At 45.3% G+C, this 61,553-nt stretch overlaps 1 protein-coding gene and 1 long non-coding RNA gene across 2 annotated transcripts; one reads left to right on the top strand and one right to left on the bottom strand.

Moving 5' to 3' along the window:
* The first annotated feature begins 12,604 nt into the window (after positions 1 to 12,604).
* On the top strand, positions 12,605 to 38,968 carry LOC134739034 (uncharacterized). The gene is made up of 3 exons (XR_010125412.1): positions 12,605 to 12,685; positions 16,492 to 16,629; positions 37,691 to 38,968. It is a non-coding gene; the product is annotated as an uncharacterized LOC134739034 (long non-coding RNA).
* UTP14A (UTP14A small subunit processome component) lies at positions 16,635 to 40,387 on the bottom strand. Its single transcript, XM_054471764.2, has 15 exons — positions 39,992 to 40,387; positions 38,790 to 38,865; positions 38,106 to 38,176; positions 37,510 to 37,574; positions 35,069 to 35,211; positions 34,321 to 34,476; positions 27,027 to 27,146; positions 26,832 to 26,926; positions 25,740 to 25,863; positions 25,556 to 25,633; positions 24,720 to 25,113; positions 21,215 to 21,615; positions 20,298 to 20,491; positions 20,068 to 20,167; positions 16,635 to 17,051 (listed from the first exon to the last, which is right to left on the bottom strand). The coding sequence occupies exons 1-15, from the start codon at positions 40,015 to 40,017 to the stop codon at positions 16,779 to 16,781; spliced, it is 2,316 nt and encodes a 771-aa protein (XP_054327739.1). The 5' UTR covers positions 40,018 to 40,387; the 3' UTR covers positions 16,635 to 16,778.
* Between the last annotated feature and the right edge of the window lie 21,166 nt (positions 40,388 to 61,553).

The following is a 61,553-nucleotide window of genomic DNA, read 5'->3' as shown; positions in this document are numbered from 1 at the left end:
GATCTCGGCTCACTGTAAGCTCCGCCTCCCAGGTTCACGCCATTCTTCTGCCTCAGCCTCCTGAGTAGCTGGGACTACAGGTGCCTGACACCATGCCCGGCTAATTTTTTGTACTTTTAGTAGAGACGGGGTTTCACCGTGCTAGCCAGGAAGGTCTCGATCTCCTGACCTCGTGATCTGCGTGCCTTGGCCTCCCAAAGTGATGGGATTACAGGCATGAGCCACCATGCCCGGCCGACAAGGACTCTTTAGATATCCAGAGGGCTCACTACCAAGCAGGCAGCCAGGAGTTCTAGAACATGAGACTTTCCTTGTGGAGAAGGGAATAGAAAACCTACTGAGGTTCTAGGAGAGGCATGGGATTCTAGTCAACAGGACAGTCCCAAGGACAAGAGCTCGTTTAATGGAAAAAGTAACCCTTTTCAAGTCAGTGGAAAAATACTGCATAACTTAACCAGTGGTTTGGGGATATCTGATTTGGAGAAAAAAAGTTAACACCGCCAGGTGCAGTGGCTCACGCCTGTTAATCCCAGCGCTTTGGGAGGCCAAGGCAGGTGGATCACTTGAGGTCGTGAGTTCGAGACCAGCCTGACTAACATGGAGAAACACGTCTCTACTAAAAATACAAAATTAGCCAAGCGTGGTGGCACACGCCTGTAGTCCCAGCTACTTGGGAGGCTGAGCCAGGAGGATGGCTTGAACCCGGGAAGGGGAGGTTGCAGTGAGCCAAAATTGTGCCACTGCACTCCAGCCTGGGTGACAGAGCAAGACTGTCTCAAAAAAAAAAAAAAAAAAAATTTAACACTTCATGCCCTTCATGCCCTCGGCCCAAGTAAATCCCAGAGGAGCCTAGTTAGGTTCTTGGTTGTAAATTACAGACCCTTAGTCTACCATAAGCTGAGAAGGAGTTTGCTGGAAGGCTATGGGGAATCTCACTGTGACTCGAAGTGTGAAAAACCAACCTCAGGAAAAGGGTAGGAACCAAGGAAGGCAGGCAGAGTCGGGATCATCCCACAGGCCTGGCTTGTTTAAGATGCTGTGATGGCATGGGCCTCTCCAGAGACTTGTCATTGCTCTTCTGGGGGCCTGGCTGCTGAGACATTCAGAAAAAAATGCTGCTCTTCCCTGCAGTACAGTATTGCTCAAGTTCTGAAGTCCAGAGGGAGAGATAGCATCTGGCTGGCAGACCCTGAGTCACAGCCCCACTACCTAATTGCCAGTGGAGAGGGAGAGGGATATCTGCCTTCCATGTTTCTTGGAATTTGTTTCGAATCATCAGGGTGTTTGGATACTAAGTAACCAAAACCAAAAATGCCAGTTACACTCAAGGATGTTTCTTGAGCACTAGCTTTGATAGGTCCCTGGCCAAGTGCTCTACAAATACTATTTCCTTTAATCATTAAAACAAACCTGTAAGTTGGAAACTATTATTAACCCCATCTTATAGACAAGGAAGTTGAAGATGCCTTTGGTCACACAGCTAGTGTGTACGGAATGGAGCTGAGATTTGGCCCTAGCTCCATCTCACTCCAGAGTGAGATGCTTATCCACTATGCTCCAGAGTGATCAAGAATGGCCAAAAATAGGCCAGGCGTGGTGGCTCACACCTGTGATCCCAATGCTTTGGGAGGCCAAGGTGGGAGGATTGTTTGAGGCCAGGAGATCAAGACTAGCCTGGGCAACATATGAAGATCCTGTCTCTACAAAAAATAAAAGAAAAAAATTACCTAGGCGTGGTAGTGTCTACCTGTAGTCCAAGCTACTTGGGAGCCTATAGTCCCAGCTACTTGGGAGGTTGAGGTGGGAAGATCACCTGAGCCCTGGAGGTCAAGACTGCAGTGAGCTATGATTACATCACTGTGCTCCAGCCTGAGTGACAGAGTGAGACCCAGTCTTACAGCAAGAACGGCCAGAAATGAAACCATAAACAATTTAGATGAAAACAGGTGAATGTCCTTCTGATCCTGGGAATAGGGAAAGTCTTTTTAGGCATAAAGGTAAAATAAGGAACAATAAAGGACATGAAGAATAGATTTGGCTATGTAAAACTTCTTATTTTAAAAATAATAACTCCACAAGCAAAATTAGAAGGCCAACTGGCAAGGAGTGTTTGCTGTGTATGACAGAGTTTTAGTATCATTGATATATAAAGAAGTCTTGGCTGGGCGAGGTGGCTCACGCCTGTAATCCCAGCACTTTGGGAGGCTGAGGCGGGTGGATCACGAGGTCAGGAGATGAGACTATCCTGGCTAACATGGTGAAACTCCGTCTCTACTAAAAATACAAAAATTAGCTGGGCGTGGTGGCGGGCGCCTGTAGTCCTAGCTACTCAGGAGGCTGAGGCAGGAGAATGGCGTGAACCCGGAAGGCGGAGGTTGTAGTGAGCCGAGATTGCGCCACTGCACTCCAGCCTGGGTGACAGTGTGAGACTCTGTCTCAAAAAAAAAAAAAAAGGAAGTCTTACAAATCCACAAGAAAAAGATAAACACCTCATTAGAAAACTAGGCAAAGGATATGAATTGGCAATTCTCAAAACAAGAAATATTAATGACCAATAAACTAAACTAGGAAAAACATTCAGTATTAATAAAGAAGCACAAATTCAAATACTGAGATATCTACATATCATTTTTTTACCCTTTAAGTTGGAAAAAATACATATATACTTATTTATTTATTTATTTATTTATTTATTTTTGAGACAGAGTCTCGCTGTGTCACCCAGGCTGGAGTGCAACGGCGCCATCTCGGCTCACTGCAACCTCTGCCTCCTGGGTTCAAGCAATTCTCCTGTCTCAGCCTCCCGAGTAGCTGGGACTACAGGTGTGCACCACCACGCCTGGCTAATTTTTTGTATTTTTGATGGAGACAGGGTTTCACCATGTTGGCCAGGCTGGTCTCAAACTCCTGACCTCAGATGATCTGCCCACCTCAGCCTCCCAAAGTGTTGGGATTACAGGCATGAGCCACGACGTCCGGCCAAGTATTATTAAAATAAATTTTAAAAGGCTGGACGCGGTGTCTCATGCCTATAATCCCAGCTACTCGGGAGGCTGAGACAGGAGAATTGCTTGAATCCGGGAGGCGAAGGTTGCAGTGAGGTGAGATGACGCCATTGCACTCCAGCCTGGGCGACAGAGTGAGACTCCGTCTCAAACAAAAACAAAAACAAAAAACAAAACAAAACAAATATATATATATAAAGTAAAAATAAAAAATAAAAATCAGCTATATTGAGGGATAATATAGCTGCAATTAGCTGAGTCCACTTAAATCATACAAGTCAAAGAATTTTGACAGGTGTACCCACTCATGAAATCACCAGCACAATCAAGATACAAAACATATCCATCACCCCCAAGATTTTGCTCCTGCCCCTTTATAATTCATCTCTTCCTCCACCTCTGCCCCAGACAGACAACCATTGATCTTCTTTGTGTCACTATAGTTTCATTTGCCTTTTCTAGAATTTTATATAATGGGGTTATACTTGTTAAAAATATGCATGCCCAAATTATCTGATATCCAGTATTTGCTTAAAAAATAAAAAATAATCCATTGGCAGGGGGACAAGGGTGGGAATGTAGGTTAAACAAAATCAGGGCTGTTATACTATTTTACTTTTGTATGTGTTTGAAATTTTCCATTATAAAATTTTAATATGCATCATCACCTCTTGATCCGGTTGTTCCTAAAATCAAATATGCACAAAGGATGCTAACGAGATATTATATTTATAATAACAGGAAAAGGATAAACAATCTAAATACCCAACAAAAGGTTGGGTAAATAAATTACAGCACATTCATTGAATGGAACACATGAGGCCCTTAAAAATCATGTTTTCAAAGGATATTTAATGACATTGAAAAATGCAATGTACATTTTATATGAAAAACGCAGGTTACAAAACAGTTACAGCATGATTTCATTTTTATCTAAAATATGTAGTAAATATAAATAAAATACTGGAATGTTAATGGTGCTACACTCTATGTGGTAGGATTACAAGTGATTTTTTGGGGGGGTTGGGGGAACGGAATCTTGCTCTGTCGCCCAGGCTGGAGTGCAGTGGTGCCATCTTGGCTCACTGCAACCTCCACCTCCCTGGTTCAAGCAGTTCTCGTGCCCCAGCCTCCTGAGTAGCTGGAACTACAGGTGTGCGCTGCCACGCCCAGCTAATTTTTTTTTTTTTTTTCTAGATGAGTCTCACACTGTTGCCTGGGCTGGAGTGCAATGGTGCAATCTTGGCTCACTGCAACCTCCATCTCCTAGGTTCAAACGATTCTCCTTCTCAGCCTCCCAAGTAGCTGGGATTACAGGCACATGCCACCATGCCCAGCTAATTTTTATTTTTAGTAGAGACAGGGTTTCACCATGTTGGCCAGGCTGGTCTCAAATTCCTGACCTCAGGTGGTCCGCCCACCTCAGCCTCCCAAAGTGCTAGGATTACAGGCATGAGCCACTGCACCCAGCCTTCTTTTTTTTTTTTTTTTTTTTTTTGAGACAGTCTTTCTCTGTCGCTCAGGCTGGAGTGCAGTGGCATGATTCTGGCTCACTACAACCTCCTCCATCTCCTGGGTTGAAGTGATTCTCATGCCTCAGCCTCCCAAGTAGCTGGGATTACAGGTGTGTGCCACCGCACCTGGCTAATTTTTGTATTTTTAATAGAGATAGGGTTTTGCCATATTGGCCAGGCTGATCTCGAACTCCTGGCCTCAAGTGTTCTGCCTGCCTCGGCCTCCCAAAGTACTGGGATTACAGGCGTGAGCAACCGGGCCTGGCCCCGGCTAATTTTTTGTGTTTTAGTAAAGATGGGGTTTCACCATGTTGCCCAGGCTGGTTTCGAACTTCTGAGCTCAGGCAATCTGCCCACCTCGGCCTCCAAAAGTGCTAGGATTACAGGCATAAGCCATTGTGCCCAGCTACAAGTGATTTCTATTATCTTTATCGTTTCCAGTATTTTCAAAACTTCTACAATGAGCATATGATACACACACACACACACACACACACACACACACACAGATGATAGATAGATAGATAGATAGTGGAGACAAGGTCTCACTATGTTACCTAGGCTGGTCTTAAACTCCTGAGCTCAAGTCATTCTCCTGCCTTGGCCTCCCAAAGTGCTGGGATTACAAGTGTGAGTCACGGTACCCAGCCTATAATATTTTTAATAGAGGAGAATAGTCTTTAATTTATCTTTGGTACTTTGCATTTTTCCAAATTCTTTTTTTTTACATTGTCTTATTTTTAACCCTATGAGACCATAGAATAACTTTTATTATATTCCCATAGACCCAAAGTAGTATATTTTCAGAACTAGATAGGACCTTATAGATAAAGACTGATTCCCCCATCGTTTAGATAAGGAAACCAAGGATCAGAGAGCTGAAGTAACTTGCTTGATGCCAGAAAATTAGTGTCAGGGTCGGAATCAGAAGTCAAGCCCCTGGGGCTGACTCCTTTTCACTGCTTCATAGAACAAAGGATCCCAGTTAAACCCACTTCCTGACAGAGACCATTACTAGATATTCTTGAATAGGATGCCCCAAGAAGAGATAACTTCCTTGACTGTGTGTGTGTGTGTGTGTGTGTGTGTGTTTGTCACAGAGATAGGGTTTCACTATATTGTCCAGGTTGGTCTTGAACTTTTGGCCTCAAGCAATCCCCCCACCTTGGGCTCCCAAAGTGTTGGGATTACAGGTATGAACTGCTGCCCCTAGCCAATTTCCCTGATTTCTAATCCTAGTCCTGAATCTCATCTTAATCCAGGCCACAATGGACTCCTCAACTTTATACACAGACCAATCTCCCTAACCCTGGCCGGGGTCTGAATCCCGATCCGTGTTGCACAGTCAGCCGTTTCTCCACCCACTTACCCCCATCATGCAAATCTGTGTTGTTGAAAGGGATGTGGGGTGGAATATGGGTGAATCAATACAATCTCCTCCCTTCAAGGGTCAAGGGTGACACTTTCTTACAGGCAGGCAGGCAAGCTCTTTTTAACCAGAAGGCAAGGGCAGGTCCAGAACTCCAGTGGAAGATGCTCAGGGGCAGCATTGGAAGTTGCGGAGAGTCTAGAAAACCTCCCTTGCCATTTCGCGTGGACATTCAGAGCCCTCAGCCTGCTGATCAGAAAGGCCTGGCCAGAAGACTTTTCCCGTTCCCCGAGTTAGCTGAGGGACAGGAGCAGCCCAGCCAAAGGCAGTTCTTGAAAGGCTTTTGGGAAGCAGGGGCGGGGCCCAGGGGTGGAGAGTGTTGAGAGAGCTGCTGGAGGAGCGCCAGAAAAGATCGAGGGAAAAGATGCGACCCATGATGTCTGGTTAAAGGAATTGGAGGGACAGAAAAGAATGGACCATTCCATCTTTACTTCCATTCCTGGAAACTCTGTCACAACTCCTCAGTGCTGGGAACCCCAGCTGAGGTGACGGGCCTCCCCAGTGATAAAGAGGTCTGTAAAACTGGAAAGGAATTTCCCTTCCTGTGAGAAAATGGAACCAGTTATATCATCCCTCAGTGCCTCAGTTCCCCTATCTGTGCAATGGAGCAGCAATAGCCTTCCTGTTCCTGCCATCTTAGGCTGTGGAGTGGGAGGAGAATGTGTGAGAATGCATAAGATAGAATCAGGTACAACATGCTTGAATTCTCTCTACTTTCAGCCCCAGCTGGGAAGTACAGGTACCACTAAGAGCTGTAATTCAATTTTGGCTTCTTTACCCTCAGGCTGGGACACTGCTCCTACTTACCTCCAGCTTAAACTTCCGGTGGGGCGGTGGGGTGGAGGGGGTGGCGTGTGGCTCAACCCTTGCCTTTCTCAATCCTGCCTGGCCTGGTAGGGAACTCTTATCCCTATTGTCTCTGCTCAGATATTAGAGTAACTCCTCAATGCCCAGCATTTTGCCAAATGGACATAATATCTCCTTTGGTGGCATGAGGTGGCCCTGTCTCTGCGTCTTTATCCAACACTTCTCTGTTTGAAGTTCCTGAAATCTGGAAGATGGGTTGTCTGTTTGTAGCTGTAAGTGCGTATGTGCTTGTGGATTTTTGGGCAGGGGAGTGTGGGGTGGGGGAGAAGAGGAGGAGGAGGTGAAGTAGATAAAGAGGAGAAAAGTAGGAGGTGGTGCTGCAGGCATTAACAAGCCAAATCAATTTTGGTAGGGTTTTTTTTTTTTTTTTTTTTTTTTCCATTCCTGATGGAGTCTCACTCTTGCCCAGGCTGGAGTGCAGTGGCGCCATCTCAGTTCACTGCAACCTCCGCCTTCTGGATTCAAGAGATTCTCATGCCTCAGCCTCCTGAGTAGCTGGGATTACAGGCACGTGCCACCATGCCTGGGTCATTATTGTATTTTTAGTAGAGACGGGGTTTCACCATGTTGGCCAGGCTGGTCTCGAACTCCTGACCTCAAGTGATCCGCCTGCCTCGGTCTCCCAAAGTGCTGGGAATATAGGCATGAGCCACCTCGCCCAGCCCTAATAGATTTTGTTTCCCCTCCCATAAATGCTTAGACTAGAAAAAACAGAATAGCTTCAGGTGTTTTAAGGCTTTTCAGACCCCAGTTAGCCCTCGGCCCACCCGGGCAAATGAAAGACAAGAATGGAAAAATAAAAAGGAGCGATCAAGGTAAACATGGGAATCTCCTTTTTACTTCCTGGTCTTTGTAGAAAAGATGCCAGTGGCAGCAAAGACAGAAACCCAAGAGGCAGCATGGAGGACGCAAGAGGACCATAGGAAGAAAAAGGCAGCCGACCACATGTCTTTCCTGAAAGCCTTTCCTTTATTTTTCTGTAGCTGAAACTGTGAGCTCAAGGGGCTTACAGTGTGGTCAAGGAAACAGCTTACAAGAAACAACTAGATAACAAGGAGAGAGAGAGCAGAGCATCAATATTCAGGTGAAAAAAAAATCAGACCACATCAAAAGGGTGGAAGGTGGGCAGGATCAGGGAAGGCTTCTGGAAGGGGGTGAGATTTGAACCTTGACTTGGAGAATGTAGGTATAGAGAGTGGTGAGGAGGGCATCCCAGGCTGGAGGAACATCATGAATTCATGTTGGGAGGTGGGGGGGGGGTGGGGAGCGGTGCTGGTGGTGCAAAAGAACAAAGGCTGCAAAGAGCAATGTCTGTTGCGGGAGGCAGGAAGCAGACAGCGGGAGGCAGGGAGCAGACGATGTGGCTGAAGAGGAGTGCTGAAGAGGAGTCCGGGTTGCAAGGTCATTTTGGAGATCTGAAGAGAATGTACTGCACTGGTGGGAGCAAGAAGAAAAACTTTGTTTCCCCTTTGAGAGCATGGCCTTCGCAGATGTGGGGGAGGTGTTTGCCCTCTTCCCTCAACTCCTGGGTTCATCCCCATCCCCCCACCCAGGAGACATCCCATGGACAAAAATCAGTGTGTGACCACGTAGGTCACTGCACAGGTGTGCATGTGTGTGTATGTGTGCATAGTACTCTTCAAAGCATGCACAAAGCATGTCGTGTATGCTGTAAAATGGAAGCAGATCAGGTGGCAGCCTGTTTGGCACCCTTTGAGGCAGGCTGCAGGGCACAGTGAGAAGGGCGCAGGGCTTGGATTTAAATCCCAGCTGTGCCATTGCCTATCTGGGTGACCTAGGGAGGTCCCTTTCCTTCTCTGAACCTCATTTCCTCATCTGTAAAATTGGGATAATAACAGTACCTACTCCATAAAGTTGTGAGGGTGAAATAAGACGGCCTGTAAAGCACCTGGCTCATAATAGGTACTCAGGCATGGACAACTTTTTATATTCATTACCCACTTCCCCATCCCATGCCACTTCTAGGAGCCTGTTCTGCAAACCTGAATTCCCACCATTTCCCACAGAGTCCTGGCTTCTTTATTCAAAGTGCTGTTCAAGGCAGTGTTAGGCACTGTTTTGGTGGAAGTGGAATACAAACATGAAGTGGAAACAAATGTAGCAAAATCTTAGCAGCTGTGGAATCTAGGTGATGGGAGTTCCTGTTACAATCCACTTATTTGTGCAGATTGGAAACAAACAAAAACTACAAAGAAGCAGAAGCACTCTTGGCCTCTAAGAAGCACTTCTTAGCTTGGAGAAGGTTACTTTTGTCCCGTGGGAGATAAATAAGTCAGCAACTAATTTTTATGCCAGGTGGAATGTGCAAGGGGGCCCTCAAACAGGGACATAGTGTGTGAACCCATAGGAAAGGGGAACATGGCTTCACCTGGGGCACTATTGGCAGCTTCTCCGAGGCAGGGACAGGTCAAGTGGTCCTTTGAGGAAGAGAGTTTGATTTGCAGGTGACAGGGTGGGTGTCCTGGTTGCAGTGGTCCAGGCTCAAAAAAGCAATTGCCAACAGCACAGACTCTGGAACAGAACTGTGATAGTGTGCTTTGAGAACTGCAGTTCAGTTGGGTGTGGCAGGAGGGAAAACACATTAACCCTTTAGCACTCCACAGACAGTTGTGGAGAGGGCTTAATTGATCAGGCTAACCTGCTATTTGCTAGTTAAGTGCAGAGCCAGGAGGGAGCCTACTTCAGGGCTCAACTGGGAGATGAGGGTGAATCTGAGAACCCATCTGGTTGCTGGGGAGGGGTTGCTCCAGGTGTAGAACCGTACAGGAGGGTGCCTCTTGGGGTTGGTGTGGGGCTGTTCAGGGCCTCAAGTTCAGGGCAGAATAAGGAGACAAAACAGGACATGATGGACCCTGAAGAGTAAAACTTTTCTCCTCCCCATGCCACCTCAGCCTGTCAAAGGGCCACAAGTCCCCTGATACCTGTTTTCTTTTCTTTTCTTTTTTTGTGTGTGATGGAGTCTTGCTCTGTTGCCCAGGCTGGAGTGCAGTGGAATAATCTCGGCTCACTGCAACCTCTGCCTCCTAGGTTCAAGCGAGTCTCCTGCCTCAGCCTCCCGAGTAGCTGGGATTATAGGTGTGCACCACCATGCCCGGCTAATTTTTGTATTTTTAGTAGAGACGGGGGTTTCACCATGTTCGCCAGGTTGGTCTCGAACTCCTGACCTCAGGTGATCACCCGCCTCGGCCTCCCACAGTGCTGGGATTACAGGTGTGAGCCACTGCGCCTGGCCCTGATACCTGTTTTCATTCCTTTCCAGGCACCTTAAGGATTTTTTTCAAGTTGAGGAGGCTCATATGCAATTACAAGACCTGGGAAGGGGTGGCATGTTAAGCCACTGTCAGCTCAACTCCTTACTTGCACAGAAGGAATTCTCTAAATTTACCAACCTTTCAGAGAGAGAGAACCACTCTCCTGGAACAGGAAGGGAGGAAAGGAGAAGGCTAGGAGACTGTCCATGAAGGAGTGTAGGGCTGGCAAGTGAAGAGGGAGACTCCATTTGGTTGAGAACAGGCCTTCTTAGCAGGTGACTGGGAGGACATGGGGCTTCAAGAAGGTGGGGCAAGGCAGCAAAGACCAAGGACTTTGTCTAGGTCACAGTTGTTTCTCCTGGGAGTCCTGTGTGCCTCTCCCTGCTTCCCTTCCTCCGCAGTCTGGCCCCTCTCAATATTGTGATCACCACAACAGGAAGGAGGGCAACCAAGAACAGCCTGCAGTACTCTGCAAGAATGGGCCTGGCTGGCTGTGGAAGGATGCTCAGCATTGTACCTGGCTAGTCCCCACCTGGGAGGGCTAGCTTAACCCAGGCCTCTTAGGCAGGTGCCAGGAGAGCAGACCCCAGAGCCCAGCAACCCTCAGGCAGGACAGTCCATCCTTAAGAGCTGGAGTGAATTCCAGGTTAAAGGGATGGCCTGAAGAAGTTGGAATTAACCCACCAAAAGCATCCCCTTTGCCAGTTGTTTTTGGTAGGGGGTCTGGAGACCATGTTCACCATTTTATTGCGAATATCTAGCAACCACAAGTCATTTTTTAAATCTATTTTTTGAGTCTACTGTACACAAGGTATTTTATTATGATCAATAACAGCCAACAGACATCAAACACTTACGATGTGGCAGGCTCCTACATTGCACCAAGAACTTGTATTATCTCAGTTCATTCCTATAACAACCCTGTGGTGTAGGTACTATTAATGTCCCTATTTTACAGAATGTGAAACAGCGGCTCAGGAAAATGAAATAACTCACTGAAGGCCATACAGCTAACAACTGATCGAGGCAGGACTCAAACTCAGGTCTCGTTGGCTCCAACCCCACGTGCTTCTGCGTGTAAGCAAGTCCACTCCACAGCCTCCAGCATGCTTTGCTGCCTTGCTCCTCACTACACCATGCCTTCTCCCAATTAGTAGATTAGTCATGTGTTGACACTTCTAGTCTCAGTCTAATGGCTTGTTTATTTAACTGATGGATGCTGCTCCCCATTTGAGGCCATTAGCATTTAAACAAAACAAAACAAAACTGTTGAGCCTGGCAAAGTGACACTGTGTTTACTGTTTTTCTCCCAGTGTTAATTGTGAGCATTTTCCAAATATGTATTTTGATGTGCTAACAGTCCCTAAAGAGGACTGTAGAACAGTTTAGCAATCTTCTCATGCAGCTCCAGCCCCACTCCCCATAATCTCCTTGGTGAGGGGGAGAAGTCTTGGCTAGGATGGGGAAGAGAGATGGTGACTATCTCAGTCTGATTAGGGGGCAGGGGAACTGGGCTGGGCTGGCCTCTGTCCTTGGAGGCTAAGTCCCAGAGTATCCTCGCTTCGTGCTTGGGGAGGGAATTTGGTATTTCTTTCCAGGACAATAAGAACATCTGTGCCAAGGCAGAGGAGGAGGCCGGGCGCTCCGAGGCATCTCTGCCGGAGTCTCTTGACACTGTCCGATTGTTACTGTTTCAGTTTCTGCTTGGATCACTGACCTTGTCCATTTAGAGCAGGCTGACTTGGGCGAAGACAGTGTAGGGCTGAGGAAGGACAGAGAGGACCTGTCTGGCTGGGGGTGGAGGTGTGAGGTGGGCAGGGAGCTGGACCAACTCTAAAGCGACCAGGTTACAAATGAACTGCTGCAAAGTACAGGGTGAATCTTGCATCCGTAAATGGGAGGAAGGAGTGCTTCCACTGTCCCCCCCGCCCCTGAGGTAATTGCTGTTGACCTCAGGTCCAGTTTGTTTGCAGCCTCCCTCTTCTGACAGATCGGGCTTCAGGTCGACCTTGGGGTAAATGGATGAGGAACTACAGGTTTGATCCTTATATGGGACAGTTTGCTTCACACTGAGAAAAACCTGCCTACTTTCTGCCTCCCAGCTCCAGTTGCAAACTGGAGTTAAAGTCGAGTTTCTGGCTCCCTGCAAAGTATTCCTAATACTAGAAAGTCACGTCACCCGGTGTGTGTTCGTGTGGTGACTGCAGGCATAGTCCCAGCGAGTCGGCCTCCCATTGGGGATGAGCTAAGACAGCTCCTTCTTTTCTTCCTCACTCAGACTTAGCCCTGGAACTGGCAGTTCTGGGGACCAAGAGGTAGGCATCTGCCTCCTGCATAATTAGTTACATCAGTCTCAAAAAGCATTGATGGCCCATCCCTTTGGGTATCATGCTGTGCCTGGCACGAGCTAGTAATCCCCACCCGGTCCTGGCCCTCCCGAGTTTACAACCTTAAGTCACACAATAATGACACAGATCCCAAAGGCGAGCAGTTAACAAATACATCCACTTGTCCACCAATCACAAGGGATCCATTGAGTGAGCCACTGTAACAAAACAGGAACCCCTTCAAAGAGCTTCCAGTCTGGTGGGTAAGTAGGTAAGACTGAGTGAGGGCTTGGGAGAAGAGGTTCGGGCGAGGAAACACGGTCAACTTGGGCATCATCGAACAGACTTTTTATTCTTTTTTTTTTTTTTTTGAGACAGAGTCTCACTCTTGCCCAGACTGGAGAACAGTGGCGCGATTTTGGCTCACTGGAACCTCCACCTCCTGGGTTCAAGCGATTCTCATGCCTCAGCCTCCCAAGTAGCTGGGACTACAGGCGCCCACCACCACGCCCGGCTAACTTTTGTATTTTTAGTAGAGATGGGGTTTCGCCATGTTGGTCAGGGTGGTCTCGAACTCCTGACCTCCCGTGATCCGCCCACCTCGACCTCCCAAAGTGTTGGGATTACAGGCGTGAGCCACCGAGCCCGACCCGATCAGACTTTTAAAAAGTGTCTATTGGCATGTGGGTGGGTGGCTGGCTGGGTGTTCTGTCTACTTGAGCCACGTCCCTCACTCTGGGTCCGGCGGGGTCTATACAAAGGGCTCTGCAATGCGTAGTGGGGAGAACCCCTGGCGGAGAGGCAGGGATCCGTGGCGCTTGGCGTGGGCTCGCCCTCTCTCCCTGGGTGGCAGGGACGTGTCACTAGACCTCGCTTCTCCGGGTCTGACGGTCGGCTTAGGGTCCCTCACGGCTTGGGCATTTTCAGGACAGTCCGCCGCCCTCCTCCCGCCAGTCGCGAGTCTCAGCTGCGCGTCGCGCGTTGGTGGCACAGGTTTGGGGCAGGAGCCGGGAGGAGGCTCCGGGTCAAGTCATCCTCGGAGATAAGCTCGCGGCGACTCCCCGGGACGCGCCGGCCCGGCCTGGGCTGCGGGAGGAACCGCGGCCGGCCCGTCCCCCAAATATTTCCGACGGGCCCCTGCGCCCTGCGAGGCTTCCGAGGGCCAGGCTGGGCGGGGGAGACCCAGCCCGGCCCGGGTTCGCGCTCCCGGGCCGCCCGCCCGCCTGTCCGCGAGGTGTCCGCGGCCACGGGGCGCCGAGGCTCCCCGAGGGCGGGCTGCGGGCTGCGGGCTGCGCGCTGCGCTGGGCCGGGCCGCTGCAGGGCCTCGGCGAGCGAGCGAGCGGAGCGGGGCGGCGGGAGTGCGTGTGTGGGGAGAGCGCGCGGGAACGCGAGCCGCCGGCCCGGGAAGGGTGGGTCGGGGAGCGGCAGCTGCCGCAGGAGGAGCGACCCGGGAACCGGAGGCCGGCCGGGCTGGCGGGCAGGAGCCGCGGGGGGGAGGGCGGAGCGCGGAGGGCGGAGACGGGGCCGCGGAAGGGAGGGGGCCGCGGGGCGCGGCCGCGGGGCGGGGCGCCGGGACCTGGGGAAGATAAGAGCGTGCTCGGGGGAGTGAGGGCGGGAGCGAGGGAGGGGCGGGGGACTTAGAGACCAAAGAGGAGACAAAAGGACGCGGTGGGTGGGAGGGGCATAGACGAGCGGGGGTAGGGGAGGGGCGCCGGGGGACGCCTCGCGGGGAGGGGTGTGTGTGTACCGCGGGGGGGCATAGTGTGGGAGGGACTTAGAGAGGGACATGAAGGGACAACATAAGAAGGGAGCGCGGGGGTACGGAGAAAAGGGGGGCGGGAGTGCTCCACCACGCTGGCCACGAAGGCAAAGGGAGGCCGCGAAGGGGAGGCCGCTGGGACTGGCCACACACGGGGACGGGGGTCCTGGGGATGGACAGTCAGCGAGGGAAGGGGGTCGGAGCTTCCGCGGTCTTGGGAGGGGAAGGGGGAGCCGACACGGGAAAAGGGGGTGGTGCGGGGACCCGAGGGTGGAGGCGGATGGGCGTGTGTGCAGCGCTGAGGGCAGGGATTTAACGCCGCTCTTCGGGATGACCCAAAGACCACGGTGGGGGCTGCACAGACGGGACGGGGCTACCGATGCAGGAGAACTGCCCAGGGGAAAGTGGGACCTACAAGGGTTAGAGAAGGGTGGCGGGGGCGGCCTCGGACTCGGCAGGAAGGCGCCACCACCGCCCTCTGCCCGTCCCCAGCGTGCCCCGCCCCGTCCGGGGGCCCTAAGGGCAGCGGCCTGGGCCGTGGGGGAGCCGAGCCAGGGCGGAACCATTCGGAACAGAGAGGGGGGCTTGGGGGGAAGGGAGGAGCCAGGGGTCAGAACCCTGTTGGGGGCGGGGGGGCGCCACACCCTGGGAAAAAGGCTTGGGCACATCCAGAGTGGACCAATCAGCGAGCAAGGCCAGGGTGGCGTCAAGGGGCAGCTTCGGCCAATGGGAAGGGAGAACACTTCGGAGGTTCGGAGGAAGAAAAGAAAAAAAAGCCCCACGAAACAACAATCGAATCCGTTTGGGGGCTTGGAAGGCTGGGAATGGGCGTCGTTTATAGCACGCTCCAGCACCTGCCCTCTCCTTTGAAGGATGGGGTCGCTTGCATCACTCCTGGGTAGTGGGGAGCAAACGGAGCTGAAGAGGGTCCCGGGAAAGTAGACGGGGATTGGCCATTTACCGGGGACACTTGATTGGGCGCCTCAATTTGGGGGGGTGGTGGGACGGAGGTAGCAGCTTTGTGCTCAAAAGAGTCCAAGAGAATGTTGTGGTCTCTTAAACGGAGGCAGGAGTGGGCAGGGGTCCCGCATCCCCTACCACTGGCTACTGACTTAAGTGTCAACCAGCGAGTGGATCGTGGATAATCTCAAGCCAATGGATAACTTAAGCATGCCTTTTGGGCACTGAACACTGCTCAACATACTCATTTCCCTTCCCTTGCCAGTCCCAGGTTGTTTCTTAAGAGGATGAGCAATAGAAGGGGGCCACAGGGGACCGCTGGGGAATTCATATAAATTCATCCTTTGGCTTTTCACTTCAGTTTAATGTGTAACACTAGATACACGCTCTATTGTGAAAATTTTCTCCTATAAAGATACTGGGACTAGCTACCATTGAGGTCTAAACATTTTGGAACTGATTTGGAGAGTGGTGTGCTCAGAAGAGAAGGCCTTATCTGTTGGGGGGATTGCAAAAGAAAACTTGGAGTGGTACAGCTTTTGGCCCAGGGATTCCAAATGTCTTGAAAACCCCTGAAACTGTATGTAAAATGCCATACAAATGTGTGTGTGCACATTTTTCTGGAGACGGTTCATAACGTTCAACATATTTTTAGAGGGGCCTGTGACACAAAAATGAACCCACTGTGGTCTAAGAATACGGGGGATAGGACTGAATCTCCAAGGCAGGAGGCAAGGTGCAGTAGTGGTGTCATTTTGGAATCAGAGAGGTTTCCCAAATTCCTTGTTAGGAAACTCAGCTGCAGGGGCTCTTTCCGTATATTTCTTGCCATCCACAGGCAGGCCAAGTTCCTCAGAGCTGAGAAGCCCATGTGAACTGTCATATAGCAAAGCAATGCTTGAATAAACTACACTTTCAATCAATGGTGAGGAGTGGGCCCTGAGTTAGGAAGGAAAGGCAATAGAGGTTTACTTCTGAAATCACATCTACCTTTATCTACAAAATAAGGGTAAAACCTCCTGGTCTTCTTATGAGAAAATAAGTAGAAGGTTATATACAAGATATTGTAGACAGCAGCCTGTACAAGCTGGGAAGCTCACACATATGAAAAAAATGGCTGTGGCTAGACTTGTGGGGACAGAACCCAGCTTCGGCACCGTCCTGGTCTTAGGATCAGTCTAGGGCAGAATCCAATTGCAGTTTGTACATCCTCTTTCTAGGTTCAGAGGTTAAAATATACAATATTTTATCATTATTAACCCTGTCTCTTCAAGTTGGCAGTTATTAATGGTGGATCATATCTGATGTGATATATTTAAGATCACAGACTACAGTGAACTTTCTCCATTTCGATTTAGAACCAACTACATAATCCTTGGTAAGAAAAGGAGGTGGCCCTGACAAGTGCAACTCAAGAAATGCAATGCTGTAGAGTCCAAAGGTGTCTGACTTGAACGAAATGATCCCACTGGGGGACAACGCAACATATACTCCAGGTAAATAGATTTAAAAATGCCTTTATTTTTAAAATGTGGCTCAACTACATGCAATGTACTGAGCCAGTTTTGGAATCCACCCTGTACCAGAGTAAAACTGGACCAAAGGAAGTGAAGTCAGGGCTCCTGGCTGTCACTCCTCCAGCAACTCAATCTACAGAGCTTTTCTTCAGCTGTTTTTTGTGACGTGTGGTGATTCGTTTTGGATTCCTCTGTATGACAGACAGGTCCGACCTTGAGGAAGACCGGTAGCCCACATCCTCTGCTTTTATGGGGTTAATGATATGGCCTGGCTTGGTGACGACCTTGGGAGTAGTCAGCTTTTGGAAAGCCCTCTGGGTGTTCCATGTGGATCCTATAGGAGTCTGGATGGTCCTTTCGAATTGCCAATGGTGGGTAAATGGATATGGAAGCACTCGTACCTGGAAAGGAAGGAGAATGATTTGGTATGAGGCAGGCCTGGGGTGGAGTTGTATACTGTAATGGCAACTCTCATCAGGTACTGTTTTGGTACAGGCCACGGTTCCACATGATGACTGCAAGTGAAGAGACTGAGAGGTCAAGGTGTCCCATTGCTCCCATCTGCCCTTAGGAATCCAATCTGCTTGATGACATTTGGGAGTAGGGGGGCCTAAATTGACTCTGGATCCCCCGTTTATTCAACAATTCAGGGTCTGAAAAACCACCCTAACACTGCCCCTGTCTTTGTTTTTGTTTTTTTTTTTGAGACAGAGCCTCACTCTGTGGCCCAGGCTGGAGTGTAGTGGGGTGATCTCTGCTCACTGCAACCTCTGCCTACCAAGTAGCTGGGATTACAAGGGACACTGTCCCTATCTAGCTATAGGAGCTCCAGGGCTGTTGTCCCAGAGTGAGCTTTCCTATATAACACTGTGACTGCAAGAATCCAGACCATTGTGTATCCCTGTGGATTTTATGACTTTTCTACCCTCTTTATGCTCTCAGTCTCCTCCTTCCCTCTCTTAGGATTGATGGTTTTTTTTTTTTTTTTTTTTTTTTTTTTTTTGAGATGGAGTCTCACTCTGTCGCCCAGGCTGGAGTGCAGTGGCGTGATCTTGGCTCACTGCAAGCTCCGCATCCTGGGTTCACGCCATTCTCCTGCCTCAGCCACCCGAGTAGCTGGGACTACAGGTGCCCGCCACCATGCCCAGCTAATTTTTTGTATTTTTAGTAGAGACAGGGTTTCACCGTGTTAGCCAGGATGGTCTCGATCTCCTGACCTCGTGATCCACCCACCTTGGCCTCCCAAAGTGCTGGGATTACAGGCGTGAGCCACCACGCCCGGCCAGGATTGATGTTTTAAGGAACCCGAATCCTGAACTCTACCAGGCTGTTACACTTAGTTTCATCTTTTTTTTTTTTTTTTTTTTTGAGACGGAGTCTCGCTCTGTCTCCCAGGCTGGAGTGCAGTGGTGTGATCTCAGCTCACTGCAAGCTCCGCCTCCCAGGTTCACGCCATTCTCCTGCCTCAGCCTCCCTAGTAGCTGGGACTACAGGGGGCTGCCACCATGCCTGGCTAATTTTTTTTTGTATTTTTTTTTAGTAGAGATGGGGTTTCACTGTGTTAGGATGGTCTCGATCTCCTGACCTTGTGATCCACCCGCCTCGGCCTCCCAAAGTGCTGGGATTACAGGCGTGAACCAAAATGCCCGGCCCACTTAGCTTCATCTTCTTTCGGCACCACAGAATGTAGAGCTGGAAGGCCCTAGATATTGACAATGGTCATCTCCCTTGGCCTGAAGATTTGGCTTAGAGGGAGGAAGTGATGGACCTAAGTAAATAAGGAGCAGCATTGGAGAACAGAACCCAAAGCTCCTGTTTCCTTGCCTGGTACTCCTCCACCACATTGCTACCTTCAGACATTAAATAATCTTTCAACACTTCCCCAGTGGCCAAGGGAGGAAAACACATAAGCAGAAAATGGGGATGTAAAAATCAGTAGTCTTTGGCAGGGCACGGTGGCTCACACCTGTAATCCCAGCACTTTGGGAGGCCGAGGCAGGCAGATCACTTGAGGTCAGGAGTTCAAGACCAGCCTGGCCAACATGGTGAAACCCTATCTCTGCTAATAATACAAAAATAAGCTAGGTGTGGTGGCGCATGCCTGTAATCCCAGCTACTCAGGAGGCTGAGACACGAGAATAGCTTGAACCCGGGAGGTGGAGGTTGCAGTGAGCTGGGATCGTGCCACTGCATTCCAGCCTGGGTGACAGAGTGAGACTCCATCTGAAAACAAAATAAACAAACAAACAAAACAAATCAGTAGTCTCTGGAAACATTCAGTGGAATACTCAAGAGAAGCTAAGTACTATCAGGTGGTCCTGGTAGTAGCGAAGGAAACAGATTCTCTTTAAGTTAAGGGAATGTCTTATTTGGGTTGATGGCTACATCTGTGCTTGTCAACCAGGGCAACAGAAAGATAACACCTGGACAAAGTATTCAGTCTCAGAAGTCCCCCCTAGGCACCTTGAAGCACTTTATTCTACTGCATGTTGGAACCTGCAGTAACTTATTAAAAAGATGAAAATCAGGGGAGATTCCTAGAAAACTATTTGTCAGTTTGCCATGACTGTATTAAAAAAACAAACAGACCCCTGAAAGGGAAGGGTGGTCTTTATTGAGCTCCATACTCTACCCATCACCTGGAATCCTGGCCCACTGAAGCACCCTTTCCCCCCTTCCCTTATCGTGTAACTGCCTGTTTTCTAGTTATATAGCCTTAATTGGGACTGCAGTAGTTATGATTCAGTTTCTGCAGTGATTGGTTCACAAAATAAGATCAAAAAGAATGTTATTGAAATGTGTATCTTCTTACCTCTGTTCTGTAGCCATTAGTTCTTTATTCCCTCAGAGGGAAAATTGTAACTCATTTCAACATACTGGCTGGGGACAGATCTCAGAATTGAAGGGAACATAAAGGTCATCTAGTCTAATCTCATTCTTGAGTACCCTTTACACATACTCATACTCCCAGAGCAGCCTTGAATTCTGTATCTCCTCTAACTTCTACTTTATGTGACTTCATACAATAACCTTCGATATACTTGAACACCGTAATCATGCTCAAATTTTCTTCTCTTGTAAACATCCCTAGCTCATTATCATGTGACACAACTTACAATCTTCTCATTCTCCTGAACAAGTACCGGTTTGTCTTCATTTTTCTTAAGCTACAACTCAAACCTTGTAGCCTCTGTTTGAGCATTACCTTGACTCTAAACTTTTTTCCTGGCCAGTAATTAAAACAGCATAGTCTATCTGAAATGATAAATCTTAACAGCCATTCAGTGAAAACAATAGATTTGATTCTGTGGTCAAGATCACACGTCCCTCTTGACTACAGATCACTAGAATACTCCTCTCAAGCAAGAGAGCCAGGCAGTAACAAGCAGGCAGCTAAAGAGCTCTCTAAGCTCTCACCTGATGAGCCGCTGCGTGGATGTTGCGCTTCTCATTGATAATCACATTTGGCAAATTCTTATCTTTTCTTGGAGGACCCTCAGGGGCTTTAATGAGAAACCTGGAAAGCAAAACAATAGGACATCTGACTAGGAGCATTAACGACTTAGTCAAAAGGGTAGGGAGGACACCGAAGGGCGAGGCGGGGAGAACCTGGTGCCCTTTTGACAGACTTTCTTCGGCATTCTTACCGGCGTCTTTTCTTGGCACTGGGCTTTAGGCCCACACCACCCCACTCGCCCCAGCCAGGTAGTGTCAGGTCCACGTCCTTAGGCTTACTCGCCTCCACAGCTTCCCTCTTCTCTTTCAAGAAATCTCTGATGACATCATCCCCAGCAAAAGCTTCCTTTATCATCTGCCTTTGGTTTCTCTCCTCTTCATCTTCCTGGGAAGAAACAAGCGAGAGCTACAGCTTGGCTTATGAGCTGTGGTTCATGGCGAGAACGCTTGAATTTTGGGTCGTGACATTTTAGCGCCCCCTAGGGGGAAGTGCTGAACAATGATGGTCTTGCGATACAAACCAATGCACAGCCAATCATGCTCCAATTTTCTTCCCTCTAGGGTAAATATCCCTAGCTCATTATCATATGACACAATTTTAAACTTTTCAGTAAGGAAGCTGCAGGGTGGAGGAAGGAATGGCACGTGTTAGCAGCAGGAGCTCTAAGTGGCCAGACTGTAGGCTTCCTCCAGCTTATATCCCTGAAAAGACAGGCGCCAGGATGCTTCACTTTAAGTTTCAGATTAACTGGGGAGTCTTAGACCATTTGAGATCCCACTGAATAAAACTTTGTCAACAGTTCAATGACTCACCTTCAAGTTGTCCTGCCTGGGATCTGGTCAGAACTCTGAGTTACTCCCTCTTACCTCTGAGAGCAGTTTTAGAGTCACCCTAGAGGAGTTTTGGTGGATCAGGGTTTCGGAAATAGGGGTCTTGGCAGCACCCATATATCTGCATCTATTAAAACATCACTGGGACTAGCCTGGCCCTATACTATTCTGGACCTCTCAACTACTGAAATGTGCCCCCACCAAAACAAAGCTTCATTACTCCTTGCACAAGAAGGACACTTTCTGAACAATGGCCCACCACCCTGGCTCTGCTCACCAGCTCCTCTATTGTGGGAACTGCCAAAGACTTCACAGAGGGAGACTGTGTGGTTAGGAGGTTCTGTAGGTCGATCATCTGCTCCTTCTTTTTCTTCTCCTTAGGGGCATCAGGGCGATTATTTGGGGTCCTCTCTGACTGCTGCCCTTCTAACACAGGTCTGGGAAGCTCCTTATTTTGAAAACATTCTTCTTTTCCCAGCTCTTCTAGCTCTTCCAGCGTCTGTACTCTCTCTGGCCTCTGTAGCAACAGGGGCTCCTCTTCTTCTGGGGCAGGTTCCTCTCTCTGGACCTGGGGAATAGTCCCCTCTGAACTTGCTTTTTGCTTCCTGGACTGATGGTTTTCCTTCAATTTCTGAGATAGTACTCTCAATTCAGACAGCACCTCCTGGCTGCCGGAATCTGGGGGAAAAAGAATGAAAGCTGTCAGAAAAGGAGGTTTGTACGTTGTCTGGTCGGTAAGCATTTGTTGAGCACCCACCAAGTGCTAAGTACCACATAAGACATTATAACAAGGACAAATGGGGAAAAGAAGATTCTGTACATTGAACCTCCTAGACAGTATACTAATCATAGCAGGCAACGGAGTTTGGTAATTAAAAGTAGCATGTGGCCAGGCGCGGTGGCTCACGCCTGTAATCCCACCACTTTGGGAGGCTGAGGCGGGCAGATCACGAGGTCAGGAGATCGAGACCATCCTGGCTAACACGGTGAAACCCCGTCTCTACTAAAAATACAAAAAATTAGCCAGGCATGGTGGCATGTGCCTGTAGTCCAGCTACTTGGGAGGCCGAGGCAGGAGAATCACTTGAACCAGGGAGGCAGAGGTTGCAGTGAGCCGAGATTGTGCCACTGCACTCCAGCCTGGGTGACAGAGCAAGACTCTGTCTCAAAAAAAAAAAAAAAAAAAAAAAAAAAAGTAGCATGTGAGATGTCGGATATGGTGGCTCACGCCTGTAATGCCAGCATTTTGGGAGGCCGAGGCGGGAGGATAGCTTGAGCCCAGGAGTTCAAGACCAGCCTGAGCAACATAGTGAGAACTCATCTCTACCACCTCCACCCCTCCAACAACAACAAAAAATTTCCAGGCATGGCGGTGTGGATCTGTAGTCCCACCTACTTGGGAGGCTAAGCTGGGAGGATCGCTGGAGCCGGAAGGTCAAGGCTGCAGGGAGCTGTGACTGTGCCGCTGCATACTAGCCTGGGCAACAGGGCAAGACTTGTCTCAAAAAAAAAAAAAAAAAAAAAGAAGTAGCATATTGGAAGCAGACGTCCTGGGTCCTATTTCCAGCTTTGCCAATGATCCACTGTATAACTGGGGCTGTGGCTTAAGTTCCTCGTGCAGTAAACCCTGCTTGAGAAGACTGCCCCAAGTTCCAAATTTTAAAAAAGGAAGCCACTTTAACAGGTGGCTTCTGAATGTAACTTCACTGTAATTTATGCTTTACTGCTTGTAAAAACCTTATCCAGGATTTTCATCTTGACTCAAGAATTTCTACTCCATATCTTAAAGCAGTATTTCATAATCTGCTGTGGCTGAGTCAAGGGATGAAGTAGCTGCTTTATCCAGTGGATGTAGCTCACACTTCCACTGGCAACATCTGAGCAAATAACACTAGTCTCAAGAGTCTAGAGGGGCTGGCTTGGCAAAGTGGCTCACACCTGTAATCCCAGCACTCTGGGAGGCCGAAGTGAGTGAATCACTTGAAGCCAGGAGTTTGAGACCAGCCTGACCAACATGGTGAAACCCCGTCTCTGAGCCGAGGTTGCACCACTGCACTCCAGCCTGGATGACAGAGACCTGTCTCAAAAGAGTCTGGAGGGAAACCTGGCAGTGACATGCTTCTAAACTGTCTTTTTCATTGACTCAAGTTGCCTCCATTCCCAAGTTGATCCTGCTGTCTAGCTTTGGCATGAAGCCATTGTAGCTCCTTAGATCTGGCCTTTGGACACATGTACGTTTATTTCTCAAGAATCAGGTTTCCTTGCTCATTTTCATTGGGGTCCGTGGCTTTCCAGTATTTTAGGACACTCTTGGAAGGTTTGAGAAAATTCAATTTATTTACTGTCCAAGGAAATGCAAATCTATCTTTCATCCTTTCATATCACAGTCAGCCGCTCTGCACATTTAGGTAGATGGCCAGTTGTTGAGGGGGCTCAAGAGAAAGCCACTAGGGTCCTGTGGTCATATATGTACACCCCCACAATCTCAGCCTGCTGTGCTGCTTTCCAAAATTCTCTCAGAAGTGACTACTTGCAATTATTAATCCCAGAAATATCCAGCCAAAACTATTAAGTAAAGGTCCCTACAATACACTCTAAATGATAGCTCTTTTAAAATACATTTTTGTATGTGGAAACCTGAAAAAAACAAAGGAAAAAAAAAGGAGGCTGGGTGCGGTGGCTCACACTTGTAATCCTAACACTTTGGGAGGCTGAGGTGAGAGGAAAGCTTGAGGCCAGGAATTCAAGACCAGCCTGGGCAACAGAGCAAGACCTCAGTCTCTACAAAAACTTAGCTCAGCATGGTGGCACATGCATGTAGTCCCAGCTAGTTGGGAGGCTGAGCCAAGAAGATCGCTTGAGCCTGGGAGGTCTTAGGCTGCAGTAAGGTATGATTGCACTGCTGTACTCCAGCCTGGATGACAGAGCAAAACCCTGTCTCTTAAACAAAAAAAAATTTTTTTTGCCATATAAAACCAGATTTTTGCCATCATCTAAATGCATTCCTATGTGAAACCAAACCAGACCTGGTAATTTGTCCAGATAGCCAAATGATTTCTCAATGTAGGTAGTTTCCTAGGCAGGCTTTTTAGTGTCCTGGTTTATTGCCAGAATGGGAACTCTCTGACCAATCTCACAGGTGCTAATATTGTTAATAAGATCTCTTCAAGATAACAGGTAGAAAATATAACGTACAAATAGATCCTGAGCATGGAGTCACAATTCTAATTTGCCATGTAGCCCTGTGGAGTCATTCATTCTGTAAAGTCTCACCCCGTGTAGACACACATAAACTAGCATTAAGAAGTGCTAAAAATGCCACTCCTACTTAACCAACAAAACAAAAAAATCCAGCAATTAGAAGATGTTTCCTAATGTCTCAAAATCGACCTATCTGTGTCTACAGGTGTGAATGGACTTTCAGATTTGCCATTCTACCATATGTACTTCTCCCTGGTGTGTAGGTACCAGGAACACTAACTCATATCCTGACTTCGAGGATGGTTTAGTTATTATGGCTTTCTGAAGGCTGTAAGCCCCCAAGAACAGAAAATGTGCCTGGACCACGTTGCACGGCCATGCAGATGACTGCTTATTAAATGTCTTCGAAGAAAAATAGTTATGAATCTAATTTCTCTTCAGGGATCCAGTGTATGCACTCTTGCAAGTCCCCAGAGCCTAATCACTATGCAGTTTTGTGTGTGGGTGGACACCCTTTTTTTTTCTCCCATAGTCTGTCCACAGCACTAGAAATTTCTCCCTTCCATTTGATCACAGCTCACCTTTTGTTTCTTGACTGCCTGCTGGCTCAGCATCCTGGCTGAGCTCAAATCTTTTTCTAAGGGATCGCCTTTCCTCAAATTCTCTCAACAGAATTTCTTCTTCTGCCACTGGTCTTTCTTCTCCCTCACTTTCAGAAACTCCATGGGCCTCAAGCTCTGGCAGTTGCTCAGGGTCCTCCTGGGTTGCAGCCTCTTTGGTGTCACTGGTGCAGCTCCTGAGCATCCAGGGATTCGGCCCATCTGCATTCATCTGCACTTCATTCAGTACATCAGGGACAAGGAGTTCTTCCACATCTTCTGTGCCTCCCTCCTCTTCCTCACTCTCAGAGGCTACCTGGAGTTTCTGTGTCAGTTCTTTGTTCTTAGACAACTGTTCCTGCATAGCTTGGCGAGCCTGGAGGAAAGAGTCACAGCATGAGAGCCCTGTCATTAGTGACCACAATAACACCTTTCCTGGTCCATTTCATAAAGCTGCCTCCTCTCAATTTGACTTGGTGAGTATTTCTTACTGGTACCTACTGTTTAAACTGCATATACAACGCTGGGTTAATAGCTGTGGTATAAAATGGAAGACAAATTCTTTGTCCTCAAGGAATCAACAGGTGAAATAAGATTTTAAAAAGCTCCTCTCCCCCTTTGGACTTGCCTTCAATGCTGTTTCCCTTTCATCTCTCCTTTTCCACCTTGTTCCTGGTCATTTTCCTTTCTGCCTTAGAGATTTTTCTGATGCCTTTTTAGATTCCTGGTTTTCCATCCATCCTCATGGCTCTTCCCCAACTCTGCTTCTGCTAGCATCCTCCAATTCCAGATCTTCTCTCACCCCAAGGGTCTCTTACCTCCAGGTCATATTTGGCCATAATTGCCTTTGACTTGGCCCATTTCCCACTGTTTTGGTGCTTAAGGCTCATCCTTTCCTAGAAAGAAAGGACAGAGTGAGATTTAGATCTTTAGTGCCTTCCAAGGAAAGCTGGTTCAAAGGGGTGGGGGTGGGGGTGGGGGTGCGGCAAGAGGTAGTCTCACCATCATTCTGGCCTTTTCAATTTTTTCCAGTTCTTCTAGTGCTGCAGCTGGATTAACCTTCCGCAGCTGCTCAAACTCTTTTAGGGCTTTCTTGGCCTTTCCTTTCTTCATGACTTTGTGATACCTGTAGGGGTAGGAGGGAAGAGTTTAGCAATTTAGCTGAAGCACGGATGTCATAGGCACAAGTGCCCATACTACCCAATAGGTTCCCTAGGCAGGGGGCTGGAATGGGCATCATAGAGCTAGTTGGCTATAGGGAGTCAGTTTGGGACCTGAGAGGACTGGCAAGATTCTTGGTACCCACAGTTCTCAGGGTAGACCTCTGCGGCTCAGAGTCTCTTTTGCCTCTATAACTCAAGGGAGGGGTAGAACAAGTTTCATTTTTTTTTTTTTTAGACAGGGTCTCACTCTGTCACTCAGGCTGGAGTGCAGTGACGTGATCTTGGCTCACTGCAACCTCCACCCGCTGGGCTCAAGCGATCCTCCCGCCTTAGCCTCCCAAGTAGCTGGGACTACAGGTGCACATTACCACGCCTGGCTCATTTTTGTATTTTTAGTAGAGATGGGGTTTCGCCATGTTGGCCAGGCTGGTCTTGAATTCCTTACCTCAAGTGATCCACCCGCCTGAGCCTCCCAAAGTGCTGGGATTACAGGTGTGAGCCTCCGTGCCCAGCCAGTTTTGCCACGTTGCCCAGGCTGGTCTTGAACTCCTGAGCTCAAGTGGTCCATCCACCTCGGCCTCCCAAAGTGCTAGGATTACAAGCATGAGCCACCACACCCGGCCGAACAAGTTTCAAAGGGGCAAAAAGGCAGGAAGGAAGCCCTATTGGCCTTAACAGCTCTGGAATTCAGAGCTCATTCTGCAGAACCACTCTGTGATGCCTTGGAAGGCAGAGAAAGTAACTGAATAGTCATCTTTTTGGCAAAACTGTATGAGGTTGGTTTGGTGGGAACAAAGGCTAGTCACTCCTGTTTGGGACCTCATCTACATGACTCTAGTTGCTGCATCAAAGGTTCTCTCCAAAGAATTCATGATGAGCCACATGACTTTCTTCTGTGGAACCCAAGGCCAGTTCACAGGGGCCTCCTTACTTTTTACTTTTGATTTTCTTCTCTCTTCGAGCCTTGGCCTCATAGTAGGACTGCAGAGCCCGAGCCCTCTGAAGCTCTGCTCGGCGCATCTTTGCCTACAACAAATGAGACTTACAGTGACACCTGGGCCAGAGGACAAATGCTAGGAGAAGTGTGGCATGCCTGGGTGTGCTGAAGGGCCTATGACACACTTACCTCTTCCAGGCTCATGGCTTGGAGAGAGGCCTTTTCCACAGGGGTCAGTAAAGGGTCTGTCACTGGCTGCTTGTTCTTATGGAGGAGGTTGAAAATTTCCTGCTCCAGGGGAGTTCTTGCCTTAAAGAAGCAACAAAACATTCTGAATCTTAAGCCATGCTCTTACAGCTTTCTCTCTTTACATTCCTATGATTCTCTAACTTATGACACTATAATTGGAATCATAAGTGGATAGGATTGGCTGTTACAGCAAGAGAAGGGGGTTCCAGTCTTGTTGTCAGAAGTGTAAATAAAGCCTTATTTGATTCTTATATAAGACAACTTCAGCAGGGAGACGCTGAGGCTACTCTCTAACACTGCTGAGGGGGATCACTGTGTTCAGGTTACCAATATATGTTTTTTTTTTTTTTTTTTTTTGAGGTGGAGTCTTGCTCTGTCACCCAGGCTGGAATGCAGTGGCGTGATCTCGGCTCACTGCAAGCTCCGCCTCCTGGGTTCACGCCATTCTCCTGCCTCAGCCTCCCGAGTAGCTGGGACTACAGACACCCGCCACCACGCCCAGCTAATTTTTTGTATTTTTAGTAGAGACGGGGTTTCACCATGTTAGCTGGGATGGTCTCGATCTCCTGACCTCGTGATCCACCTGCCTTGGCCTCCCAAAGTGCTGGGATTACAGGCGTGAGCCATCGCGCCAGCCCAGATTACCAATATATGTTAAAACTGATTTCCATTCTCTTAAGAATCTAGGCACATTGCCCTTGAGTCCCTGTATTGTTATATATTATTTGAAGCACATAACTATTACTTTATAGTTAGGAATCTCAAATTCATATCATAAGCCTTCTTTTAGAATATTTCTAGAGGGAAGGGGTGGTTAGTTTTTTTTTTTTTTCTGAGACAGAGTCTTGCTCTGTCACCCAGGCTGGAGTCCACTGGTACTCCAATATAAGCTCACTGCAACCTCCACCTCTAGTGCTCAAGTGATCCTTCTGCCTCAGCCTCCTGAGCAGCTGGGACCACAAGTGTAAGCCACTATGGCTGGCTAATTTTTTTTATTTTTTGTAGAGACAGGGTCCTGCCATGTTGCCCAGGTTGGTCTTAAACTCCTGGCCTCAAGCGATCCTCCTGCCTTGGCCTCCCAAAGTGCTGGGATTACAGGCATGAGCCCAGCATGCCCTGTGAGATTAGATCTTAAGATAAGCATTATTTGCCACTGATGGTATACCTAGGACATAGATCTGCAAATGTCTCAGAGGGGAAGCCCAACTTTTTTTGACCATAGCCAACTGCTATAAACCATGCATATAAGTGTTCTTGGTATCATTAATTACTGATGAAAGAAAATGAGAAAAAACATGGCATTTTTTTGGCACAGTCTTCAAATGTAGTTTGTGGTGGGGTGTGTGTCTTAATTTCTTGAGCACAAAAGGATATTGCCTTAAAAAATATATAGGATGGGCATGGTGGCTCAGATCTGTAATCCCACCACTTCGGGAGGCTGAGGCAGGAGGACTGCTTGAGCCCATGAGTTTGAGACCAGCCTGGGCAACATGGTGAAACCCCATCTCTATTTATTATGTTAAAAAAAAAAAAAGACCTTCATGTAATTAGCCTGTTTCCTGATGGTTCAAGTTGAACTCTCCTCATTTTCTAACTTTGGCTCCAATTCCTCAGTTTCCAGTTAATTTTGCATGCTAGGCAGAGTATGTATGAAACGAATGAACTGTAAACCAGTTATTCCACATGCTATCATGAGGATGGCTAAATAATCAGGCCGATCATGCCACGGTCCACATTCTGGCAAGGCACAAAGACAGCCCTAGGCAACAGAACTAGTTTCAAACCTCACACACATATTATGTGTGGTTTTTTTCAATAGCCATATACATCGTGGTCAGTACTAAACTTATAAATATTTGGATAAATTCATAAACGCACATCATCACATGTTACACGAAGCTATTGATTTAACCATAAAACTATTCTACTGAATAGTAAAGGTATGTGTTCTTCCACTTTTAGTGTTTGCAGTAGTGATTAATCACAGACTACAAAGTGATTTATACTACAGTGTTGTAATGTCCCTTCAATTCAATTCAATTTACAAAATTTATTGATTGTAGCTATATTCCAGGCACTTGTATGGGGTGCTAGGAACACATAATTGATTAAGATAGTTCCTGTCCTTATAGAACTCACAGCCTTTCAGAGCAGAGACATATACAACACAAACAGCATAACATAATGGGTTAAATACCCTTTATGTTACCCTTAAATAACATACTGCTACGTTATTCTATAGGGGTAATCACAGAGGAAATCACCATTAAATATTATTGGGAGGTAGGTTAGGCTTGGGGAAGGAAGTGACCTTTTGAATTAGGCTTTGAGGCCTAAGTACGATTCTGTCAGGAGGAAGAAAAAATCCAAACAGATGAGCATAAGCAAAAAACACAGACACAGGGAAAGGAGTGGTATGTAATAGAACAACGAGTTGTCCAGCATAGCTAAAATGCTATGTAATTTTATTTTATTCTGTAAGTGAACAGCCTTTGAAGGATTTTAAGCAGGAGAGCAATGATCAATTGTGTTTCAGCAAGAAAATCCTGCTGATTGTGTAGAGGATATATGTAAAGTTCCAAAGGAAAAGTTCGATGAGGGCCTCGATTAGGGCAGTGAAAATGAAAATGAAGAGAAAATAGGAGCCTAAGGGCTATTACAGAGACAGAATTTGCAGGTCTAGCCCCCTGTATAAGCTGGCAGAAAGGGAGACAGTGAAGGGGTCAAGAAGGAATCAAATGACTGAGGTTTCCAACCTAAGTGACTGGGGTAGGGAGTTATGCTGTTAACTGAGTTGCAGAATGAAGGGGGTGGTATAGGTTTTGGAAGTCTGGGGAAAGGAAATGCGAAGCTTACTTTGGACTGGACCAAGTTTAAGGTGCATATGGGAGACCCAGGTGATCCCTGCTAGTCACATGGAATATGAGACTGGAGCTTCAAAGAAGGGGTTGAGAGTGATAGTCAAAAGTTATGAAATTTTCACGCCTGTAATCCCAGGACTCTGGGAGGCCGAGGTGGGCGGATCACGAGGTCAGGAGATTGAGACCATCCTGGCTAACACGGTGAAACCCCATCTCTACTAAAAAATACAAAAAATTAGCTGGGCGTGGTGGAGGGCGCCTGTAGTCCCAGCTACTCGGGAGGCTGAGGCAGGAGAATGGCGTGAACCCGGGAGGTGGAACTTGCAGTGAGCCAAGATTGCACCACTGTACTCCAGCCTGGGCAACAGAGCAAGACTCTGTCTGAAACAAACAAACAAACAAAAAAAGTCATGGAATTTACAGAGCAAGAATAAAAAGGACTAAGGAAAGCCAGAGAGAGAAAATACCCAGAGTATGCCACAGAAGCTAGAGGGGAGAGATTTTTAGAATGAAATGTGCCAATGGTGTCAAATATGCTAAAGACTAAGAGGGCTTGGGATTTGGCAGTTCGGAGGCCCCTCACTAATGCCTTTTGAGAGAAGTTTCAGTAGGGCAGTCGGGGAAGAAGGTGAGAGAAAGGAGGCAGCAGTGGAGACAGACCAGCTCTTCCCCAAACACATTCCTCATCAGATAACAAGATTTGCTTCCCCTGTTAAAAGCTTAAAATTCAATTTTTTTGAAATTTTAATAAAATCAGTTTGTACACCCAAAGTTAAATTAGATCCAACAGGTGTCTTCACCATTGTTTCATAGCCTTTTTTTTTTTTTTGAGAGAGTCTCGCTCTGTCGCCCAGGCTGGAGTGCAGTGGCACGATCTCGGCTCACTGCAAGCTCCGCCTCCCTGGTTCACGCCATTCTCCTGCCTCAGCCTCCCAAGTAGCTGGGACTATAGGCGCCCGCCACCGCGCCCGGCTAATTTTTTACATTTTTAGTAGAGACGGGGTTTCACCGTGTTAGCCATGATGGTCTCGATCTCCTGACCTCGTGATCCGCCCGCCTCAGCCTCCCAAAGTGCTGGGATTACAGGCGTGAGCCACCACGCCTGGCCCATAGCCTTTATTTTTAATTTTTGAGACAGAGTCTCACTCTGTTGCCCAGGTTGGAGTACAGTGGCCCAATCTTGGCTCACTGCAACCTCCGCCTTCTGGGTTCAAGCGATTCTGGTGCCTCAGCCTCTTGAGTAGCTGGGATTACAGGCATAAGCCACCACGTCCAGCTAATTTTTGTATATTTTTTAGTAGAGACGATGTTTCGCCATGTTGGCCAGGCTGGTCTCAAACTCCTAACCTCAGGTGATCCACCTGCCTTAACCTTCCAAAGTGCTGGGATTACAGGTGTGAGCCACCACATCCGTCTGGCCTGTTTCATAGCCTTTAAAATGCTAAAGCATGTTGTGACTCTCCGATCTCCACTAGGGGCATGCAGCATTTTCTAGCAATGCCACCTCTCCTCCTCTTGTGAGGGCATACTGAGAGACTAAGGTTTCAGGGAGAATGCCTTGGGAAATACCAGTGTAGACAGAGAATAGTGAAGAGAGGGGTGAAAGAAGTTACCTTACAGCATTTCTAGCACTTTGGAGTTTACAAATGCCTTCTCATGCGTTATCCCACTTAATTATTTGCAGCTAAACAAAATTTTAGGGAGCTGGACCAAAACTATAGTACAGACTTTCGATTTTCTTTTTTTCCTCAGGCTGGAGTACAGTGGCGTGATCTCGGCTCACTGCACCTTCGGCCTCCTGGATTCAAGAAATTCCCCTGCCTCAGCCTCCTCAGCAGCTGAGACTACAGGCATGTGCTACCATGCCCGGCTAATTTACATATTTTTAGTAAAGACGAGGTTTCACCATGTTGGCCAGGCTGGTCTTGAACTCCTGACCTCAGGTGATCCACCTGCCTCAGCCTCCCAAAGTGCTTGGATTACAGGCGTGAGCCACCGTGCCTGGTCTGAGACTTGATATTCAGTCTCTAGAAACCCTAATACAGCATATACTAGTTGTTGGTACTTTGCACTCTAAGATGTAAGGAGAGACCTAGGAGTTGCTAGCCACAAAGCACCCTCTGAACTAAGGACTTCCTTATTTCTCTGTGCCCTACTAGCATAATTTCTCAAAAGTCAGTCTTAGAATGAATGAACGGCATGGTATATTCAATGTATGACACTTGAGCCTCACTCTCTCTTGAAGAGGTTGTTCTATTCTTAGTGTAACCTCCTCCACTATCATCTAGTTTTTATTTATTATTTATTTATATATATATTTTGAGACAGAGTCTCGTTCTATTGCGCAGGCTGGAGTGCAGTGGCACGATCTTGGCTCACTGCAACCTCTGCCTCCCAGGTTCAAGTGATCCTCCTGCCTCAGCCCCCCTAGTAGCTGGGATTACAGGCACACACCACCATGCCCTGCTAATTTTTGTATTTTTATTAGAGATGGGGTTTTGCCATGTTGGCCAGGATGGTCTCAAACTCCTGACCTCAGGTGATCCACCTGCCTTGGCCTCCCAAAGTGCTGGGATTACAGGTGTGAGCCACCACGCCCGGCCCCATCTCGTTTTTAATAACAAACTTGGCATTTTCCTGCTATCTCCAAGATTACACTGTCATTTGGAAAAAGCAAGGTGGAGGACAGTGTGTAGTAGCATGCTACCCTTCTTTTTATTTAAAAAGGGGGTAAACATGAATATAGAAATAAAACTCTAAGACAACAACAACAGCAAACTTATGCAAGTGGTTACTTCTGGGTGAGTATGGGGGTAAAAATGATCAGATGGGGCACGGGTGGAGTCAAACTTTTCACTACATATCTTCTATGCTTTTTTATTTTTGAATCCTACAAATTGTATTACCTCTGATTTTTTTTTCTAAAGTCTCCCTTCATCCTGCAGCCACACTTTAAACCTGATCTCTTTTTCATGTAGAAAAGGAAGCCTCCTAGAAAGAGAATGGTAGTGACTTCAGCAAAAACACCAGAAACAGCTTATCCCCATAATAAGCAACTACTCGCTCAATTTCTAGCTATTGTGGCAAGCAGTGTTTACTTTGATTAGCTTTAATTAGCTCAACTCAACGCCTAAGAAACTACCATTCTTGGGTTTTTGGAAAGTAGAGGAGAAGCACAAAGAGGGCATCTATTTAAGACTAATCAGCCCATTATAGACTCCATACCAATGGTGTATTGGAAAAGTAGGCTAGCTGTTCTAAAGCAGTTATTCAGACTAAAAACCGGACTTCAGGGACCAACATAGGATTTCCAACTTCTAATTTTGCCAAGAGCATAACTACCATTTCACCCCCAATCCCATCATTTACTACCACCATCATTTCATAGAAGAAAATATATTTCAACACCATTAAAATAGAAAGAATAACCTCATAATAAAAAAGAACTGGCAACATTACACCCACCAAACAAACATACTTACAATTACCCTTTTGCTTCAGACACAAACTTTGTTAGGGGTCAGTGTTTGGGAAACCCAGCTCTAAAACATCAACCCCTGCCCTGCAGCTCAGAGTCATAGTAAGTTACCTGCTGAAGTTCTAGTCATTGCCAGCAACACATTATATTTTAATGCGGTATTCCTGTACAAGCAAACTTTGGCTTCTGTTGTTCACACATCCTCGCTAAGGCATCATTAATGCTACCGAGTTCCTGATTTCCCTAGGATCAGAATGTGGCTTTAAATGCTTTTTAAAAACTGGGGTAAAAGAAAGAAAACATTATTATGTTCCTGCTATACGGGCAATCACATGGTTTAACACAAAAACATGGAAATAGCAAGTACTGTATACTACAAGCAGATGAAAAGTGACACAGAGACCAGCCGCGTTGGCTCATGCCTGTAATCACAAAACTTTTGGGAGACTGAGGTTGGTGGATCATTTGAGGTCAGGAGTTTGAGATCAGCCTGGCCAACATGGTGAAACCCCATCTCTACTAAAAACCAAAAAAAAAATTAGCTGGGCGTGTTGGTGCACGCCAGTAATCCCAGCTACTTGGGAGGCTGAGGCAGGAGAATTGCTTGAACCCAGGAGGCAGAGGTTGCAGTGAGCTGAGATCGTGACACTGCACTCCAGCCTGGGCAACAGAGCAAGACCCTGTCTCAAGAAAAAAAAAAAAAAGTGATCACACAGCTATTGTGACTGGCTATCACATGACTGACAATGACGATGGGCAACCCCTTCTTTCTGAGCACTAAGCTAAAATGACTTATGCTGGGGTTTAGCTTAACGTGTCCAATCAAATCAATTGTAGGCTCTGAAATCTCCAACTTATAAAATCTCACCTTTCAGTTTCATTTTGTTGTACTCACCTTCCAGCCACTGAGCACATGTTCAATGGGAGCAATGGCTGGCTCCTCTTTCTCCAGGGGAAAAACCAGCTGCTCTGCCTGCCGGTTCTTCAGGATGACAGGGTCCCATTTGGAGAGGACTTGTGCAGTTTTATTGAATGCTACTTCTCTGTGGATCTGAAGCAGGCAAGGTATGTAAACGGAAAGAGCCACAAGATTAAAGCATCAAACCCAAAGGACTAACAAGAAATTAGGAAGCAACGTTTCTTAGCCCAAGAAAGAATCAGGATGCTAGAGGTTACCTCTTGCTTCTCAGGACTGCAATTTCTCCTAGATTATTATTATTATTCAGATGGAGTTTCACTCGTGTTGCCCAGGCTGGAGAGCAATGGTGCGATCTCGACTCACTGCAACCTCCACGTCCTGGTTCAAGGGATTCTCCTGCCTCAGCCTCCCAAGTAGCTGGGATTACACCACACCCGGCTAATTTTGTATTTTTAGTAGAGACAGGGTTTCACCATGTTGGACAGGCTGGTCTCGAACTCCTGACCTCAGATGATCCGCCTGCCTCGGCCTCCCAAAGTGCTGGGATTATAGACATGAGCCACCGCACCTGGCACTCCTAGATTATTTTTAATCTTATCCATAGTGGGGAAATCACAACTCCCCCTTCTCCCATTTTTCAGGTCTTTCCCTTCTTTCTATTACCCTATTTTCCCTTGTCAATTTAATTTCTTTCCCTTAATAGACCACCTTCTCTGTAGCTTACCCGTTCAATCTCTTCTTTGTTCAGAGGTAACTCCACTGTTTTCTTTGATTTGACTCTACTCAGTTGCTTTTTCACAGTGGCCAAAGAAGATGAAGTTTTAACAGGCTCAAGCAGATCTGCAAGGACCAGCTTTTCTCCTGATCCTGTGGAAAGGTCAAACTTTCTGGTCAGACCAAGAAGTGAGGCAAGATCTCAATATAATGTAGGGAGAAGCCTCAGTAGAAAATGCCAGTAGATGGCAAATGTGCAGAGAAGCAAGAATAATTCTCTTACTTCAATTGCCTATTTCTAGCCATGCCAACACTATCACTCTTCTACATTCATCCCCCAAACATGTTAGGGGGTAGAAGATAGGGGAAAGTATTTATTCAAAACTCATTTGCTTTTCTCCTGGTGCTTCTAATCTTGCCCCATTGCAATTCATTCTTCACATAACAGCCAAAAATAAAAACAACCAAAGTGATCTTTTTGTTGTTGTTGTTGTTTGTTTTGAGACAGGGTCTCACTCTGTCACTTAGGCTGGAGATCAGTGGTGCCATCTCTGCCTCCCAGGCTCAGGCGATCCTCCCACTTCAGCCTCCCAAGTAGCTGGCACTATAGGCGCGTGCCACCACGCGTGGTTAATTTTTTTTATTTTTTTTTTGTAGAGATGGGGTTTTGCCATGTTGCCCAGGCCAGCCTCAAATGGCTGGGCTGAAGCAATCTGCCCACCTCGGCCTCCCAAAGTGCTGGGGATTACAGGTGTAAACCATTGCATCCAGTCCAAAATGATCTTTCGAAAATATAAACCACAGCATGTCATGACCCTGCTGAAAATCCTCCAGTGACTCCCCATTATACTTTGAATCTCATCTACCTAAAGGACACGGTCCTATGAGATCTAATCCCCATCTGCCTCTCTAACCTCATGTCAACCCCCACCCTCTAGAATGCTCTTGTCACAGGGGCCTCTTTCCTATTCTTCAACATGTGCATGTTTCTACCTTAGAGCCTTTGTGCTAGCTGTTCCTTGGCCTGAAATGCTTTCCCCAATCTTTGCATGGTTGACTTGACTTGTCATTCAGATCTCAGCTTCAATTTTGCCTCTTCAGGGGCCTTTCATGACCAACCAATCTAAAGTAGCCACTTAGTTGCTTTATTGCATCATCCTCTCTTACTGTCTCCCTTCATTAAAATGTAAGCCCCATGAGCTCACATCTTATTCGCTACTGTAACCTTGGTATCTACAACACTTCCTGATACTGCTACCTAGTAGAAACACAATAAATATCCGCTGAATAAGTACGCTTGGAATACACTGTTATTTGCTCTAGGAGGCTACACCAGTGATTACTACAAATGCAAAACCCATTCTAGCTGCCCAAGTTGTGAACAGGGTGAAAAAGATTTGGCATCTAGACTCAGTATTAGGATAAAATCCCACGGCTGCCACTTATTAGCGCATGTATTCTGAACAGGGGCAATTTTACCACCCCCCGACCCCAGGGTGAAAATTGGTTCTTTCTGGGGGAGTATGAAAAACATCTTAGATGTTACAATGTTTTGTGTCCCTCCAAGGCTCAACTCTGTCTAACAAACTCTTATTCCTTAGGACTTGATTTCCTGGGGAAGGGGCACAGGGAGAGGGATACAATGAGGAAAAAAATGTCTTGAGGCCGGGCACGGTGGCTCACGCCTGTAATCCCAGCACTTTGGGAGGCTGAGGCGGGCAGATCACGAGGTCAGGAGATCGAGACCATCCTGGCTAACACGGTGAAACCCCGTCTCTACTAAAAATACAAAAAATTAGCCAGGCATGGTGGCGGGCACCTGTAGTCCCAGCTACTCGGGAGGCTGAGGCAGGAGAATGGCGTGAACCCGGGAGGCGGAGTTTGCAGTGAGCCAAGATCTCGCCACTGCACTCTAGCCTGGGCGATGGAGCGAGACTCCGTCTCAAAAAAATAAAAAAATAAAAATGTCTTGAAAGGCTCCTCTCAGGGGAGCAATAAAAAAGCAAAGGTTGAGAAACACTGTACTAGGCAAAGGCCCTTGAACAAGTAATGTGACCTCTCTGAGCTCTGACTGAAGAGAATATTTGCCTGTCTCCTAACTCAAAGCATTGTTAAGAGAACTGAAATAAAAATGAAATTGTACAAATATGAATTATGACTAAGTTACTAAGAGGCAGCTAGTAAGAGGCAGCTGTCTTCATTCATGTCCCTCTATCCTATAAGTATCTCATCAAACTCTGTAGGATACCTTGACCACAGCCTTCTAGGCTTTCTTTGAGAGATGGAAGAAACTGAAGGGCATCTGACTACACTTCTTCACCCACTCTCCCAGGTATTTATGGTATGAGTCATTAACCACATCAAAAACAGTTCCTAGGGGGATGAGGTGAACATAATGCCCTTGGAACCCCACAAGTTTCATGCATGGGTATCTTCCTTTGTTCAACTTACCTTCAGAACTGACATTGAACTCTGACACCTTCAGACTAGCCTCAGACCTCTCAGCCAATTTCCGCCTGAAATTAGGCAAAACGATATAATAGGAATGGATAAATTTTATGGGGGCTTGGGGTTGGGAGAGACAAACACTTCTCTCTTCAAACAGGGCTTTGGTTTCTTGTATTTCTTCTAGGGTCAGGTTTTGTCATGATGCAGCAAGGAGATCTGTTCTTAACTTGGACTTGGTTGTCTAACCCTCATCTCTTCTCTTTATTACAAGGTAAACATAGTGGAAAACATATTGGACTTAGAGTCAAACACACCTAAACCTGTAACTTATGAGCCAGGTGACCTTGGGGGTAAGTCAATTTATTTCTCTAATGGGGTTAAATAATGCCTACTCAATGCTTTAAGAGATTTTCAGTGTGGAATAAGACTGCAAATGCTTACAATAATAGCACTAAGACTAATAATAGCTAACAGTTAATTATATAATGCTTATAGGTACTGGTAGTAAGGTCTTTACATGAAGCACTCAATAAATATTAGCTGCAGAGAAATCTCATGGAATTGACTATATAACCTGCCCTAACTGACGGGAGTGTTACCTATTCTTTCCATCAAGGGAACTGATTGCTTCCAGAAGCTTTTGATGCTTTCTCTCTCCATCATTGTCCCCCTAAGACACAGAAAAGGAAAAACCATCAGGATGAGGGGGAGGGAAAAAACAACATGGAAATTGAGTCTCACGTAAAATCTCTTGTTATTTATTTATTTATGAGACGGAGTCTCGCTCTGTTGCCCAGGATGGAGTGCAGTGGTGTTATCTTGGCTCACTGCAAGCCCCACCTCCCGGGTTCATGCCATTCTCCTGCCTCAGCCTCCCAAGTAGCTGGGACTACAGGCAGCTGCCACCATGCCTGGCTAATTTTTTGTATTTTTAGTAGAGACGGGGTTTCACTGTGTTAGCCAGGATGGTCTCAATCTCCTGACCTTGTGATCTGCCCGCCTTGGCCTCCCAAAGTGCTGGGATTACAGGCATGAGCCATCACCCGGGCCTTTTTTGGTTGGTCTTATAAATTATACTTATGCAACTTGAGGATAGTGATTGTAACTTAGTTTCCAAATCCTCATAGCACTTAATATGATACAGTATCTTAAGTATGAAACACTAACCATTTGTAATTTATTTGAGAGACCTGAACAAATACACAGAACATTGCCACACCTTTCCATTCCGGGAATGTGCTCTCTACCCTAACTTTGAAGGCAGTTTAGCAATTGTCACCCACCTCATCTTCACTCTCACTCAAGAGGTAGTCTTTTGGCAAATCCGCTAGTTCTTCCTGTTGGCTCAAAGCCAGAAGGCTGTTAAACGAGGCAACAAAGAAATGTGAATGCAATATACCCATGTAACAAACCTGCATATGTATCCCTTAATTATAATAAAAGTTGAAATTAAAAAAAGAAATATTATTATTTGAAGCAATGTCTAATCTATTAAAACAATCTCGAAAACATTGTAATTTCAGCACAGAATAGCCCTATCCCTCAGAAGATATATAAAGCAGTGTGAACGCCTTTGGAAACTTGTCAAGACGTGAAATTTAGACTGAAGTCAGGCATCACCTCCAAGAGTGATGCCTGACTTCAAAACTGCATGTAAAAGAGCTATCACTTTTCAGTGATTGGCACAACATTTCCTATGACCTATGGGAAGCTGTAAAAATGTCAGACCCTAGAATAATATGGCCAAAGACGCTGTTGCTAGCCCTGGAGGCAAGGCAGTTTCACGATTAATATTTCTAAGCATCCTCCATATATTTGACTCATTGATAGGCAGCCTAATCAAAAGTGTTATCTTGATCCTTGTTCCCAGGAATGGAGAAACAGGTCGAAAGCAGCTGGGTAAGCCACTTTCCCTGGGGCTTGCTTAGCAAAGTAGGTGCTTAACTAAGGAGATTGTTTCCCACAAACAAATTATAAAATGTGCCGTTACCTAACAGCATATATTATTAGTATTTTCAAAGCCAACATTACTAAACGGACTACATTTAGTTCCGGGGGTGGGGGGGGGGGGGCACAAAACATCACAGGAGCCAAAACGTGGTGGATGACTCCAATCAGCAAAGCTTTCCAAGATTCGGGGAGTTTATAACGCCTGCACTGCCTGCGCAGAGGATTAAATCGGGCCGCGACAGAGGCAGAAAAAGGGGTCACGTGACGAGAAATGTGAAACATAGTAAATGAGCTGGGGAGGCAGAAACAGCATCAGGACCAACAGGGATGCGGCTATACAGCTGAGGAGCGGAGTAAGCGAATGAAATTAAATTAAAAGGGCTTTAAAGGCTGGATCGCGGAAAATAGGAACGAATGGCCAGCTCTTCAGGGGAACCACTGCCATCTGTTAAAGGGGGGGCTCCCATTTCCCAAAAGCTGGGGAACCCGGCCCCCAACGAGACCCAGAATCCCCCCTCCCCTCGTTGCCCTTCACCTCTCTGCAAGCCGGTTCGCAGTCATTTCAGCAGCCAGCTTCTCTCACATGGACCAAGAACGGAAGCCGAAGGAAAGCAATTTCCGTGCCGGCCGCAAAGCAATTTCTGTTTCCGTCAATCGCTCGCGACGTACACGTCACTTCCGTTCCGTACGAGGCGTGAGAGAAGCAGGAGCCGTGTCGGGAGGGGCCTGCAAAAAACTGGGAGGCCGGAGATGAGACGGCTGTCAGCGGGTGGGGCATTCCTTTCTCTACCCACCCCGTATTTCTCTGGTGCGCCGGTGTCTGTCCTCCGGGCCCCTGCTTTCCACGCGGCCCAACGTGGGTTAGCTTAGGGCGACGGTGCTGCGCTCTCAGGGGCTGAGCCCGCGCCTTCATTCGTCACTACATAATCCAGAAAGAAAGACTCCAGCGCCAGTCCTTGTGCGACGGCGTCCTGCAAGCCGGCCACAAGCTAGCTCGGGGGTTTATTGAATGCCTATTAAGTGGCCAGATTGTGCCGGGCCCCGGAGGTGAACAAAACAAGTTCATCGGTGAAAATCCGATGGTGAACAAAACAAGTTTCCTTCCATTTAAGGAAAAATCTCCTTTGATCCCTTGTAATTGCAGCTCTGTTCTTCATTTCCTGAGTCAAAAGATTTTTTTATCCAAGAATGGGCCATCAGTAGCTACGCTTCCTCACCTCCCATCAACTTAAAAAAAATTTTTTTGAACAACTTTTTTTCTCCCATCAACTTTTAAGAATTTTATTTATTTATTTTTGAGACAGAGCCTTGCTGTGTCGCTCAGGCTGGAGTGCAATGGCGTGATCTCGGCTCACTGCAACTTCCACCTCCCGGGTTCAAGCGATTCTTCTGCCCCAGCCTCCGGAGTAGCTAGGATTACAGGCGCCCGCCACCATGCTCGGCTAATATTTGCATTTTTAGTAGAGACGGGGTTATGCCACGTTGGCCAGGCTGGTTTAGAACTCCTGGCCTCAAGTGACCCGCCCGCCTTGGCCTCCCAAAGTGCTGGGATTACAGGCGTGAGCCACTGGGCCCAGCCTAATATATATATATATAAATTAATGATTGTAGAAAAATAATAGAGAACATTCTTTTCATTCATTTTTTTTTTTTTTTTTTTGAGAGGGAGTCTAGCTCTTTCACCCAGGCTGGAGTGCAGTGGCGCCATCTGGGCTCACTGCAGGCTCCGTCCCCCGGGGTTCACGCCATTCTCCTGCCTCAGCCTCCCCCGTAGCTGGGACTACAGATGCCTGCCACCTCGCCCGGCTAGTTTTTTGTATTTTTACTACAGACGGGGTTTCACCGTGTTAGCCAGGATGGTCTCCATCTCCTGACCTCGTGATCCGCCCGCCTCGGCCTCCCAAAGTGCTGGGATTACAGGCGTGAGCTACCGCGCCCAGCCTAATTTTTGTGTTTTTAGCAGAGATGGCGTTTCGCCATGTTGGCCAGGCTGGTCTCGAACTCCTGGCCTCAGGTGATCCTCCCACCATGGTCTCCCAAAGTGCTGGGATTACAGGCGTGAGCCACTGCACCCAGCCGATTTGTTTTCTTATTCATGAAATAGTTTTGGCCATCTAGTATGTGCCAAGCCTCTAGGCATTGGGAATACATTGGTGAACAAAGCAGATATGTCCCATGGCTTCCTAGAGCTTACTTTCTAGTGGGATTAAAGACAATTTTGTCATTGTTGAAACTCCATTCTGAGATTTCATGACACCATTCTCTCCTGGTATCAGCCCTATGACCATCTTCCTCAGTCTTCTCTGCTGGATGCTTTTAATATACTTTTAATATGCTTACTCCCTAAATGATGATGTTTCCGAGAATTCTGCTCTAAGCCCTCTTTGTTTATTACAGATACTCTTCGTAAGTGAAATTGCCTTTAACAGCTGTATGAGAACAAAATTTATATCTCTAGCCCTAATCTCTTTCTTGAGCTCCAGACTGGTATATCTGATTGCCTCCTGGCTATTCTTTTTGCCCCACAAGCACATCAAACATAAAATGACCAATGATTGCTATCTTTTCCACCAGCGTTCCTTTCCTGAATTTCCCATTTGTATGATTGGCCGATCAACTACCCAGTTAGTAAAATCAGAAGTCTGAGAGTCATCTTAAATTCCCCTCCCCCTTATGCTCCACAGCTGTTTGCCCACATTATCAGTTTTACTTCCCTGAGTCTCTTTCAAATATCTCCTTACCTTTCTCCATCATGTTTGCCATTGTATTAGTTCAGACCTTTGCAACTTCAAGCCTGTGGTATTGTAGTAATCTTATAGGAAGGGGGAGCATTATAGCATTTTCATACTCATGAAATACGAAGAATGAACGAATAAATACATTTCATGATGAAGAACCTGAGTTTTAAAGCTGGACTCTCTGGGTTTGAATCTTAGCTCTGTCACTTACTAGTTTTATAATTTTTTTTTTGGGTTGGGGGAGACGGAGTCTCGCTCTGTCACCCAGGCTGGAGTGCAGTGGCGTGATCTTGGCCCACTGCAACCTCCACCTCCCGGGTTCAAGCAATTTTCCTGCCTCAGCTTCCCGAGTAGCTGGGACTACAGGCATACGCCACCACACCCGGCTAATTTTTTGTATCTTAGTAGAGATGGGGTTTCACCATTTTGCCCAGGCTGGTCTCGAACTCCTGAACTCAGGCAATCCACCCGCCTCGGCCTCCCAAACTGCTAGGATTATAGGCATGAGCCTCTGTGCCCGGCCTAGTTTTATAATTTTTGAGTAAGTCCCTTAACTCTCTGTGCCTTTGTTTCCTCTTATTTATTTATTTAGAGACGGAGTCTTGCTCTGTCGCCCATGCAGGAGTGCAGTGGCTCGATCTTGGCTCACTGCAACCTCTGCCTCCCGGGTTCAAGCAGTTCTCCTGCCTCAGCCTCCTGAGGGGCTGGGATTACAGGCGTGCACCACCGCGTCTGGCTAATTTTTGTTGTTGTTTTTGTTTTGTATTTTTAGTAGAGACAGTGTTTTGCCACATTGGCCAGGCTGATATCGAACTCCTGGCCTTAAGTGATCCACCCGCCTTGGCCTCCCAAAGTGCTGAGATTACAGGCGTGAGTCACCCCGCCCAGGCTGTTTTCTCATCTTTAAAATGGGGATAATAGGTGTGGCATGGTGGTTTACCCTATAATCTCAGCACTTTGGGAGGCCAAAGCGGGAGGATCACTTGAGCCCAGGAGTTCAAGATTAGCCTGAGCAACAGAGTGAGACTCCATCTCTATTTTTAAAAACAAATAAAAGAAAATATTTGGGAAAGAGCAACAAAGAAAAACCCAAAACAATACTAAAAATACAATAAAACAATATACAGTGTAATTATTTATATAGCATTCACATTGTATTGGGTATTATAAGTAATCTAGAGATGATTTAAAGTATATAAAGGTCAGGCTTGGTGGCTCACGCCTGTAATCCCAGCACTTTGGGAGGCCGAGGCAGGTGGATCACCTGAGGTCAGGAGTTCAAGACCAGCCTGGCCAACATGACGAAATCCCATCTCTACTAAAAATACAAAAATTAGCCAGGCGTGGTGGTAGGTGCCTAGAATACCAGCTACTTGGGAGGCTGAGGCCGAGAGAGTTGCTTAAAACCCAGGAGGTGGAGTTTGCAGTGTGCTGAGATCGCGCCACTGCACTCCAGCCTGGGCGATAGAGCGAAACTCTGTCTCAAAAAAAAAATAAAATAAAATAAATAAAAAAAAAATAAAAATAATAAAATAAAATAAAATAGTATATAAGAGTATGTGCATAGGTTATATGCAAATACTATGCCATTTTATGTCAGACTTGAGCATCTTTGTATTTTGGTACCCATGAGGGTCCTGGAACCAATCCTTCCCAGATACTGAGGGACAACGTATTTGTCACATATTAAATGCTTAACAAATGTCATAATAATAATGATTTTACTGACCTTTTAGTCTTTAGTCTCACTTCATCCAATCATTTAAGTTAGGCCACAGCATGCCCCTACTTAAAAGATGCAAATAGACCCTTATCGCCAAAATAAAAAAAAACTCTCTAGTCCCTGTCAGCCTCTCCATCCTCTTTGAAACACTTGCCACTTCCCTCAGGGTACTCCAAATTATATTTTTATGGACAGATGATGTTTTCTTAATCTTATATACAGTATGAATAAAAGCATTTTAGAAAACATTGACATTTTTATTGGTCTATACTTAATCTAAGTAAAGACAGTGTGTTTGCTATGCAAATGCAGCTTTGAGACAGATCTCCTAAGAATTACCTCTTCACAGTTTTAATCAGATTGCTGCCCCTTTTCCCTCTTATGTAGAATTATGGAACAGCCAATGCAATATTTTAGCTGAGATCTAAAGGATAAGAAGGAACCAGTTTTGTGAAGAACTAGGGAAGAGTGTTCAAGGCAAAGAAAATAATGTGGGCTGGCCGGGTGCGGTGGCTCATGCCTGTAATCCCAGCACTTTGGGAGGCCGAGGAGGGTGGATCACCTGAGGTCAGGATTTTAAAACCAGCCTGGCCAACATGGCAAAACCCTGTCTCTACTAAAAATACCAAAATTAGCCAGGCGTGGTGGCACGCCTGTAATCCCAGCTACTAGGGAGGCTGAGGCAGAATTGCTTGAACCCGGGAGGTGGAGGTTGCAGTGAGCTGAGATTGCGCCACTGCACTCCAGCCTGGCGACAGAGCCAGAATCTGTCTAAAAAAAAAAAAAGAAAAAAAAAGAAAGGAAAGAAAGAAAGAGAGAGAGAGAGAGAAAAGAAAATAACATGGGCCCAACACAGTGGCTCATGCCTGTAATCCCAGCACTTTGGGAGGCTGAGGCCGGAGGATTGCTTGAGTCTAGGAGTTCAAGACCAGTCTGGGCAACACAAGGAGACCCTTCTCGCTACAAAAATATTAGCTGGGTGTGGTGGCACACTTCTGTAGTCCCAGCCACTCAGAGGCTGAGGTAAGAAGATCACTTGAGACTGGGCGTGGTGGCTCACGCCTGCAATCCCAGCATTTTGGGAGGCCGAGGCGGGCAGATCACCTGAGGTCGGGAGTTGGAGACCAGCCTGGCCAACATGGCAAAACCCTGTCTCTACTAACAATACAAAAATTAGCCAGGTGTGGTGGTGGGCGCCTGTAATCCCAGCTACTTGGGAGGCTGAGGCAGGAGAATCGCTTTAACCCGGGAGGTGGAGGTTGCAGTGAGCTGAGATTATGCCACTGCGCTCCAGCCTGGGTGACAGGTGACAGAGTGGGACTCTGTCTCAAAAAAAAAAAATCACTTGAGCCTCCTGGGAGGTTGAGGTTGCAGTAAGCCATGATCATGCCCCTGCAGACTCACCCCGGGAGACAGAGTAAGACCCTGTCTCAAAAAAAAAAAAAAAAAAAAAAAAAAAAAAAAAGAATGTGTACACAGACCTTCAGGGTTGGGAAGAGCTTGGTATACTTTAGCAACTGAAAGGCTAGTGTGGTTGGATCATGATGAATAAGAATGTAAATGACAGAAGGATGGGGAGATGGCAGAGTTCAGATCATGTAGGGCCTTATAGGCCATGGTATAGTTTGAATTTTGTCTAAGTGAAATAGGCTACCAATAAAGGGTTATGTCGGGGGCTTTCTCAGTTTTAAGAAAATCACTTTGGTTGTTGTGTGGAGAATGGATTGGAGGGGGGCAAGAGTGGAAGCAAAGAAACCAGTCAGGAAGCTATTGCGTAGCACAGCAGAAGATGTTGATGGCTTAGAAATAAGGTGATGTTATTGATGGGCCCACCAGAGGACTATGGGAGGTAAGAGAAAGAGAAAGATTATGCCTGAGTTACTGCCTTCAACAAGTGAGTGGGTGGTAGACTATTTACTGAGACGGAGAAGACTAATTCGTGATGGAAGGAACAGATTTGGAGAGCGAGATCAAATGTTCACTGTTATACTTTTAAAGTTTTTGTTTGTTTGTTTGTTTGTGAGATGGAGTCTCGCTCTGTTGCCCAGGCTGGAGTGCAGTGGCGCCATCTTGGCTCGTTGCAACCTTCGCCTCCCAGGTTCAAGCGATTCTCCTGCCTCAGCCTCCCAAAGTGCTGGGATTACAGGCGTGAGCCACTGCCCCGGCATACTTTTGAGGTTTTTTTGTCAAGTTATAAAGTTGGGTATAGGAATTGTGAAAGATAATTAGTTAACAGCATTTGATCTTGATTATAGCTATCAGTGATTATCAGTAAATAAAAATGTATGTCCCCCATCACAAGTATGTTTATATTTCACCCAACTTATATTTCACAAAAAGGACCCAGGCTTAGCCAAAACTTGCAACATGACAACAGTTATGATTTTACCATAAGTTTATAACTTTGTACGCCATGCAACATCTAACCTAGTCCTTAAACATAGTAGGGACTTAATAAGTGCTTTGAATAAGTTAACAAACTCATAATAGTTCCATGCTACGGTTATCATCAGATACATAATAATAATTTACTCAGAATTATAGAATTTAGAGTGCTTTTACATCCATTGTGTTATTTATTTTTTGGTTAAACTTTTAATTTTGAGATATTTGTAGATTCACATACAACTGTAAGTGATCGGGTGCGGTGGCTCATGCTTGTAATCCCAGCACTTTGTAATCCCAGCACCATGGCCAACATGGTGAAACCCCGTCTCTACTAAAAATACAAAAAATTAGCCGGGCCTGGTGGTGCACATCTGTATTCCAGCTACTTGGGAGGCTGAGGCAGGAGAATTGCTTGAACCCAGGAGGTGGAAGTTGCAGTGAGCTGAGATCCCACCACTGCACTCCAGCCTGGGAGACAGAGAGAAACTCTGTCTCAAAAAAAAAAAAAAAAAGAGCGAGAGAGAGAGAAACCCACCTCTAATACAATATTACAACCAGGATATTGATACTGATACAGTCAAGGTACAGAAAAACTCCATCACCAGGAGCATCAGTCATGTTGCCCTTTTGTAGCACAACCACTTCTTTCCCACCCCTGCCTCCTCTTTCACTCCTGGCAATCACTCATCTGTTCCCCATTTCTATAATTTTTCATTTCAAGAATGTTATATAAATAGAATCATACAGGATGCAACTTCTCAGGATTGGGTTTTTTCACTGGAGATTTATTCAGATCTGTATCAATAGTGTATATTTTTTATTTTTATTTTTGAATAGAGACAGCATTTCACCATGTTGCCCAGGCTTGTCTCAGACTTCTGTACTCAAGCAATTCACCCACCTCAGCCTCCTAAAGTGCTAGGATTACAGGCGTGAGCCACTGCACCCAGCCAATCAATGGTTTATTCTTTTATTTTATTTCATTTTGAGACAGGGTCTTGCTCTGTTGCCCAGGCTGAAGTGCAAGTGGCAAGATCACAGTTCACTGTAGCCTTGACCTCCCAGGCTCAAGTGATCCTCCCAGCTCAACCTCCCAAGTAGCTGGAACCACAGGCGAGTGCCACCACGCCCAGCTAATTTTTTTTAAAAAAATTTGTAGACACGGGAGTCTCAGTTTGTTGTCCAGCCTGATCTAAAACTCCTGGGCTCAAGCGATCCTCCCGCCTTGGCCTCCCAGAGTGTTGGGATTATAGGCATGAACCACTGCACCCAGCTTTTTTTTTTTTTTTAAGTGTGCAATTCTATGGCTTTTTGTATATTTAGAGTTGTGCAACCACAACCACAGTAAATTTTAAGAACATTTTTCATCATCCCAACAGGAAACCTTGTATCCCTTAGCCATCACTACCCCTCATTTCCCCTCCCAGCTCTAGGCAATTGTTTATCTATTTTCTGTCTCTATAGATTTTATTCTGGAGGTTTCATATGAATGGAATCATAAAATATGTAGTATTTTGTGACTGGCTTGAGTTAGCATAATTTTTCAAGATTCATCCATGTTATGGTATATATCAGTACTTCATTTCTTATTGCTGAATAGTCTCTCAATATATGGATAGACTCGAATTTATTTATCCACTCATTGGTTCATGGACATTTGGGTTGTTTCTACTTTTTGGATGGTATTGTGTGGACATATGTTTTCATGTGATTTAATTTTTTTTTTTTTTTGAGACGGAGTTTCTCTCTTGTTGCCCAGGCTGGAGTGCAATGGCGTGATCTCGGCTTGTTGCAACCTCTGCCTCCCGAGTTGAAGCGATTCTCCTGCCTCAGCCTCCTGAGTAGCTGGGATTACAGGCATGCACCACCATATCCAGCTAATTTTTTATTTTTAGTAGAGACGGGGTTTCACCATGTTGGTCAGGCTGGTCTCGAGCTCCTGACCTCAAGTGATCCACCCGCCTCGGCCTCCGAAAGTCCTGGGATTACAGGCGTGAGCCACAGCGCCCGGCCGGCTTTTGTTTCTCCTTACACCTGTATCTGTTACCCAAAACCTTAAGAAGATGTAAATCAAGGAGCATAGAGTCAGTGGAGTACTAGAGCCGGCTCATACCAGCTCCCAAAAGTTGATTGTCAGAATTTCAGGAACTTCATGAGCCGGTTGACTTCACATTGGTGATTTGAAATTGGCCCTGGTGGGAGTATTTACATAATGGAAACCAGCATGCTACAAGCCAGCATTACCTCCCCCTATCTCAGCCTGTTAAACATTTGTCAGTATATTACTGCTTAGAATAAATGATTCTGAAGGTTGAGCTGCAAAATGGTGCTTATCTATGTAATTTGTACAAATTTGGCTAAACAGATATATCCTATGCTCACAGAGAGCTATGCAAATTAATAATAGTTAATATGCAACAGTATTTAGAAATACAGGAAGAATCCAGTAAGCATAGTCAAGTTAAAAAAAAAATAAGAAGAGGGCTGGGCGTGGTGGCTCATGCCTGTAATCCCAGCACTTTGGGAGGCCAAGGCAGGTAGATTGCTTGAACCCAGGAGTTCGAGACTAGCTGAGGCAACATGGCAAATCCCTGTCTCTACAAAAAAATACAAAATTTAGCCAGGCATGGTGGCATGTGCCTGTAGTCCCAGCTACTTGGGAGGCTGAGGTGGGAGGATCATTTGAACCCAGGAGGCAGAAGTTGCAGTGAGCCGAGATCATGCCACTGCACTCCAGCCCTGGGCAACAGAGTGAGACCCCGTCTAAAAATAAATAAATAAAAAAAAGAAATTTTAAAAAGAAATGTAGGAGGTCAATGTGTTAATAAAAACTTCTATTCTTTATTTTTAATAATTTAAAAAAATTTTACTTTTTTTTTTGGAGACAGGATCTTGCTCTGTCACCCAGGCTGGAGTATGGTGGCACAATCATAGCTCACCACAGCCTCAAACTCCCAGGCTCAAGTGATCCTCCCACCTCAGCCTCCTGAGTACCTGGAACCACAGGCACATGCCACCACACTTGGCTAATTTTTAAATTTTTTTGTAGAGACAGGGTCTCCCTATATTGCCCAGACTGGCTTCGAACTCATGGGCTCAAGCAATTCACCCTCCTCGGCCTCCCAAAGTGCTGGGATTACAGGCATGAGTCACCATGCCCAGACTAAAATTTATATTTTATACTGAGCCAGGGTCTTGCTATGTTGCCCAGGCTGGACTCAAACTCCCAGGATCCTCCTGTCTCAGCCTTCAGAGTGGCTGGGATACCAGGTGCATGCCCAGCTTATCAAAAACTACTGAGGGCCAGGTGTGGTGGCCCACGGCTGTGATCCTAGCACTTTGGGAGGCTGAGGTGAGAGGTTTGCTTGAGCCCAGGAGTTCAAGATCAGCCTGGGCAACGTAGTGAGACCCCTGTCTCTATTCTTTAAAAAAAAAAACAAAAAACTTCTAAGGAGGGCTTTTGGGAATGAGCTAGACACTGTGGACACCCAGTCCCTCTCTGTACTGAGTTTAGAGTTGCTGACTTCTACCTGATTAAATTGTTAAGATGTCAGAGATAGGGCATTTGATTATAAGCATACATCACCAAAAGCATTAACCTGAGATAAGTTATATATATGTAATTTTTTTTTTAGACGGGGTCTCACTCTGTCATCCAGGCAAGAGTATAGTGGTGCAATCATGGCTCACTCCAACCTTGACCTCCCGGGCTCAGGTGATTCTCTCACCACAGCCTCCTGAGTAGCTGGGACTACAGGCACATACCACCATGCATGGCTGATTTTATTTTTATTTTTTGTAGAGATAGGTATCTCTCTGTGTTGCCCAGGCTGGTCTCAAACTCTGGGGCTCCAGCAATCCTCCTGCCTCGGCCTCCCAACTGAAAATGCTACTGCTCACAATAATTATCAACAATATGGTACAGTGTATAATGAGGAAATATTTGATTAACATGAATTCTTAGGCACAAAAGATTTTGGCACACAGTCATTTCTAATCTAAGAACTCATACACATTTCATTCAGGTTTGCTATTTCAGTTCCTAAACTTAGAGAGAAAAATATCTTCATATTCCCAGATTATACAAGCAGTAGTAGGGCGGGCATGGTTGCTCATGCCTGTAATTCTAATGCTTTGGGAGGCTGAGGGTAGAGGATCCCTTGAGGCTGGAGTTCAAGACCAGTCTGGGCAACATAGCAAGACCCTGTCTCTACAAAAAATTAAAAAATTATCTGGTCATCGTGGTGTGCGCTTGTAGTCCTAGCTACTTGGGAGGCTGAGGCAGGAGGATTGCTTGAACCCAGGAGTTTCAGGCTGCAGTGAGCTACAGTGACATTACTGCACTCCAGCTTGGGTGACAGAGCCGGACCTTGTCTCTGGAAGAAAAAAAAAAGAAATAAAAGCAACAGCAAATTTTAAAGTATCTTCCTCCACCCATTCTTTATACTGTAATGCTGTGTGTGCTACAGCTACATATTTGGACCCCATGAGACAATGTTACAATTTTGGCTTTAAAAAATTTAATGTATAGCTGGGTGTGGTGGCTCATGCCTGTAATCTCAGCACTTCGGGAGACCAAGGCAGGAGGACTGCTTGAGCCCAGGCGTTTGAGACCAGCATGGGCAACAGAGTGAGACACCATATCTACAAAAATAATAATAATAATAAAAACAATTAACCAAGCATGGTGGGGTTTGTCTGTGGTCCCAGCTACTTGGGAAACTGAGGTGGGGGGATCATTTGAGCCTGGGAGGTTGAGGGTGCAGTAAGCTGGGATTGCGCCACTATACTCCAACCTGGGTGACAGAGCAAGACCCCATCTCTATAAACTAAAAATAAATTTAAGGTATTTTTAGTAAATTAAGAGGAAAATAGTCTTTTATATTAATTAGATAAAATTATTATAAAAAATAACCCAGTTATTTATCATTTCTGATGTTCTTAGGATTCCTTCCTGAAGATTTTTTTTTTTTTTTGAGATAGTTTTGCTTTGTCACCCAGGTTAGAGTGCAGTGGCACGGTCTCTGCTAACTGCAAGCTCCGCCTCCCGGGTTCACGCCATTCTCCTGCCTCAGCCTCCCAAGTAGCTGGGACTACAGGTGCCCACCACTGCGCCCGGCTAATTTTTTGTATTTTTAGTAGAGACGGGGTTTCACTGTGTTAGCCAGGATGGTCTCAATCTCCTGACCTCGTGATCCACCCGCGTCGGCCTCCCAAAGTGCTGGGATTACAGGCGTGAGCCACTGCACCTGGCCTCTTTCCTGAAGATTTGACATTCCTTAGTATCATTTATTTTCAACCCTAAGAAACTTCTTTAGGCACTCCGTTAGTGATGAATTCTTTTGGTTTTTCTTTATCTGAAAATGTCTTTTTTTTTTTCACCTTCATTCTTTTTTAAAAAACAGCTTGAGGCTGGGCGTGGTGGCTCATGCCTGTAATCCCAACACTTTGGGAGGCCGAGGTGGGCAGATTGCTTGAAATCGGGAGTTCAAGATCAGCATGAGCAACATGAAGAAACCCTATCTCTACAAAAATTACAAAAATTAGCCAGGCATGGTGGTGTGTGCCTGTAGTCCCAGCTACTAGGGAGGCCGAAGTGGGAGAATTGCTTGAGCCTGGGAGGCGGAGGTTGCAGTGAGCTGAGATCACGCCACTGCACTCCAGCCTGGGCAGTGGAGCAAGACCCTGTCTCAAAAAAAAAAAAAACCCAACAAAAACCCAAAACAACAAAACAACAACAACAATAAACAAACAAACAAAAAACAGGTGCGGCGCAGTGACTCGTGCCTGTGATCCCAGCACTTTGAGAGGCTGAGGCGAGTGGGTCACCTGAGGTCAGGAGTTCGAGATCAGCCTGGCCAATATGGTGAAACCCCATCTCTACCAAAAATACAAAAATTAGCTGGGTGTGGTGGCTCATGCCTGTAGTCCCAGCTACTCGGGAGGCTGAGGCATGAGAATTGCTTGAACCCAGGAGGCAGAGGTTGCAGTGGGATGAGATCACACCACTGCACTCCAGCCTGGGCAGCAGAGTGAGACTTGGTCACAAACAAACAAACAAAAAACCACAGCTTGTGATATGATTTACATTTCATATAATTTACTCAGTTTAAGTGTACAATCCAATGGTTTTTAGTGTAATCACAGATAAGTGTGACCATCACCATAGTCAGTTTTAGAGCATTTTCATCACCCTCTAAGTGAAACTTTATATTTTAGCTATTCCTCCATTTCCCCATTCCTTTGTTCCCACATTCAACACAATCGTAAGCAACCACTTATCTACTTTGTCTCTACAGATTTCCCTCTTTTGGACATCTCATATGAATGGAATTGTATAATATGTGGTATTTTGTGACTGGCTTCTTTCACTTAGCATGAAGTGTTCAAGGTTTATCCACATGACAGCATGTATTGGTACTTCATTCCTTTTTATAGCCCAGTAATATTCCATTGCTTGGATATACTACAATTGGTTTCTCCATTCATCCATTGATGGAATTTTTGGGTTGTTTCCACCTTTTGGATATTACGAATAATGCTGCTCTAAACATTCATGTACAAGCATCTAAGTCTCTGTGTTCAATTCTTTTGAGTATTGCTGGGTCATATGGTAATTCTATGTTTGATCATTTGAGAAACTGCCAGACTGTTTTCTAAAGTGGCTATACTATTTTACATTTTCACCAGCAGTGTGTGAGGGTTATGAGTACCTTCATTCTTGAAGGATATTATCTCTAGATATAGAATTCTGCGCCAGGTGTGGTTGCTCATGCCTATAATCCCAGGACTTGGGGAAGCTGAGGTGGGTGGATCACTGGAGGCTAGGAGTTCAAGACCAGCCTGGCCAAGATGATGACACCATGTCTCTACTAAAAATACAAAAGTTAGCTGAGCGTGGTGGCAGGCGCCTGTAATCCCTGCTATTCAGGAGGCTGAGGCACTATAATCGCTTGAACTTGGGAAGTGGAGGTTGCAGTGAGCCAAGATCACACCACTGCACTCCAGCCTGGGCAACAGAGTGAGACTCTGTCTCAAAAAAAAAAAAAGAAAAGAAAAGAAAAAAATTCTAGCTTGATTGTTGTCCTTTCTTTCTTTCAGCATTTTAAAGATGCTGTTCCACTGTCTTTTTAAAGATGCTGTTCCACTGTCTTTTGAACTCTATAATTTCTTTTTTTTAAATTGTGGTAAAATGTACAAAACAAAATTTAACATTTTATCATTTTTGTTTTTTCCTTTTATTCTAATGCATCTTCTCAGAATTAATTTTTTTTTTCTTTTTGAGATGGAGTCTTGCTCTGTCACTCAGGCTGGAGTGCAGTGGCACGATCTTGGCTCACTGCAACATCTGCCTTCCTGGTTCAAGCAATTCTCCTGCCTCAGCCTCCTGAGTAGCTGGGATTCAGGCGTGTGCCACCACGCCCGGCTAATTTTTGTATTTTTAGTAGAGACAGGTCTTCACCATGTTGGTCAGGCTGGTCTCGAACTCCTGACCTTGTGATCCACCCACCTCGGCCTCCCAAAGTGCTGGGATTACAAGCGTGAGCCACCACACCTGGCCCAGAATTAATTATTTTTAAGTGTAAAATTCTGTGGCATTAAGAACATTCAGGTCTGGGCATGGTGGCTCATACCTGTAATCCTAGCACTTTGGGAGACCAAGGTGGGAGGATCACTTGAGGCCAGTAGTTCGATACCAACCTGGGCAGCATAGCGAGACACCATCTCTATTAAAAACAAAAAAAGAACATTCATGTTAGTGTGCAACCCTCCCCACCATTCATCTTCAATTTTTTTTTCATCATCCCCAGCTGAATGACCTCTATAGTTTCTTATGAGGACTCAACAGTTTTTCAAATGACCATTCCCTGGTATGTAGTATATCATTTTTCTCTGGGTATTTTAAAGATTTTCTGTTAACTGTTGGTATTCAGCAGTTTGACTATAATGCACCTAGGCATTGTTTTTATCCTGCTTGAGTTCAGTTACTTCTGTTTCGTTTTGTTTTGTTTTTGAGACAGAGTCTCGCACTGTTGCCTGGGCTGGAGTGCAATGGCGCTATCTTGGCTCACTGCAACCTCCACCTCCTGGGTTCACACGATTCTCCTGCCTCAGCCTCCCAAGTAGCTGGGATTACAGGTGCCTGCCACCACGCCTGGCTGATTTTTTGTATTTTTAGTAGAGATGGGGTTTCACAGTGTTAGCCAGGATGGTCTCGATCTCCTGACCTCATGATCCGCCCACCTTGGCCTCCCAAAGTGCTGGGATTATAGGCGTGAGCCACCGCATCCAGCCGAGTTCAGTTACTTCTTGACCCTAAACATAAATGTCTTTCACCAAATTTGGGAAATCATTTGCCATTATTTCTTCAAATTATATTTGCTCCATCCTTCCCCATTGAATTGCCTTGGCATCTTTGTTGAATATAAATTCACTGTAAACATGTGGGTCTATTTACGGTGTCTCTATTCACTTTCATTCATGTATTTGTCTATTATTACACGATAACTGTGCCAGTTTTTTTTTTTTTTTTTTTGAGGTGGGGCAGGCCTTGCTATGTTGCCCAGGCTGTTCTCGAACTCCTGGCCTCAAGTGATCCTCTCACCTCTGCCTCTCAAGTAGTTGGGATTATAGGTGTGTGCCACCATGACTTTCTATTCCACATAAATTGTAGAAACCAGGTTGTCAATTTTTATTGACAACCTACTGGGATTTTGATTGAAATTGATTGAATCTATAGATACACTTGAGGAGAATTGACACCTTTTTAAAAATTATTATTAATAAGACAGAGTTTCGCTGTGTCACAGGCTGGAGTTCAGTGGCCCGATCTCGGCTCACTGCAACCTCTGCCTCCTGGGTTGAAGCGATTCTTGTGCCTCAGCCTCCTAAGTAGCTGGGATTACAGGCATGCACCACTGCACCTGGCTAATTTTTGTATTTTTAGTAGAGACGGGGTTTCACCATGTTGGCCAGGCTAGTCTTGTACTCCTGGCCTCAAGTGATCTGCCCTCCTCGGCCTCCCAAAGTGCTAGGATTATAGGCATAAGCCACTGCACCCGGCCTTAATTTACATCTTAATATTGAGTCTTCTGATCCATGAACGTGGTATAGTTCTCTACTTAAATCTTCTTTAATTTCTCTCTATATGTTTTGTAGATTGCAATGTAGAAATTATGCACATCTTTCTTTAATTTGTCCCTAAGCATTTCATCTTTCTTTAATCTGTCCCTAAGCATTTCATATTTTTGATGCTATTGTGAATGGTATTTTGTAAAATATCATTTCCAAATTTTTTTGCTAGCATATAGGAATACAATTAATTTTTGTATATTGACTTTGTATCCTGTGATATCACTATATTCACTAGTTAATTCCGGTATTTGGTTTTTGTAGGATCCTGAGGATTTTCCATGTATTAAGCACCGTAATCCAACAGTACTTAATTTCGTTGCCAAAATTATAACAGCTTTTTCCATGCATGGAAATCCATGTCATCTATGAATAAAGACAGTTTTATTTCTTCCTTTCTTATCTGGATGGCTTTCATTTCTTTTTATTGCCTTATTGCACTGGTTAGGATGTCCAAGACAATGTTGAATTGAAATGGTAAAAGCAGACATCCTTGCCTTGTTCCCATTCTTTAGGGGGAAGCCTCAATAGTTTACCACTGAGTATCATGTTAGCTATAAGATTTTCATAGATTCTTTTTTATCAGATTGAGGAAGTTCTTTTTAAATTCTAGTTTGTTAAAATTTTTAAAAATATCATAAACTGGTGTGGATTTTTTCAAGTGCTTTCTCTGCATTTATTAAAATGAATACATACTTTTTAAAACTTTATTCTGTTAAAGTGGTCAATTTCATTGATTGATTTCTTTAAATGTTAAGCTAACTTTGCATTCCTGGGATAAACCTTAGTTGGTCATGATATCATTTTTATATATTTCTGGATCTAATTTCCTAATATTATAATAATGTATTGACACGTTATTATTAACCAAAGTCAGTCAGATTTTCCTAGTTTTTACCTAATCTCCTTTTTTCTATTCCAGAATTCTATCCAGGATATCACATTACATTTAGTCTCCTTAGGCTCCATTTGGTTGTGATATTTTCTCAAACTTTCCTTGTTTTCAATAACATTGATAGTTTTGAAGAGTGCTGGTCAGGTATTTTGTAGGATGCCCCTTCACTGGGATTTGCCTGTTTTCTCATGCATAGACTTGGTTGTGGGTTATGGGAGAAAGTGCCATCTCATCACATCATATCAAAGGCACATACTGAAAAAAAAAGGCTCATATTGTCGACATGACATCTCACTGTTGATGGGGTCTGTATTAGTCTGTTTTCACATTGCTATAAAGAACTTCCCTGCGACTGGGTAATTTATAAAGGAAAGAGGTTTAATTGACTCACAGTTCTGCATGGCTGCGGAGGCCTCAGGAAACTTAGAATCACGGTGGAAGGTGAAGGTGAAGCAAGAACCTTCTTCACAAGGCAGCAGGAGAGAGAAGTGCATGTGAAGGAGGAACTGTCAGACACTTAAACCATCAGATCTTGTGAAAACCCACCTATTATCAAGAGAACAGCATAGGGGAAACCGTCCCCATGATCCGATCACCTCCCTCCCTCAACATGTGGGGGTTACAGGTCCCTCCCTTGACACATGGGGATTATAATTTGAGATGAGATTTGGGTGGGGACACAGAGCCAAACCATATCAGAGTCCTTGATCACCTGGTTGAGGCAGCGTTTGTTAGGTTTTTCACTGTAAAGTTACTCTTTTTCCCCTTGTTTTCCTTACTGTACTCTTTGTGTATGTATAGCCTACACTCAAGGAGTGGAGAGTTATGGACTCCCTCCTTGAGGGCTGAATGCCTACATAAATTATTTGGGATCCTTCTACATGTGAAATTTATTTCTCCCATATCTATTAATTTATTCAGTAATTTATTTATACCAATATGCATTCATGGGCATTTATTTTATAATTTTTGCTGTAATCCAACAGTACTTAATTTCGTTGCTGAAATTATAACAACTTTGACCACTGAGAGCTCTTTCTGTTGGTTCTTGTCTCTCTCTCTCCCTGTTTTTTTTTCCCTGACAGAAATGCCATTCAGAATCCTGTGTCTCTTTGGAGTACCCTCATCAATGTGGTTTTGTTTTATTTTGTTTTAGTCTGCAGGACAGAGTGAGACCGTGTCTCAAAAAAACAAAACAAAACAAAACAAAAACCACACACAAAACCGCATGGCTTTTTATGTTTAAATTTCCAGTTGTTCACTGTTATTATATAGAAATGAAATTAATGTTTGTATATTGATCTCTTATCCTGTCATTTTCTGAGGTCACTTATTAGTTCTAGTAGATTTTGGAGTTTCTAATTTTCTACATAAACAATCATGTCATCTGCAAAAAAAAAGTTTTACTTTTTCCTTTACAATCTTCATGGCATTCATTTCTTCCCCCTGATTGCATTGACTAGGACCTACCATACAATGTTTTAAATAGAGAGGTCGGAGTGGACATCCCTGTCTTGCTCCCCATCTTAGGAGAAGCATTCAGTCTTTCACTATTAAGTATGATTTAGCCATAGAGTTTTTATTTTGGTAAATGTCCTATATCAGGTTGAGGAAATTTTCTTTCTATTCCTAGTTTGCTGAGAGTTATTAGGAATACATTTGGATTGTCAAATGCTCTTTTTGTATCTATGGAGAGATCACATGGTTTTTCTTCTTTAGTTTGTTAATATGTGAATTGCATTGATTGGGTTTCTAATGTTGAACCAAGTTTACATTCCTGGGATAAACCCCACTTGGTCATGATATATATCATCCTTTTTATATATTGTTGAATTTGATTTGCTCAACTTTTGTTTAGAATTTATTTTTGTTTAGAATTTTTTAACAGTTTTGTTGAAATATAATTCACATATCATACACTTCATTCATTTAAGGTATACAATGTTTTTAAATATAGTCACGTGGTTGTGCAACCATCACCAAAATCAATTTTAGAACATTTTGTCCCCACTAAAAGAACCTCTGTACCAATTAGCTGTCCCTCCCCATCTCCCCACCTCCAGCCACTAATTTATTTTTCCTCTTTATAGATTTGCCTTTTATTATAGATATTTCATATGAATGGAATAATAGTAAGTGGTAGATTTCTTTTTTCTTTTCTTTTCTTTTTTTTTTTTTTTTTTTTTTTTGAGATGGAGTCTCACTCTGTTACCCAGGCTGGAGTGCAGTGGCATGATCACGGCTCACTGCAACCTCCGCCTCCCGGGCTCAAGCAATTTGCCTCCCTCAGCCTCCCGAGTACCTGGGATTATAGGTGCATGCTACCGTGCCCAGTTAATTTTTGTATTTTTAATAGAGATGGGTTTTCACCATGTTGACCAGGCTGGTCTTGAACTCCTGGCCTCAAGTGATCCATCTGCCTCAGCCTCCCAAAGTGCTAGGATTACAGGTGTGAGCCACTGTGCCTAGCCTCAAAATTCTTTTTAATTTTTCCATTTGATATGTTCCTTGACCCAAGGGTTGTTTAGCAATATGTTAATTTACAAATATTTCAAGATTTACCACAAGTCTTTCTGTTATTGACTTTTAATTTAATTCAGCTGTGGTTAGAGAAAATGCTTTTTATTACTGGAATCCTTTACAATCTATTGAGACTTGTTTTATGGCTCAAAGTATGGTGTATATTGGTAAATGGTTTATGTGCTTTTGAAAAATATGTATATTCTGTTGTGGTTGGTTGGAGTGTTCTATAAATGCCAATTAGGTGAAGTTGGTCAATATGTTGAGTTGGTATGGCCCTCAGTCATATAGTCACAAGGAAGTAAAATCTGCCAACCAGGAGCCTGGAATGAGCCTGGAAATTATTCTTTCCTAGTTGAGTTTCCCCAGGAGAACAAAGCTATCAGCTAATACCTTGATTACAGCCTCCTTAGATTCTGAGAAGAGGACTTAGCTAAGCTGTTCCCAGACTTCTGATCCATGTAAACTGAGAGATAATAAATATATGTTGTTTTAAGTTGCTAAGCTTGTGAGAATTTGTTATGCAGCAATAGAAAACTAATACAGATGCATAAACATTTAAGATTGTTAAGTCCTCTTGATGAATCGATCATGTTTTCATTATAAAATAACCATTTTTATTTCTAGTAATATTCTTTCCTCTGAAGTCCACTTTGATATTAATATAGCTCCTAGAGCTTTCTTTTGATTGGTGTTAACATGACATGTCTTTTTTTCATCCTTTTTACTTTTTCCCTATTTGTGGCTTCATGTTAAAACGTGTTTCTTTCTTTCTTTCTTTTTTTTGACAGGATTTCACTTTGTCACCAAGGCTAAGTGCAGTGGCATGATCATAGCTCACTGTAACCTTAAACTCCAGCAATCAAGCCATCCTTCTGCCTCTGTGCCCCCAAGTAGCTGGGACTATAGGCGCACCCCACCATGCCCAGCTAATTTTTCTTTTCTTTTCTTTTCTTTTTTTTTTGTAGATACAGGGTTTCACCATGTTGGCCAAGCTGGTCTCAAACTCCTGAGCTCAAGCGATCTGCCCACCTTGGCTTCCCAAATTGCTGGGATTACAGGTGTAAACCATTGCACCTGGCTGTGTGCTTCTTATAGATAGTATATAGTTGGTTTTTACTTTTTTATCCAAGCTGATAATCTTTGCTTTTGATTGGAGTATTTAGGCCATTTTAATTTAATGTGATTATTTATATGATTAAGTTTATTTATTTATTTATTTATTTATTTATTTATTTGTTTGTTTTGAGGCAGGATCTTGCTCTGTTGCTCAGGCTGGAGTGCAGTGTTGCAATCATAGCTCACTGCAGCCTCAAACTCCTGGGCCCCAGCGAACCTTTCGCCTCAGCTTCCCAAGTAGCTGGGACTACAGGTGAGTGCCACCATGCCCAGCTAATTTTTAAATTTTTTGTAGGGATGGAGTCTGGCTCTGTTGCCCAGGCTGGTCTTGAACTCCTGGGCTCAAGCAATCCTCCGCCTCCGCCTGCCAAAGTGCTGGGATTATAGGTGTGAGCCTTGCCCAGCCTATGATTAAGTTTAAATTTATTATTTTTGTGATTGTTTTATATTTTCCCCACCTGTTGTGTTCCTTTTATTTTCTCTTTTCCTGCCTTTCTTTTGTATTGCGTATTTGCGTATTTTTTATTATTCTATTTTATCTCCTTTTTTTCTTTTCTTTTTCTTTTTCTTTTCTTTTTTTTTTTGAGACAGAGTCTTGCTCTGTCACCCAGGCTGGAGTGCAGTGGCACGATCTTGGCTCACTGCAACCTTTTCCACTCTGGGTTCAAGTGATTCTCGTGCCTCAGCCTCCTGAGTAGCTGGGACTACAGGCGTGTGCTACCATGCCGGGGTAATTTTTGTATTTTTAGTAGAGATGGAGTTTCGACATGTTGGCCAGGCTGGTCTCAAGCTCCTGACCTCAAATGATCTGCCCACCTGGGCCTCGGAAAGTGCTGGGATTACAGGCATGAGCCACCGTGCCCGGCCTATCTCCATTTTTGATGGAAATAAAATAGATTTTGCCTGGCGCAGTGATGCGTGCCTGTGAGGCTGAGGCAGGAGGATAGCTTGACTCCAGGAGTTTGAGGCTATAGTATACTATGATTGTGCCTGTGAACTGTACTCCAGCCTGGGCAACGTAGTGAGACCCTGTCTCTAAAAAAATTGTTTTTTTAGTGGAGATAAAATAGAATCAGAAAAAATACAAAAGGATTCCACTTACATGCGGTAATTAGAGTAGCCAAATTTATAGAGACAGAAAGTAGAATGGTGGTTGCCAGGAGCTGGGAGCAGAGGGAATGGAGAGTGACTGATGGGTACAGAGTTTCAGTTTGGGAAGATGAAAAGCTCTGGAGATGGATGGTGGTGATGCTTGCACAACAATGTAAATGTTCTTAATGTCCCTGAACTATACACTTATAAATAGTTAAAAAGGTAGATTTTATGTTACATATGTTTCACCACATTTTTTAAAAATCCTCAACAAAATCAGAATAGAAGGTAAATTTCTCAAACTGATAAAGGGCACGAGAAAAGTCTACAGCTCACATCATAACATCATCATAACATCGCTGGTGAAAGTGAACACTTTCTTCCTAAGATTGGAAACAACTCAAGGATGTCTACTCTTGCCACTTCTGTTAAACACTGTCCTGGACATTCGAAACCAGTGCAATCAGAAAAGAAAGAAATAAAAGCCATT

The sequence above is a fragment of the Pongo pygmaeus genome, chromosome X, assembly GCF_028885625.2.
Source record: "Pongo pygmaeus isolate AG05252 chromosome X, NHGRI_mPonPyg2-v2.0_pri, whole genome shotgun sequence".
Classification (NCBI taxonomy): domain Eukaryota; kingdom Metazoa; phylum Chordata; class Mammalia; order Primates; family Hominidae; genus Pongo; species Pongo pygmaeus.
This window is presented reverse-complemented; position numbering and strand designations above follow the sequence as displayed.

Coding starts and splice junctions, on each gene's coding strand:
- UTP14A (XM_054471764.2), bottom strand. CDS start 40,017: ATGACTGCGAACCGGCTTGCAGAGAG. Junction 37,575..38,105: donor TCCCTTGATGGAAAGAATAG/GTAACACTCCCG, acceptor GCCTAATTTCAG/GCGGAAATTGGCTGAGAGGT. Junction 20,492..21,214: donor TTCCCACAATAGAGGAGCTG/GTGAGCAGAGCC, acceptor GTTTCTTCCCAG/GAAGATGAAGAGGAGAGAAA.